General features: G+C 35.1%; 3 protein-coding genes and 2 pseudogenes across 15 annotated transcripts; 3 read left to right on the forward strand and 2 right to left on the reverse strand.

The window, feature by feature from the left end:
- The first annotated feature begins 3 nt into the window (after positions 1 to 3).
- Positions 4 to 7935, forward strand: LOC113564705 (annotated as a pseudogene).
- A 7778-nt stretch (positions 7936 to 15713) lies between these two features.
- Positions 15714 to 25991, reverse strand: LOC113564706 (annotated as a pseudogene).
- Positions 25992 to 30841: 4850 nt separating this feature from the next.
- On the forward strand, positions 30842 to 39318 carry LOC6555860 (transcriptional activator protein Pur-alpha). Of its 5 annotated transcripts, XM_026983567.1 has the most exons (10): positions 30849 to 30926; positions 31000 to 31062; positions 33166 to 33319; positions 33370 to 33432; positions 33494 to 33606; positions 33718 to 33820; positions 35666 to 35784; positions 35845 to 35966; positions 37538 to 37646; positions 37725 to 39318. In XM_026983567.1, the coding sequence occupies exons 3-10, from the start codon at positions 33277 to 33279 to the stop codon at positions 37878 to 37880; spliced, it is 828 nt and encodes a 275-aa protein (XP_026839368.1). In that variant the 5' UTR covers positions 30849 to 30926; positions 31000 to 31062; positions 33166 to 33276; the 3' UTR covers positions 37881 to 39318. The 5 variants fall into 5 exon arrangements, with proteins under 5 accessions (XP_026839369.1, XP_026839368.1, XP_015008642.1 ...); XM_026983568.1 differs by lacking the exon at positions 31000 to 31062 and having other exon boundaries at positions 30842 to 30926; XM_015153156.2 differs by lacking the exon at positions 30849 to 30926 and having other exon boundaries at positions 30978 to 31062.
- Positions 39319 to 39989: 671 nt separating this feature from the next.
- On the reverse strand, positions 39990 to 42361 carry LOC113564707 (NADH-ubiquinone oxidoreductase 49 kDa subunit-like). The gene is made up of 6 exons (XM_026983566.1): positions 42270 to 42361; positions 42052 to 42176; positions 41881 to 41990; positions 41622 to 41823; positions 40826 to 41013; positions 39990 to 40768 (listed from the first exon to the last, which is right to left on the reverse strand). Exons 1-6 carry the CDS (start codon positions 42359 to 42361, stop codon positions 40079 to 40081), a joined length of 1407 nt encoding a protein of 468 aa, XP_026839367.1. The 3' UTR covers positions 39990 to 40078.
- A 609-nt stretch (positions 42362 to 42970) lies between these two features.
- LOC6555858 lies at positions 42971 to 50027 on the forward strand. 9 transcript variants are annotated; one of them, XM_026983564.1, is made up of 6 exons: positions 42971 to 43054; positions 44480 to 44723; positions 44781 to 45312; positions 47641 to 47951; positions 48010 to 48633; positions 49321 to 50027. In XM_026983564.1, the coding sequence occupies exons 2-6, from the start codon at positions 44627 to 44629 to the stop codon at positions 49578 to 49580; spliced, it is 1824 nt and encodes a 607-aa protein (XP_026839365.1). In that variant the 5' UTR covers positions 42971 to 43054; positions 44480 to 44626; the 3' UTR covers positions 49581 to 50027. The 9 variants fall into 9 exon arrangements, with proteins under 9 accessions (XP_026839365.1, XP_026839366.1, XP_026839359.1 ...); XM_026983565.1 differs by having other exon boundaries at positions 44784 to 45312; XM_026983558.1 differs by having other exon boundaries at positions 44480 to 45312.
- Positions 50028 to 54920: the final 4893 nt, after the last annotated feature.

Below are 54920 nucleotides of genomic sequence, written 5' to 3' on the forward strand. Positions count from 1 at the left end.
GCCAGCTATGCTGAGGCATCATCTGCGGCTGGAGCCCCTGCCATTCCGGATGTCAATATGTTTTCACCAACATCTCCCTCAAGTTGCGCAACATCTTGCGACAAGAATGTGAGTCAAATTATTTCTCCAAGCGTAAATAATCTTGGTTCAGGCGTCCCTACAACAGTATTCAAATGTAATCTCTGCGAATACTTCGTTCAATCTAAAAGCGACATTGCGTCTCATATTGAGACGAGCACTCATGCGCTGAAGGTGATGAATTTATAAGTATACCAACCAATACGGCTGCTCTGCAGGCTTTCCAAACAGCTGTAGCAGCAGCTGCTCTAGCTGCAGTGCATCAAAGATGCGCTGCTATAAATCCACCGACCGTCGAGGAAGATAAGGACATAGATACGAATGTCAGTGACGGCCCTGTAGCCATTAAGCAAGAGCGCATCGAACAGGAAGTGGATCGTATGACATCAATGGAGGAAACTAAAGACTTGGCTTCTCAAGCGACGGAATCTGCAGCTCCAAAATCGTCTAAAGCTATAGAAGCTCAGATTGGGGTACAGTGTCCGCTGTGCCTCGAGAACCACTTCCGAGAAAAACAGTACTTGGAGGCCCATTTAACCAGTGTTCATAGCGTTACCAAAGATGGCCTTTCTCGGCTCTTACTTCTGGTGGATCAGAAAGCTTGGAAAAAAGAGAGAGAGCACAGATCTACCATGCCTCTCAGCTAAAACTCCATACGCAAATACAAATGCGCTAGAGAGATCACCAACACCTACTGAAAATACCAGCAATATTAGCCAAATTAAATCGACCTCAGCTAACCCAAACCTCCCAGTGGCTTTGCAAGGACTTTCCTGCCATCAGTGTGAGGCGAGCTTTAAGCACGAGGAACAGCTACTTCAGCATGCACAACAGAATCAGCATTATCCTTTGCAAAACGGGGAGTATTTGTGTCTTGCAACCAGCCACATCAGCCGTCCTTGCTTCATGAGCTTCAGGACATTGCAGCAATGGTCAGTCACTTTCAAGATTCACACATGAGCCTGGTTATCTCGGAGCGCCATGTCTACAAATATCGTTGCAAACAGTGCTCCTTGGCATTTAAAACCCAAGAAAAACTTACCACGCATATGCTCTACCACACCATGCGGGATGCCACAAAGTGCTCTCTTTGCCAACGCAACTTTCGCAGTACACAGGCGCTTCAGAAGCACATGGACCAAGCACACGCTGAGGAGGTAACCCCATCAACAAGAACAAACAGTCCTCATACGCCGATATTAAATACTGAGGAGACCCAACAGCATCTTCCATCGGAGTCCCATGGAGTAGAAAGAGGTAAAACCAATTCATTACTAACAAAATAAGAATTCCGATAGAAAAAAAACTTGATTTGTTTTAACAGTTGCAGTGAATGATGTCTCACAGCTTGAATTGGAGATGCAGCTAAACAAAGAAACCAGACAATTGTCACCAACTCCAATGTCTCTCGATCCCCAATCCCATCAGCAATACCTCGCTACTTTCGCGGCTTTGCTCAAACAACAGCAGTGTAACCCAGATGCCGGAGGCCTTCATCCCGAAGCTCTGTCGATGTCCGCCGGAGAGCTTTCCCATCACTTGCAGGTAGTTAAATTTTCCCAAGTGATTTGAATCCATAAAGGTCACACCGCTAATAAAAATAATTATTTAAGGGTCTACAAAATCTTCAGCATATGCAACAGCAATTTGGAGCCGTAGCTGCCGCATCAGGACTTTCAATTAACCCAGTTGATATGCTTAATATATGCAATTTCACCACTTGATGTCCCTTAACTTCATGAACTTAGCACCCCCCCTAGTATTCGGTGCCAATGCCACCGGCAACGCATTATCTGCGTCATCAGCACAAAATAACAGCATTACGAACTCCACCGCAACATCTGCTTTAGGACTAGGTGATACACACCTTACCAGTGGTGTCAGCTCCTTACCGGTAGATTCGGTTAAAGCTACCACAGTCCCAGCTCAAACTCAGCTCACTGTGAACGCAAACTCTCAGGTACAATATTAAGATAATAATTGTTAAACCAACATTCGAGACTAATGATTTTGAATAAGATTAAAACATATTGAGCCGTAAAACGTATTAATGTCAGGATAGGAGCGGCTGGATCGGACCAATTTTCGTTTATGTTTCAATTTTGGTTTTATTCTGATCAAAATCGGATGAAGCGGACTCCCTGTTACTCTACGAGTATAATAGATTCGTTGAAATGTATGTAACAGGTAGAAGGGAGCGCTTTTCACCCAATAATATATATATTCTTGATCAGGATCAATAGCGGAGTCGATCTGGCCATGCCCGCCAGTCGGTTCGTCCGTATGAGCGTCGAGATCTCAGGAACTATAAAAGCTGTACAGTTGAGATTAGTCAGGATTAGATTTAAATTCCAGAGACATAGACATGTTGACCCATGCCCATTCTAACTCCCACAAACTGCCCAGGACTGCTACTCCCACACTTTTGAAAAATCGATATACCAGAAATATGCGCTATCTTTCCATCCGTAAAAAGTTATATAAAATTATATGATTCTAGAGAAGAATTAGTGTAAGTGTAAAAGAAAAAATTAAAAAATTGGGACTGATTAACATCACCCACAAAAAAGATTAAAACAATTCTGTTAAAATACGCTTCGTTAAAAGATATTCCTAAAACAAGATTTCGGAGAACCTTTTAGATTTAACATCTTTGTCGGTTTGTTTGTTTGTTTGTCTGCCTGTAAACAAATTATAATTTAAACACGAAAAATAATTTTTTGTTTGATAGAGATAGAGATAATAGGGATTGTTTGATACAGATAACATTTTAGATCTAAACTAGATTCGCTTCCCATATTCCGTGTGGATAGAATTTTGAAGTGAAGAGTAAAATCTAATGAAATAAAAAATTTTCAAAATTGTGCGTCAGTGTGCTCGTGGTCAAATTATTTTGATCGATTAAAATGGTAAAAAAAAAATATAAAATTACAGTTCTGTACGCGTGGCGTAGTTCTCAAATAAGCTTATGCTTCGTCTATATAAACTGATGGAGGTACAGATTGAAATGGCCAGATCAACACGGCTGGTTATCGTGATCAATAATGTCTAGGATCAGAAAAGTTTCCTTTTATACGATACAAAACGGTTTTAACGGTTATTAGCTATTTTTATTTTATCGAATTTTTATTTTGATTTTTTTTCCAGCTGGCCAGCAACCAAAAACGAGCTCGAACACGTATTACAGATGATCAGCTAAAGATATTGCGGGCCCATTTCGATATAAATAATTCGCCAAGCGAAGAGAGCATTATGGAAATGTCTCAGAAAGCAAATTTACCAATGAAGGTAAGGCTGCTCAGGATTGAGTGATAGATCAGATAAACAAAATGTATTTTGCAGGTGGTTAAGCACTGGTTCCGGAACACGCTATTTAAAGAAAGACAACGCAATAAGGACTCTCCTTATAATTTTAATAATCCACCATCGACCACTCTGAATTTAGAAGAGTATGAACGTACAGGTCAAGCCAAAGTTACACCTTTAAATGACACTTGTAGCGTCGCAGTAACAGCGCCAATGTCTGCATCAACTATTTCATTACCACCATCTGGTAATACCAATTTAATCTCTAAGGAAAACTCAACTACGAAAGTACTTGCGGCGGGAAAAGTCCTAGCAACAGGACCTGTTACATTTCCTGCGACTGTTCCAGTTTCAACTCCTGTATCCCGTCCAGAATCAACGAACTCGAGCGGCAATATATCCGACTATTTAGGCAACAATATATTTTTCGGACAGCCCGGGGGCAAAGACCAGGTCTTACCATACTCTGTAGATGGGCAAATTAAATCAGAGCCGCAGGATGATATGATTGGTGCAAATGATTCTGCATACCAAACAAAGCCGCATTCAAATTTTAGCTTTTTAAGACACCAACAGGATCTTGCGGATCCCCCAGAACAGGGCTTGACAAATCAAAACGCGGATACAGTCCAGGACCAATCCCTACTAGCGGGCTCTGCTCTTGCATCACATTGTCAGAGGTCAACAGCAAATAAATATATTTGAAACTAAATCCGAAAGTGGGAGCTCCGATGTAATGTCACGCCCCCCTTCTCCGAGTTGTGGTGCTACCGGAAATATTTATGGCAGCATGAATGATTTAATTAACCAGCAATTGGAGAACATGGGTAGTAACATGGGACCACCAAAAAACTTGCAGATTATTGGAAAAACCTTTGAAAAGAACGTAGCTCCAGTGGCGACCACAGGCAGTGCTAGTACTCAGTTCGAAAGCAACTCTTCAAACTCATCGAGTTCCTCATCATCGACATCAGGCGGCAAGCGAGCTAATCGAACACGTTTTACAGACTACCAAATAAAGGTTTTGCAGGAGTTCTTCGAGAACAACTCATATCCAAAAGACAGCGATCTCGAATATTTAAGTAAGCTTTTGTTACTGTCTCCACGTGTTATAGTGGTTTGGTTTCAAAACGCCAGACAAAAGCAACGTAAGATTTATGAAAACCAGCCAAACAATTCCCTGTTCGAAAATGAGGAGACGAAAAAACAAAACATTAACTATGCGTGCAAAAAGTGTAACTTGGTATTTCAAAGGTACTACGAGCTAATACGTCATCAGAAAAATCACTGCTTCAAAGAGGAAAATAATAAAAAGTCTGCTAAGGCACAAATCGCTGCTGCTCAAATCGCACAGAATTTGAGCTCGGAGGACTCCAATTCTTCCATTGATATACACCATGTTGGCATTTGTCCACCAGGCTCAGCAGTTGTTTCGCAAACTCTGTCAACGCCGGGCTCGGCAGCTCCTCTGCCGGGACAGTATGCACAGCATTCATTTGGCGCATTACCCTCGCCACAGCATTTGTTTGCAAAGTCTTCTTCACTTACTTGACTTAGCCCATCCACGACTCCTACGCCGCCACATCGAGAACGCAGCAACAGTTTAGATCACCCTCAAAGACCTCCCAAGTTTGATTGCGACAAATGCGATCTAAGTTTAGCCACTTGGAAAAATTGCGAGAGCATCAACTATTACACCTGATGAATCAAGGAAGCATTTTTTCAGATGCTGGTCAGAGCTCTAACCCTGATGCCAATTTTGGACCGTTCGGCAGCATTTTGCAAAGTCTACAGCAAGCTGCAGCTCAACAGAAGCAGCCACACCATCAACCCACCGCCAACAAAAAAACGCAAATACTCGGACTGCTCTTCCAATGCAGATGAAATGCAGTCTTTGTCGGAGCATGAGGTTTCACAGAAAAAACACGAATTCCTGTACAAGTATTTTATGCAGAACGAAACGAGCCCAGAAGTAAAAAAACAGTTCCTCATGCAACAACAACATAAGAAATTAGAACAAGGAAACGAGTCCGATTTGAACTTGATTTCCTACTAACTTCTATCAACAGAGCGAATTAAAGAAAGTCAGTAGCTATGACTACTTACTACAGTACTATCGCACACATGAAGAGGCAAAATCTAGCCAACAGCAAATATTTAGCTCCAGTAAAAAGCCAACTATCGAGTTTCTACTTCAGTACTACCAACTTAATGAGTCGAAAAAGTTTTTCAGTTAGTTGCCTCGCCCCAAATAATCCCTGATCTCCCAGGCTACAAACCATCTTCGGGACTGCAAAAACCCGAGTCGGATGATGGCCCCCAATATTGGAGAAACATCATTGGAGCAGGCAACAGAACTACAACGAGAGGAACACCTATGCGTAGACAGGCCAAGCGCAAAAAACGACTTATCTATGAACAAGAACAAAGTGGAAAATATTAATAATAACAACATTAGCATTAGCGTGGGTCAAAGCGATTCAACCGAGACGAACGGTAGCCCTTCGGGAGAAACAAAAGAAGAGTTTCCGCAGGAACCTTCCTTAATAGCGATTGATGATGATAACAAGTATTTATGCACAACATCCAAACAAAACGATGAAAAGGAAAAGTCGCAGTACTTACATAATCTTGAAGACTTTCTGGATGCAACATGATAGAGAACAACTCTCAGACTTTAACTTTTAATGATGACGAAAAAGCATGCCAAAAAGATGAACCCATTCAAAATTCCAATGAAATGGAGAACGGTCCTCTGTGTCACCGGTTAACGTTTCATCTAAGCAAAATAAGCGCTTACGAACAACCATACTTCCGGAGCAATTAAACTTTTTGTATGAATGTTTATCAATCCGAATCAAATCCAAGCCGAAAAATGCTCGAAGAGATATCTAAGAAGTTAAACTTAAAGAAAACGCGTAGTTCAAGTAAGTACCATACTACATAGAAGTAACATAGAAGTCTACAGTCTTTTAAAATAGGCATTCAAATATAATAGTCAAAATATTTCTTTTGAAAATTACTGTTTTCCTTTATAAATATGATTTTGGCTGTTTTCTAGCAAGAAATTAAGCTTTATTCGTCACGCAAAGGCTTATATATTCTGTCAATAATTGTACCTTAAAAAAAAAAACTCATGTCTACGGAATAACTCTAGCCAAGTAGATTTGGCCAAGTCTGTCCGTCTGTCTGGCCGTCGGATTAGGGCCTGGATCAGGGGAGCTAGAAAGCTCAGATTAAGAGCGCCGATCGTAGTGACACATATTTTGCCCGCGTTTGTCACGCGCACAATATTTAATATTATACAATATTTATTTTAGCAGAGTCTAGCAAATTGACTATAGTGTTCTTCATTGTTATTTCAATAATTATTACTGCAGGGTATATTACTGCATTGGTTTGCCGAAGCTAGTTTGCTTTCTTGATTCTTATGTTATAAATATTAACCAAACACAGATACACTGATTTATATTTTCCTGTTATTAATTTTTTAATTTTATTTTTAGTGAAAATGCAACACATACCTATTAAATTATAGGCAACCAAATTAAAAACCGTTTTTTGGTTACACCTGATTTTTTTAAGTAGTGCTTTCCAGCTGGCTTAAAAGAACTAAAGGTAAATAATTCAAAACCTAGAACTGCTCTTAAGCTTATTTAAATGCCGAAATGGACACACATGCAATTACAAACGATACAACTATTTATTCTTTAAGGTCTGGTTTCAAAATTCACGGGCCAAAGACAAAAAATCAGAAATCAGCGACATTATGCACACATATCCGACGATAATAGCTACGATGGCTCTAGCGGGAAGGACGTTGCTAGCGACCCAAAATCCAATGGGCGTAAACGGCGTGGATACAGACCACGAAACAAATTTACAGGACTGTCAGGCTATGTCAAGTCAGTCAAGTGAACATCCGTAAGCATGCTTTTAGTGTCGAGCATATTTGCAAAATGAAGAAACTGCTCGATCAAACTACTGAGCTCTATGCACAGAGCAATGGCAGTGGAAGCGATGACAAACGAGTCTGACAGGGAAAAAAGATTTTATATTTATCTAAGGCATTTTTGTTCCAACAATGTTGTGTCAAACGCGACAAGCCACGCTATTCATGCACCTAGACAAGATTCAGATGCTATCGCCGAAGGGAACTGTATGCTTACCTATGACACTAATGGTGGGGATTCCAAGAGCCAAATCCAGCATAATTTGCCTAATGAAGTCGTCCCTGAGATGCACGTAAAATCGCTAGTAATCAGGAACTTATGCAGCAGCTATTTAAAACCGAAACCATCTCACCGGTAAGAGTTTCGGGAAGATAAAAAATCATCTATTTGATCTTATCTGTTGATCAGATTGACATATACCAATAAACCTTGTTTATTATTTTTCTAATACGTTAGCTGTCTGTTTTTTTGTAATTAAAAAAATTTTATTTTGGTTGCTGCCCACACCCAATTTGATAGTTGTTTCCAGAATATTCAAAATCAAATACCAGTAGGAATATATTCGTAACGCCTCGCAAATTGAAATTTACAAAATAGTTTTATACTAAAAACGAATATCTGTAAGCAAATAATGTATGTATGCCTGCGTGTGAAAAACTACAAAAGTATAGTTACAGAACTTATTACTCTTAGTGTGAGGTTTTTTTTTAAGTAAGTGCAGGAAAATGTCAGTTAGCAAGTAATTTTTCATTCGCACTTTAAGTGTCGAGGAAACACTACCTGTTACGTCTCCCTTAATCTCTCTTACGATTTGTCTCCAAAGTTACCTATTCCGATGCGTTTTTGATGCAACAGTAGCAAAATTATAGGCCTATTTAAAAAAATACCGCAAATTAAGATTTTGGTGCTACAAATACCGATATTGACACTTCATTAGTGCTTAAATAGCATTATATTATAAATGTATAAGCCAATAAACACAATAATCGAATCACATTAATATACTGAAAAATGTACAAAAATAAACATTTCATTTTATTCAAATTCTTTTATTACTGACTTGCGTTTTTATTGTTATTTAGTTGTTGTTTTAATAATACTTTGGTTTGTAAATTAATATTGAATACAAGTTTTCAGTTGGAGTAGTGTAACGCAATCATCTAATGATATATTCAATGGCTGATATCAGTGGCTAAATCAGTAACTCTTATTTTATTAGTTATAGGTGGAAAGTAAATCTGAGTGTTTATATGGCCTTATAACCGTGGATAGTGGTTAAAATGTAGGTAAGTTGGTCTACCCAAAATTTGTAATAACCCGTTAAAACATATTCTACCTTGCAGACTACAAAAGGATAAATATTTGCATATGAGACGCGAAAGATACGTACACTACAAAAATATGAACAGAAACAAACCAACTACGAAAACTGAAAGTTCCTATTTTAAAGAAATTTATAACCAACATTGATATTCCATCAATCAAATGAATATAATATAGATATGTAGGAAATTCTTGCGGAAACCTATTTCAACATTAGTAAGAATCTCTTAATTATACGGAAGTGTTCCTAACTATTCGAAATATAAATTAGCAATAAACTTAAGGTATACACAATTGAGGCAATCCTTAACAATTCAAGATGGAGGACATTTTCTTGATAAGTTAAAATAACAAGTAGCTCCAAACAGAAATATGATATTATATAGATGCATACATAATGAATTAGATTTAGTGAAATGTAAACTGAGTTCCTAGCATTTAATTGCTTTATGCCTTTGTTTTTTATATTAGAATGTAGCCAATGAATACTAAGATCTGCTTCAGTATGTCGAATATAAAAGCTGAAATATATACATGCGTGGTTCCTATTTATTTAGAAAAACTGTACATGATTAAAAGTATATTATTTACGTCACTATTATGCTGAGAAAATCGTGCCAATAATTTATTCAGCAATGCATACATGTTGCATTGAAACCACATATAATATACTCAAATTTTAACAAATTCCAATTTCCGAACGAAAAGAAAATGTTCCCCGTTTGAAAAATGAAGATCAGAGATATAATGAAAGGGGCTTTAGTTAAAACATGAATTTTGTTTCAACCTATGTCACAGTTGTTAAATAATTATTATGGCGTATTAAGCAATTCTTACACAGTTACAAAATTTTTTAATCTATTTTTTATTCCAATCATATATTTGTTTATAATTTAATTTTTAAGAAAAAACCAACGTAAAGTTCTAGGAGAGACAGGAGTTACTATTTCAAAATTGTATAACGTTTTTATCAAATCTTCCAATACAAAACTTAGAAATTAAAAGCAAAATCTCAGCTTGTATGGTACGTTAACTTACTTCTTTAATTTAAAGGTTCCTTGTCGATGTAACTAAACATAACTGGAAAGGAAACATATAGACCATAAATAGTTACAAGATTTTTAAAACAAAATAGTATTTGACTGATTTTACACAAAGAAAAAAAAAGAATTTGAAAAAACAGTCTTATATTTATATGATTCATTCTGCATCATGTATGGACATTTAACGTACTCTTTATGTATAAGTTTATTGTTAACGGCAATAAAATAAACATATGTTGCGAAACATAAGAAAATCTACTAAGAAGTTCCTATAGAATTTAATAAAAAGAAATAAAAATATATTTACTTGTAAGTTCAGGAATACTGTATATGACATTATTTTCTGTTCATCTCGCCTTAAATTTACGACAGGCAATTTATGTAGAAATAATTACATATGTCCATTCTAATGTTAGAATATTGCAAATATGTGAATGTTTGAAATCCCAAATTCAGTTTGTAAAAGAATTATTTTCATACATACGTACTTAGGCCTTCATAATTGCCAAAAAGCACAGATTTGCATATGTGGACAGAATACCAGACTATTTTATATTATTTATATAATATATATATAACATATAATATATATCATCATATATATATATATTATATATTATTATACATATACATATATAATATACATTAATACATTCAAATTATGACTTTGAAATAATCAACTTCAGTTTTTTCGAAAAAAAACAATCTTATTCAAATTTATAAAAAGCGACACCACAAATAATATGAGATTTTAAGATGATATCAAAACTTTCATTGCTCAATTGATAGCCACCATACATACAGATGTATGTACGTTTAAATATATAACATATCACAAATATAACTAAAACAAACTTGAAACTATTTTTTTCCTTTGTTTCTATGATATTTTTTTTTTAAAGTCAACGATCATATTTATTATTTATTTTTTATTGTAATTTTACATATATTTGTTGTGTTGAGTAATACTAAACACATTTTGCCCAGTTGTATGTTCTTAGTTTCTTCATTGAAATAATATTCACTATACAACAACAAATGTTTCTTATATTCAGTATAAAGTAAACAAAAGCGTATATGTTAATTTTATTGTCAACTTATGAATTAATCAGAGTTACTACAAATACTGGGTAAAACTTACAAAAGTAGGAAGTATAAACAAAAGAATATAAAGTTTCCTATATATTTAATAATTGGCAGATGTGCATATATTATAAAATTATAAATTAATAAAAATATGAACCAGAAACAGTTGTATTTTCTTGCGCGTATAACATCAGTGGAACACTTAATAATGCCAGTTATTTTCCCGATTTCGGGAGTACTAGATTCGTTGAGAAGTATGAAACAGAGTGGACCGATCCAATAAAGTCCGTGTATCTTTGTCGAACGCCTGTCCGTATTAAACATTGGATCTCAGGAACTAAGAAGACAAAGGTAAAGAGTTCACAATTCTCAGGGATTTCACAAAAAATGTTGAAATTTCTCGTTCGCATTTCCACTAGATGAGTAACGGGTATCTGATAAACGGTAACTCGACTATAGAGTTCTCCCTTTTGTTTATTTAAAATTTTTTTTTTTTAAACGAGCCTAACAATTTTTTTTTGTGGAAAAAAAATACGGTCGCAAAGTCTCCTTCACAGCGCGACAAATCTGACTGAAACCAATATACTCGTAGCCTTTATAAACGTTTAAGCATAGGAAAAAAATTGGCAGTGGCAATTAAACTTCCTTCCCGTGGCAAGACCACTTCACCTCACCTTCCTCCTTTGGTTCAGAAAAATTAAGACCATTAAAACTAATATATTTCACGTTACGTCATTTTGAACGTAAGACGTAAGACACGTAAGAAGTAAATACGTTATCAAAGTTCCCGCAAGGCTCCCGCAGCGATCCGATCCCTGGATGTGTGGCTTATGTGCAAAGCCTCTTTTGAAACTATTTAACCTTATCTCTGGAAACTTCACAGTTCCCTTATATATGGAATGAGACCTTTATGATCCCAATTAAATATTATCTTTAGGCTTCACAAATAATTTTCAACAGATTTCATCTACACCGACTTTAGTAAAGCATAGGACACTTTTAATCATTCACTTTTGGAAAGAAAATTTGATTTATTAGGTTTCATGGTTCAGCTTTTAAATTGGGTTTTAAGTTGTTTGAATAGCAGGGACGCAATGTAACGTTATAAACTTAATGGCTTCAAGTGTAAAGTTATGACCCTTTTGTCGTGTCAACACAATAAACGAGACTTATGCTCTAAGTGAGTGCTCTGTTGATGATCTTGTTCTTCTAGATCCTAAACTAAAGACCCTAAATTGGGATGCAGACTAATGTTAATAAACTTGCCTTCCGTGAGTAACCGTAGAACAGTATTTATTTGTAATCTTACACGTAGTGAAGTTGATAGTCGCGACTTGCTTAGTCCGGCTAAACTGGTCTGTTCCAGAACAGTAACTAGAAATTGCGTACCCCTTATATTAAATCATTGTAGATCTAACTATAAGTATTGTATCCTGACTATAATAGACTGCATCCTCTTATATATATTTCTGACTCTGCCGGTCTTAAGGCGATCATAACCAACCTTTTTAACGCATAATTAGATCTTACTCATATTTATATATTGTCTCGTAATCCGCGTCTATCTTATCGCGAATCGCGGTTGGGCGGTAGGTGTGGACGTGAGACCCGCGCAAAAAAAGTCGATCAGCAATTAAATCATTTTTCATTCTTGGTTTAATAAAGAGATGACACACCAAAGAAGATAATGGTTTTCAGTCTGTCTGTTGTAAGTATTCAAGTGCTTTGATTAATTTTACCGTGCTTAACAGTGAATATTTTTTTTTTTAAATTCGGTTATACAAGCGTAAAAACACTTCCTCGCAATTATAGATTCATTGAAAGTATGTAACGGACAGAAGAAAGCGATTCCGACCGTATAAAGTATAAATGTATGTATATTCTTGATCAGGATCAATAACCGAGTCGATCTGGCCATGTCAGTCTGTCGTCTGTACGTCCGTATGAACACCGAGATCTCAGGAACTACAAAAGCTAGCAAGTTGAGATAAGGCATGCAGAGACGTAGACGCAGCGTAAGTTTGTTAACGCACAACGCAACGCACTTTTAAACGCAATTTCTACCGATATTCCAGAAAATCAAGAAATTTTTTGTTCGCTTTTCTACTAGCTGAGTAACGGGTATCTGATAGTTGGGAAACTCGACTATTGCATTCTAATCTTGTTTCAAAATACGACGGTAACAATCGTATTATAGCTAATACAAAATGGGAAGTGGTTTTGGACGTTAAGTCAATTTTAATAATCCGAAATGTGAAAAACACACCATCACACATCGAATTTGACTTACCAAATACAAATTAAAAATTAAAAAAATTTTTCGCGCACAATCTATTAAAATTTTTACGGGGACTTCAGCCTTGGCCGTCCACAGTATATTATATTAAATATTTGCTTACACGAAATATATACAATTTGACACAGTCTTCAGAATTACTTACAATCATACGTATATATTTATGTCTCATTAATAGCAAGCATAATACGCTTTTGAAGTATAATGCTAGTTTTTCTTTACCGCTTTGAATAAAATTATTGTTGTAATATTATCGGGTAGAAATCTTTCTATTTGTTAATTTATAAAGTAACAGAAATAATCAGAGAATAAAATAACACGTTACAATATATCTATGCTCATGTTTGTTTATGCATAAAACCTAAATAAAAAATACAACAACCGTTAACGCTTATAAGCTAAGCGGACACACAGACGGAAATGGCCAGATCGGCTCAACTATGGAATCTGATTAAGAATATATACTGCAGTATATATACTGCCATCCGCAGGATTACATACTTTATAGGATTTGGAACGGTTTCTTATACATGTTTCATTCATTTTAACGAAACTCGTAAACCTTTTTATTCTACAAGTAACCTATGGCAGCTATATGATACGGTCGCCCGATTTTATTGTCATAAAACTGGTGTATACCAGATTATAACAATTATGATAAAAAACGACAAAAGTCCATTTATTTTCTACTGTTCATTTGTATACTATATACATACTGATCAAGAATATACAATTTTCCCTCTGCAAAAATATAAAAAAAAAGCTTGTCACTGAACAAATTTGTATTTAAAATCCCGTTCTAAGTGTCCGAAAAAACCCTGTACACATTTGAACTATGAATTTTTTTTTCATTATAGAAAAACGAATTGCTTTCGAACTGCATGGTTATATATAGACCTTATAGAATCGAAGCATATTATAAAATCACAGGTAACAGATTTGTTAGATGTGAGTTGAAAGTGTTAAATTTATTAAAACAAAAATCTTGTATTACTTTAATGTTGTTTATTACTATTTATTTTAAGTCTTCCACAAAAACCGGAGTTTACAATAGTTTTACGCGTAAATAAGTTTAGGGTACGAAATAAAATTGGTAGTATAACGAAAGTTTAATAACAAAAAATTTAAATTTTTATTATATCGAGAGTTCATTTGGTCCACTTTAAAATTGTGAAATATTTCCGTTTATTTATTGCACCCTTTAAAACTGTTTTTACCGATAGTTATCTTATGAATTATTTTAATTAGTTTAATATAGTTAAGTTAAATATGTACAAAACCAAAAATTATGTAAGGTTACAATAAAATAATTTATTCTATAAACCTAAAAAAATGATGTAATATTATTAAAATTCCCAATATGCACAACAATTGCATATACTTTTGAAGATGTAGTAAACTAAATTAAACAAACATTATTATGTATTTATATACATTAAATTTCTTTAATAGCCTATGCTTAAAACTTATATCAATGTTTGTTTTTTGATTACAACACCGATAAGACTTATGTCGAAAAGACTTACTTGGTTATCTGGTTAACTCAAAATAATTGGTTATTCTATTGCAAAAATATTCATTTAAAAAAAAGGATAAACCATATTAAGAAAAATTATACCCATACCCATGCCCAGGCTATAGTAAACGCATTTGAAAATTATGTGGATTATTTAAAGTATTCAATATAGACATATAAATAACCATTGGCACGAAATTAATTTAAAAAAAAGGAGATATACAAGTCTCATTATGCGTACAAATATAAAATATGCAATATTTTTATGTTGGAGTTTACTTTGATTTGCTAGCGTTAAGATAATTCTTTCCTTCCGTTTGTCTCTGCAGAATTACACTGTATTACAAAATGATACATTTGTTAAATAAAATTTATGGGAAATTTATGATTAACAAAACCCGAATTCTAAATGAGTTCAAAAAAAATTCCTAATCTAACCATTTTTAATCGCAAATTTTTGTTATTTTACATCTGTGGGTTCGTGTAACTTTTTAGCTTTTCAAAGAGTGTTCCAAATTAATTTTATGATTTTTTTAAAGCTGATATTACCCAAAAAACCAATGCTTATTACTGTCAAATAAATACATGAAATTCATTGTACAGGTAACGTTATGTGTCGTGTACGTGTGTGTTGCTAATATCTCCGTAAGAAATTGCATCATAAATGAAAACAATAAAAATGCATATCAATTTCTGGTGTGAAAACAGCTGTTGAATATAACTGGTTGACAACTGTAAAATATAGTGCTAGTGGGCTACAGATTCAAGTATGTCTCTGTTTTGTATATGGTTTTAAAACTTTATTAAATACTAATAAGTTTCGCAATATTTGTGTGAGAAAAATAATGTATGCTTAAATGATTTATATTAAGTACAAACAATTGTTTCGGGATCGTATTTTCCTGTAAGTTACGTATATAATTTAAGTAACCATTATCATATGAAGTATTTTGTAATTTTAGAAAGTAAAGCTAAATAATTAGATTAGGCGGAGTCTTTGGTTATCTTATTATATATAAGATCTAAAAATCCTTAAAGTAAAATCGGCAAAGCCGGAGATTGATAAATATTGCTGAGATGCGGCGGGACGCAAAATCGTAAAAGATTTTACATTCACATCAAGTCGCTGTATTCGGGTCGTTGCGATTAAATCAGTTGCAGTGATTTCTCCTCCTCTTCTTTGAATTAAAAACCGCCGTATCCACTTATGTCGGACGGTTTTTAAGTGATCAAACACAGTCAAATGGTGTGAGGGATGACTATGTGGGTGAGTATGAGGATGAGTGTAGCTTGGGTAGTTTGCTTGGTGTGGGCGTATGACATATGGGTGGTGTCCAAAGGGATAATTTGGACTCGGAACATGTAAAGTTGCAGTGCTAGTTGGCCCAGTAGTCTGAACGCTACTGCCCAGACTGTAGTGACCGTGTGTTCCTGAATATTCTCCTGTATTATGCTGTTGGGTGGGATCCATACGCAGGGCCGTACATCGAATTTACATTTAACGGAAGAGATATGTGCCATGTGGTGCGCTTGGTCCACATACATCGGATGCGGATGTGAGTGAGGTGGATGAGGATGGAAATCGTATGAAGACTAGGCTCAGAATTATTCAACATTCGTGCCTAGGCCGCTACCAATCAGTTGAGGTGCATGATGATGATAACCCGATTGATTATGAATGGGATAGTCAATATTGTGCCAAAATTATTGGTATTATGGCTACTTTCATTGTTTCCCTTTGTTTCTCCGTTACCATATAAAGCTGCGTTGTCAGTTCTTGCAGACGAAGCAGAAGCGGCTAGACTTTTTACCGAGAAATTGTTATTGCTTACATTGCTATTCTCTCTTGTAGCTCTACAAGATTCTCTCCTGTGCGGAGGTGCTCTTGATTGCATTGCTTTAGTTGCTGCTGTTGATTTTGTTGATGTTTGTGGCTGATGTGGTTCAAGCTGATGCTGCTGATGTGGATGCTGGTGGTGCTGCAAGCTCAAGAGACGGCTTTCAACAGCAGCCGCCTGCTGCCGCTACTGTCGCTGATGGTATATTGCTGCAATCCTGCTCTCTTATTGCTGGTATTTGATCAACCAGCGATTCGAGTCCACATAAGCTTTTATGAGCGACATCTGAACCGATGTGTCCTGATGGAGAGGAATTATGATGGGTTTTGATTTCCCAGTCGTGGACTCAATTCCTGGTGGTGAGCGGAGATCACCATATAAGGATTTGAATTCTGTTCTTCGTAACGCTGCCAGTTCTCCCGCCTGCTCCTGATGGAAATGCTGCATAGGGGGATGATGTTGCCGGTGTGTCAGTTTTTGTGCTGGTTGATTACTTTGGTGTGGATGCGGCGAAAGCCAGTGCTGATAATGTTCGTGAGGATGAGCTGTGTTCGCCTCGGTATCAGGTGTGGGGCTATCATACTGGACCTTTTCCATTATTTCAGGGTGCTGATGATCCAAATCAACGGCTTTATTATGCTCCCGTGAGCCCACTTGGGTGTCTGAGTGTTCGTCTGGTGCATCGAAAATCGACAGCTGAACACATATTTGGCGAACTCGGAGGGAGGAGTTTCACCCAAGTGCGGATGCACAGGCATATCTAGTCCACCGTCCAGGTTTCCATGCTGGGATTGCTTCTGTGGAGGATTGATGGTCGTTTTGCGTATCGATAACGGGCGACGTACCACTGAGCCACTTGCCCTACCGGTGGAGTTCCATGTCCATGCACTTGAGTGTAATTGCAGTTAAGGGCAGGAGAGGCCATTGGTGATGCCGATGCTGTGTACAATAGGTGCGACGGTGGGGGGGGTATTGTACAAACTAGGCGGCATTTGATGACTGCTCTGCGGAGACGCTTGCTATATGCTCCATGGAGAGCGGATGCATTGCACTTGCCGACAATCCTGCTGTCGTGTTTATATTGGTGTTACCGTGTTGCAGTTGTTTAACTGTCAACATGTTTGTCTATTGCGGGTTTAAGTTTCTTGGCCTACCTCTCTTCTTTTTTGGTGTTTCAATGCTGCCCACTGGCAGATATCACCGAAAGGTTTAGAATATTATTAAATTCGGGATGGGGTATATGCCTGTCCGGCCATAGCAACTTTTCCACCCACGGAATGATCAATAACATCTTGTCCCTTTATCTTTTTTGGACGGCCCCTTTTTTTCTTCTCCAGTGGTTGCTGCGGCAATGGCTGCTGAGAACCGAACACGGATAAGTAATTGTTTTCATTAATTGAAGGATTGAGATTAGACACTGGCTGTAATGGTCTTTTTTTCTCCCGTATAGGAAAACGATTCCCCATCAGTTGCATTACTTGAAGATGACACAGTGGGAGGCATTTTGAGACATCATTTTTTCAGATTGAACCTGATCTGACTCCTCGGCGACAATCCCACACTTCGTATCCCCTGCGATTGAACCACTGCAGTTACTTACTAATGTTAAACTGGATAGATGATCGCCAAGAGAAGTCTGAAGTGTTTGCTTGATTTTACCACTGATTTCGCCCTGTTGCTGTTCGGTACATTGACGGATCCTTTGATCCGTAAACACGCACTCTGATTCATCGATATGGGGTATCTGTCCGTTCAGAAAGTCACGAAACTTTTTCAAAGCCGCATAAAACGGTACTTTGTCAGCGGCGCGCGGCAACTGGGCGCAATCGTGCTGATGATGATGGCATCACCCAAATGAACTGAAATATAAAAAATTATATTTAATAGTGTTTGGGAAAGCATATTAGGCATTTATCAAACAACAAAGGAACATAGCTTCGGCAATGTAACGCTCACATACCCTTGCAGTAACTATGTTTTCACAAAAACAAAAAAGTACGATAGTACGAATGCCCTTGAAATAATTATGTATTTAAAAAACACTTTTGCATTCCGAATAAGATGCCTTTATAATTAAAAACAAAAGATTTCTTTTCTATTATTATATCCGTTACTATTTGAGCAAGAGGCTTCGTTGGTAAGTTTGTAAACATATAGAAGGAAGCGTTTCCGGTTCTGTGAAGTAAAAAACACACTTAAAAAATGTTCGATTTCATAAAAATGAAAAAACTTAAAACATTTTTTATAAGTGTGGGCGTGAGAATTTGTGCAATTTGTGGGCGTAACAAACATTTGGAAAAAAACTTGCTGCGTCTAAGTCTCTGGAAGCTGCTTGCTTAAAACTCAAACATTCTAGCTTTTGTAGTTCCTGAGATCGAAGCGTTCATACTGACAGACGGACCGATATCGTCTTGGCTATTGATCCTGATCCAGAACCCATACTTCATATGATCGGAAACGTTTCCTTCTGCCTTTACATACTTTTAGTATATGGGTATGACAACTAACAGGAAAATAAAAAATGATGTTCAGTTCTCGAAAAACAAACAGACACGGCAAAAAACGGATCGAAGACACGTGCCAAAGGCCACAGAACGCAGAGCTATTTCCTATGCCAGCCTATTGGGACGCTACCAAACACTGATATAAAATAATGAAAATTTTAGAATTTTAAGTACAGAATTTTTTGTTTTTAAATTGCAAAAAATCTACAAATGATATGTATATAATTTGAGAGTAATATCTCCAAAATTCATTGAATTCGGATTAAAAACCTTAAAACAACCCTAAAAATACAACATTTTGTTTCGAATACTTTTATAATACAAACTACAAGCTAATAAATAAAACGCTATAATTGAATTCGTCGACTGTTAGATCCGTTACTCAGATAAAGTCGCGGCCCTGGAGAAATTGCATTTGGCAGTTCGATAGGAAATGCTTGTCCGTGACAATTTGAAAAAAAAGTTTTTTTTATTTTATATTAACGTTCTTGAAGATCCGAAAACCATCGATATAAAAAACATCGGTTAGTGATCATGATGGTGAAGATATACGAGTATACTTTGACGTGGGAAATATTTCATTCAACCTGTTACATACTATTGAACAGAACAGAAGCCATATAAATTTCTTAGGTGCTATTAAATTAATTAGCATGGTAATAAGAAACAAAAACTATTAATTTAACCAAATATTGAAAAAGAACTAATTTGGTGAAAAAAATGTAAACAAAAATGGCTCTGAAAAATGGTATACTAGGTGTTGGAATTAATTTCGCATCTTTTTTTTTTTTTTGCAAAGTTTCGTCATCTATTATGAGGGTATCATTACTGTAGAATCATTCAAAATATTGTCCATCGTTATCTGCAGCCTTTTACCCATTTTTCTGGTAAAGCTCTTATTCTTCTTATTTCTTTATTTCTTAAGAAAATTAAATAACGTCCATTTGATCCCACGAAATCTTCATCTTCGAACTTTTCGGTTGTCCATGACGTTATTTGTCTTCCAAGTCAAATTTCTACTATTAAACCACACAAAACCACCTTCTGCATGTTTGCTCAGCGAGAGCATATTCACCGTATACTTGCAACCAAAATACGATAACTTTCGTGGCACTTTTCTCCATGTTAACATAATGAAGTAACACTCCCCGCAAAAACAATTTTCAGCACAAACAATTGCTATGAACACAATAACGAAATGTTATATATACTGGTAATATACTGTAAAGAAGCGCTATGTCAGCAGCTTCCAGAAGAGTATTTGCTTATGTATGTGTGGCTATGAATAGTTGGCTAGCGCCATCAAAAACGATACGAATTTATTTTTTTTTGCTTATTTATATTTATATTATTTTATATTTATTATTATATTTATTTGCTTTTTGTATGTGTGGCTATGAATAGTTGGCTAGCGCCATCAAAAACGATACGAATTTATTCCAACACCTTATAATTAGAAATTTCGACGAGTTCGAACTGAAAGTATAAAAGTAATATAACAAAATATCTTAGAAATTATTTGTTGGTTTCTTGCTATTCCGATTTTAGCCCTTGCAAACTAATGCTATTCGACAAAAATACTTACTGTATCAGTGCCATCGACGCGATCAGGTTTGGCGACCAAAGTGAAATTCCTTTTTTTTCCCGAAAAACTTCAAATATTAGTTTGCCATTAAATACGGCTACTTTTGGTCGAACCTTTGAAGTTTCTCCAGCAAAATTCGGCTTCCCTCTTTTATCTCCTTCCTTGTAAGGTCAGCAGATCCTTTCGTGGCTCGAGCCACCATATTGGTGAATCCTATTCCTTGTTTTATCAGCAGGTGATCTTCATCAGCACTCATCTGCTCCTGAGTAAGTCCCGCTAAGTACAGGACACTTCCAAAAGTGATTGCCTGGACCTGCGTAGTGGTGTCCCTTGTACGCTGCAAATAACCCAGGATTTATTCCGACCTGTAATGCGGAAAAGAAAAAAACTATTAAAATTGTTCTTTGTATGTCAATTTTAATTTTTTGGCATTTGTAACCCGAAATTTACAAACTCACTATAACTATATCAAGGTTATCACATAGATGATCTGGAATTGTCCGTTTAATCACTTCTTCTTCAGACATTCCATTAAATCTGTCATGTTTTTTGCGTTCCTTGGTTTTACGAGCTTGATCCCCAGAGCCATCTTCGCAGCCTGCTCTGCCATCAGATAACCTAGAAAATAAAATATTAATATATTTTTATAACAACACAAAAGCAAAACACAGCAATGCTTTGTTTTTGTCGATCTTTTCTGTATTATTACAAATTAAAAAGAAAAACAATGTAGTCGAGATTCTGGTCGTTTATATGAATCTCTTTTAAGCTCTTAAACTAACCTGCAAGTCAGATTGACCACCAAGATCACTAGTATTATATATAAGACAATTAAATGGGCAAATACTTCAGTTTTCTCTAAAAATCTTAAAACGATTGATCCCTTAAACGCAAACAGCGCACAAACTACCTTGAGTGAGCTTAGTTGACACCGCCATGCATGAGGTGTGGTGCCAATACCTGCCATGACAGCCTTCCTCGACATTGAGGGAGATGTCAGAATCGAATCGACGACCGACTCTCTTCCATTACTTTATGAGTATGGGGTATACAAAGACTGCAGCTGATGTTATACTTATAAGCCAAATCTCTATACAATACCGACTTTATATGACGGCTACATGCTTAGATGTTGGTAGGTCGTGAACGACCTTCTGATTAAGATCTGAAATTGGCATACATGGTTATGCGGATGTCCTTGTCATTCTGATAACGGAAAAAGTTTCTTTTTTATAATCAGCGGACCTAAGAATCTTACCTATAAAAAATCCACATAGAATGCGATTAGTTTTCTTCGGAATTTGGTTAGGATAGTTCTATTCTTCGATTTCCCCTAGAGTGTATTGGAAACAAACAATTCTTCCCAATCACAGAACGCATTTAAAATCTTTACGGAATAGATAGAAGACCTGATGCACAGGTAACAACTAACTCAACTCAGCTTCCCAAAACATTTCCTCAAGCATTTTTCTTGATAAAACACATTTATAGAGGAATTAATTATACTCGGGTTGTCTGTCCGTCCAATCGTATGAACGGCCAGATCTCGGGAACTTTAAAAGCTTGAAGGCTGAGATTATACATTCAGATTTCTAGAAGTATTAAGCAGCGCAAAGTTTGTTTCAGAACATTGGCCACGACCACTCTAACGCCCACTAACCGCCAAAACTTCCGAAAATGCTGAGAAATAAATGGTTAGGTTTCCGAAAACTATTTTATTTAATGAAAAAATTGTGCGAAACGTTGAAGCGTGGGAACTTATAATCCTGACAAACCGATTTGCAAATGAACCGAAGGACGAAAATTTTCTTATTCTCCCGAAGCTAGCACACGACCGCTACTCCACAGGCAGTTACATATATTGCTAATGAGTCTCTGATTTCATGGAACATGGTACGCCGTAAAATCCTAATGTATTAAAAACTTCGCCAGTTTATAAAAAATGTTCAAATGTGTTGGCGTGGCGGTTTTGAGCGGTTTTGTGGGCGGTAAGTGATAGAAATTGGAAAGATAGAAATAAAAGGAAAAAAAATTAAAAATTTTCAAAAGTGTGGGCGCGGCCGTTTTAGCGTGGCAAAAAGTTTTTATAGTTTCCGAGAGATAGCCAGGCCGACTTGACTATTGATCTTGATTTTGTATATACATTATAAGGTCGGAAATACTTTCTTCTACCTGTTCATCACTTCTCAACAGAGAACCCTATTCTGTAAATATCTACAAGAAAGCATTGTGCATTTGATTTGTTTCCAAATAATGCTCTAGCGTGGTAAATTTGATCTATCTTCAGCTGTTAAATTGATCCTAGCAATTAAAGGAATCCCATTAATTGTATTAATTTACTTCCTGCTAAAAGCAACCTCCTTACGTGTACATTTGTGGCCTGTATTAATCTGAAACTCTAATAATTTCCGTATGAAACTGGGAAGTAATCATACTGTTGCTTGGGCTCGTATGTATATGCTAAGAAAGTTATATCAACTTACTTTGTTGCTCGGCTGGAATTGTCATTTGTGTGGTATCAGTACTATCAGGCAACTAGCTTTTTTTGCGGCCCTCTTTTTTTCCGGCATTGGCTTGGAATTGGAATTTATGGCGCGCTGAGGAGCTATCAGTTTGATCCAAAATAGCTGTACTTTGTTGACTGTGTCCGATATATTTCTCCCGCTTAGACATTCGGGAGTTTCATTTGATACTAAATCCCATATCGCCCCGGCCCGGTTGGGACAGGCTCCAAATGGCGATGTGATGGTGAATGCATGTTTTCAAACTCCTCACCCATAAAACTGTAGGGAATCGACAACAGATGCATGACTTGAGCATCGAGTGCCCCCACTCAGTTCTAGATGAGACTGGGAGGCAAGAACATGTCCTTGGCTACCGTTCGATGAGCAAGCATTTGGGTCAGTGTGAGATTCACCGCAGTGTGGAACTTTGTCAATTGTAATCATCAGGCTTCATCTGGTTTTGCGGCATTAGCACGATATTCGGATGTTGCATTTGATGCTGAGGAGTAACGGAGTGTGTGGACGAAACTATGAGAATTTGGTGTTAAAACGTCGCCAGCACTTGTCTCATAACCATCATCTTGATTCTCAGGTTTTGTGTTGGTTGGAGAAAGGGTTCTGAGAAATTAAAAATAAATATTAAAATTTAAAATCTAAATTTGAAGATATATAACGTTATTTGTACATGTATTGAGCTGTCAACTGATTTTGTTAAATCTTATATAATAAAGCTCTTAAGACTATAGACACTACATTGTTGATTCTTATTAGCCCAATTGTAGTGGTTCATAGTGTTTCTGCACGTGGGGCTGACTATTAAATATATTTAAGTCTACGAGTTGATTTTCAAAAAATTTAATTAAAATAATATTGAATTAAAAAAAGTCTTTTAAATCCTAACAATAAATACTAGTTATCACATTATTACTTTTAATAACCAACATTAATTTCGTAGTCGAAATGTATGCCTCCAAATTCTTCTAGCTTTTTGCTTATAAAACTCTAATTATACAAATGTAAACCATCTTATTTTCATTTTAACCATCCTATATAAATGTTGCAACGAAATAACAAATAATTTATATAATTTCCTGAATTAGTTTCAGCAAACTTATAGCCTCAAGCCTTGAATCGGAGATAAAAGATCACAAAATGTCAAGAAATTTAAAAATAATAAGAGATTTCGTAGAAAATTCGTATTGAACATTGCCTGACAATGTGCAAATACTTTTGAGCTTGTGTAACTACTTACAATTTAAAGGCATGGTTGGGTTCCTCATGAAAATCATCCATAATAAGATCATGATAGTTTTCGCGCAATGGCAATCGTTGCTGTGTCTGTTGAGTGGGTGCTGATGGATTTGCCTGTGACAAATGATGTGTTGGGAATAGGATAGTAGATTGGTGTAAATGCCCGTGGCGATCCATTAGGTTGCTGGTGAGGTGGCTGCTGTTGGTTATGACGTTGGTGATGCTCAGTTTGATGGGCACCAAACATTGGAGAAATTTTGATAATGAGCTACATAACCAGCATAACTTGCAGGCTGCTGATGGCGAGGACTGTGTTCATGTATGATTTGTTGATGCTGATTTTGAAGAAGGTGCTGCGGTTGCATCATTTGGGCATAAAAAATTATTGTGCAACTGGACTGTCCATATTAGAAGTCGCTTCTGATTGGCCAAATTGGCCCGAAGGAGCAATATTATGGTGATCCTGCAATGGAATTGGAATAGCTTGTAAAAATGAACTAGGGCTTTCTTTTCTCGATTTGAAGCAAAAGTTCGGAGTGACGACTCTGATGCTGATGGGTGGTATGACAGCTCCGAGCTTACATTCATAGCTCTTGCTTAGTGTCGCCTCGATTCTGTTTCCTGTGTGTTGTTGCCCTTGGCCGGGACTGGTCATGGTGAGGCGTCCATAAAGACGCCCTTCGATCATCCAGCAAAATATCACCTGTTGCTCTCGTTACTACTAACTTAGTAGGAATTCTTAAGTTCAAATTGGGAAGAGTCATTTGCACAACCACACAATTTTATCATTTGCTAATATACTTGTGGAACTAGTAGAGTTATACAGACCAGCCGTACTGTATTGCAATTTGTTATCAATAGTTGAAAGACGATCTAGTCGAGGATTCGCCTAGAGTGCCAGCCTGGGCTCTTCAGATTGCCTGCCCGGTGGGCTCGACGAAGAGGTCTGAGGTGCTGGAACGACTAATTCCACACTAGTAACCAGTGCCTGCTCTGGTGGCATATAGCAGGTCGTTATCGAATGGCACTATTTTTCAGGACTTTTTCTTTTTGAATTGCCTATAGACATTGGTTCCCTTCAATGACACTCTTACTGTTGCCTTTCAAATGCTTCTCCATTTCGGGATATTCATTTGACTTGATGTCTGACATTTTTGTTTTCTGATCCATATCGGACTCGTCTTTTGGATTGTCCACATCATTGTTTTTAATGCTGTTGTGTTCAAGAATGGACAAGCTTTAGTCGTTTTGCGATTATTCGGCGGCCAGAGACATACTTGCCTGATTCAATTGTTGCCATTTTCTAAATTAATTAGGTATGGTGTTAATGGCATCAATGTCAGTACGGTCCCGTCCTCAGGTCCCGAACTTACATCCACCTCTGATGCCATTACTGTTGCAAATAGGTTTTACTGCCTTCTGAAACTATTGCTTGCTCAGACAAAACAAAGTTGAAAGTTTGCAGAACCTTTATGGTAATATTTTGAGGTTGCAAATGATCTAGCTGCTTGTATTACAGCTATTCGTAAGACTAATGAAGCTACTGTAGGCTTATATGTTGAAGGAGGAACTACTTAACATGGGAATGCTTCCACTTTCCTCTTGCATATCCTATTTAATAACCGTCCATTTAGGAAGAATATCTATATAAATCACTTCCAGAAGCATCCTCATCAATATATTTATTCGATTAAATGAACAATTTCGTAGGTTCGGAAAATTATTTTGTAAACCGTGTTAGGTGCCAGATGCGCTATAAGCTTGCCTAAAATAAATAACACAAGCCAGTTAATTAGAAGAAATAAAGGAATATAATATGATTGTAAATGCTCATAACCCAACTTCCAATTTTATTTAATCCTTCATGCAATGCTGATAGACCTTTCTGTCCATTTCCCATAAGTCTTATTATATAGTAGAGTCCCTCACAACCGAATACTCGTAACTCGATTACAATAATCGTCGTAATTTGACTTATTGTTTAGCTATCAATGTGAGATTTTAACTTTATATTGACTGTTATATTGATATGTATAGATTATCCGCGCTAGTAATTTGTTATAAATATTTTTTTTACACTGGCATTAAACGAATACAATGAACCCCTTCAACGAGTAAACAAATGTAATAATAAGCACATAAAGTACCTCGTCCTTTTTATATCCTATAAGCATAAAACTGCAGATATAATATTGTTATTATACCTGTTACTCATGTAGTAAAAGGTGTATACTAGATTCGTGGAAAAGTATGTAACATGAAGAAGAAACCTTTACGTTTATTCGTATAAGAAACTACACTAGAGAAATAAAGTATTCCAGAGACAGAAGCATGTTACAAGCCGCCCAAACCTGTCACGACGACCATAATTCTTAAATAAAACAAGAGAAACGCCATAGTCAGTTCACCGACTATCAGATACCTGTTCTTATACGTATTCCGGTATTCCAGAAATATTATGAAATTTCTCGTTCACGGCCTTCACTAACTGAGTAACGGGTATCTGACAGTCGGGGAAATCAAAATGAAATCTGTATTATTTATATTATTGAATTTAAAAATAAGTTTAATTTGCGATCATATGGCCCCCGAAAACAGTTCTAATAAAAATATGTACGGATTAATCCGCAATTTCCCAAGTATTATTAAAAAGGCTCTCCAAAAGCGAATATTTAAGTAAATAGGACTTTTTAATGGTGAAATATTCAGCAAGAACTGTACATAAATAACACTTCTTTGTTTCTTAAGCCTGGCATTCTACATAAGTATGTGTTGAAATTTTATTAAAATAAATAGAGTTTCATGGTTAGCTTATTCGCGAATTACTTATATGAAATATATGGCAATAAATTTAAAGTGATCTTTGCACGATGCATTTAAACTTGTATAAGAAAATCAATAATAAGCATATTAATTGTTGCAATATTTATTTTTATAAAAGTAAGTGTAAAGTACCTAGTGTCTTAGAATAAGGCCGAACTTTAGGCCTTACTAAAGAAATTCCACTATTTGCTTACCGCAAATATAAAACATTCTTTATTCTACTTAAAATTGTTATCTTTTGTTAATTGCTTTTCTGTAAATCAAACGTCTTTTGAGACACCTATGGTATAAATAAATATGCATACACATAATATTTAGCAGAGCCTCAAAATGCAACGAAGCGAAAAATGGCAGTAGCAAGTTTTGAGTGTGTATGCGTACATGCATTTGTATGCACGTACATATGAACATATGTATAATCCGCAAGCACCAATGTTGAGTTTACATACATATGTGTGAGTCTAAACTACTGTACCAGAAAGTTTGATAAAATCAAAAACAACAGCCAAATAAGTACGCACTCTCAAAAAAAGCTCAAGCCGTGAGTTCGTATGTGTTTCAAGAGATGGGTTTCTGAGAGGCAATATGTAGTTACTCGATGTATTCATCACCCGCGTACCGATAATGTATACGATATATACCATATACATATTTTATATGTTATTTTTTATAAATATATTAATATTATATATATTATATATTATATTATATAATGTATATATTATATATTATATTTATATTATATATTATATATTATATATTATATATTATTATTATATATTATATATTATATATTATATATCTATATTATATATTATATATTATATATTATATAATATAAATGATAATCGACTATAGCGCTCACTCTGTTTTATTAAAACTTTATGATTTTCTAAATCTTATTACTTAGCTATGTCTTTGTGATGATTGTTAAGGCGTTGCTCATATGTAAAATACTTGTGGACTTGTGGATATACTATATTCGTGGGAAAGTGTGTAACAAGTAGAAGGAAGTGTTTCCGAGTCTGTAAAGTTCATATTATTGATCGAGCTCACTAACCGAGTCGATCTGGCTATGCCAATTTGTCCTCACTTGTTTCGTCCAATCTATCAATATATAAGCGCTTTAATTTCGGGAACTATACATATTGATCAGGCAGATACTTACTAAATTATTTTCAAAAAGGCCGTCCAACCGAAAAGGGCTTTTCATCTAAGCCGACCTCGAGCCGGCACCAGCGCAGAAAAATTATAAATGCAAGCTAACTGTAACTTGCTTGCTTTCACTGTGGACGGCAGTCCCACTTAGTGATGAAGCGCACCAGGAGAGTGCAATAGCGACTATAGACATATACACGAACAATTTTAATTTGCTCAGGTTATCCGATCGTTATATATATACATTTCAGGAGAAAACAAGATAGAATGCTATAGTCGAGTTCCCCGACTATCAGATACCCGTTACTCAGCTAGTGCAATTTCAAACGGGAAATTGCAAATTTTCTGAAATATCGGTAAAAAGTGGGAAATATATAATAAAACAAACATATTTTTTAAAAGTGTGGGCTTAAGAGTTTTTGGGCGGTTTGTAGGCGTTGGAGTGGGCGTTGTAACATTTGGAAACAAACTTGCGCTGCAATCTATGTCTCTGGAAGCTGCATGCTTAATCTGAAAATTCTAGATTTGGTAGTTCCTGCAGATCGAGGCGTTCATAAGGACAGACGGACGGACATGGCCAGATCGACTCGTTCCTATTGATCCCGATCAATATATATACTGATATATATACTTTATATGGTCGAAAAACGTTTCCTTCTGCCTGTTACATACTTTTCAACGATCTAGTATACCCTTTTACGCTACGAGTAACACCACAAAAAGCCACAAAAATATTAGTAAATTTTTTCAAATCACTAGTTTTAAAGATATTAACAAAACACGATTTAGGAAATTTTGTTTTTTAATTTAACTTTTGTCATGTGGTTTGTCTGGTCTGCAAGAAAAACGTGTAAGCAGCTATAATTACCCCATCGTTGTCATTACCCGTCGTTTGTCATTGAACACAGAAAGTACCACAAAAGTTTATGCCAGTGTATACTTCTGGTCGTTGTATTAGGTAAGTAACTCCAACATCTTTTAAACTAAAATACATCTTGACGAGTTACAAAAAAAAAACGAGTGACGATCGCACCCTCAACACACACAAAAGTGACGAAAAATGATTTTGCACTTGACTTTATAAATAACTTTATAAAATTTACTCATTCGGAACGCTTTAAAATACAATGGCCGGCTGAAAAAGTAAGCCAAATATAATAGTAGTAAACAGATATCATTTTGCTTCACCAAACCCCAACATCTCTCGTTTTCAGAATGCTAATTTCTATATTTCTTTTTAGCACTCTCATTAGCTGAATAAAGGGTATCTGTTAGTCGAGGAACTCGATTATATCGTTCCCTCTCGTTAACATAAGACTGGCTTTAAAATTGAGGGATATTCCTCTGAATCAGTCAGGGATCAGTTAATTCTGAGATTATAATAAGTCAAAATAAGAGATTATAATAAGTCTGAGATAATTATTAGTCAAAAGATGCTATAGACACAAATATGTACGAATACGAATTAAAAGCACTGGCATGGTGTATTGTACATGTGCGCACATATGCGAGTGTATGTATCAATTTATTTTACTTATACTATTCTTATATTGCTACGCTGTGCTGTGCCCGAACAATTTGTATTTGGATCCACGGATACGTAATACAGACCCGATACCAAATAAAAGATAAAAGACTAGTCGCTACTCTTCTCGTTTTTGTTATGTGAACAATATATGCACATATATACGTATACATATAGATACACATATGTATCTGCTTTCATATGTATTTCTGTGGGTTCACTAGAGATGCTGTTTCTGTTTTCGCTTTCCACAGTGGATGTGGCAGATGGCAGCAAGAGGAGAAGAAGGAGAATGTGCAGAAACGAGAAGAGAACTGAGAGACGACCCAACAAAAATAAGTTTGCGTGTATTTGTATTATATGTAGAAAATGTGCGAGTATATGAGTGGGTCATGTACTCACGTTTCGCTCGACGGTTTAGGCACAGGATAAGTACGGGGGAATTCGAGCACACAGTACGTAACAGTTACATTTTTCATCGAAGTCGCCATTGAAGCACTGCTCCTTAACTGGCGTTCGCAGTATGATGCACATTTTGCATAATTTCAATTTCGAATGTACATGCAGACATATGTATGTGCACACATGTCGGGTATGAATACACACCAGCCGCAGTACAGTAGTTTTGCCGCAGAATGAATTTTGAATTGCCAACACAGCACCGTTGCACAATTTTCGCAGTTCAGTGGTTAAAATCGCGCTGTATCGGAATCAAAACAGAACTCTGGATGAGATTTATGATAATTTTCCCTTTCTGCCTGCTCGTGCACGACGAACCACGAACAGCAACCAACACCACTAACGCCTCAAATAGAAAGACTAGGAAAAATGAGCTTTGCTGACTTATTTGCAGTTTATTTGAGCTTTTTCGTCCAGACGACGTGTTGGATGTGTTACGTTGTCTTTCGTTACGTGCTCGCAACGGAGCTGCGAGAAATAACCTAACGCGTTCTGCCGGATTCTACACGTACATAAATCGAGCGTTCCTTTTGGATGGGTAGTAAAATCAAATCCAGCTAGGGGCATATTACTGAACCTACAGATAAACATCGGCTGTACAACATGCGCAAGCCTTCGCTGTGACTCGAAACACTCTTAAACTCGGATTTGCATCAGTCTTCCTCCAAAGGCGTTAAGGTATTTCAGCACTCAGGCTCAATTCCTCCATCTGGTTCTCATCCTATCCTACGAATTTGTATTTCATCCAAAGAACAAATAAAATGAGCGAGTGTCGATGTCAGTCGTAAAGGCAGTACGTGTGTGTGTCGATGATGTACGTATTTGATTAATTTTAAATTTGGAGTTAAGTGAAAAAGAGCCTATGCTACAATGAGTCGGGAATGTCAGGTTTAGGAAACAGTAAGGGCTCTTCCATTATTCGCAGTTGCTTTCACGAGTTGTATCCACACTTTTTTCGGTTGTGCTCTTGGCGCAGCAGAGAGTGTACATTGAAGCTCCATCAAAAAATTGTCACCCATCTCGTACTTGGGGGGTGCATATTCCCTCCCCAATTATTACATAAACTGTTTTCAAGCAATGTCGTATTCAAGTTTGAATGTCTCTTGGTCTCCTAACACGCCCGTATCTGATGAATATGTACACAAAAAGCAGCTTGTGAAGTTCAAATCTGTGTGTGTAAAATGGCCTATCCGTGTTTGCGAACATATGTATGTAAAAACCTTGAACTTTTCTTGGGTAGTCGAATCAGTTCAACGAATGCGATGGGTGAACAGCTGATACATGGTCGAACACGTACACACACAAAGTAAAACAACTAATTCCTGTACTTAACGGGTCATTTGATTGTTTATAATATTTTGAATTACTAGACTAAGGGTAGCTTGCGTTGCAGCCGCAGCGCAAATAAATGTTATGCTTTGAAACATCCATTTTTTAATGTATGTACATATGTATAAGAACATGAGGTAAAAAGTAGACATATTATATGGTATGTATGTATTTATAACTGTACATTTGTCTACAAATGTGTAATGTATTTAGGGATTCTTCTTGTGTTGTTAACTCAATACCCTTTGTAAGCTCAGTTAAGAAATATCGATTTCAATTAAAAGTGAATATTTAATAGAAAATTACATCAATACGTTTCAGTACCGAAGGTCTTGTCGACATTAAATGCAATTTTTATTAGTTTTTGATAATATTTACGAAAACAAAGTACAAATTGTTTAATGTAAATGACGCGTTTCCAATATGTACATACACACACTGCCTAATATTAAGTTTCAAGCTTTATAGTTCCCGAGGTCTTCATACGGATAGACAACGGACAGAACGAGTACATATGTTCAATGCGCAGGTCGACTCTGCTAGTGATCCTGATCAGATATTCGAGTGTATATACATATATATATTTGTACAAAAGAGCATATAGTATATATACATATTAAAATATGTACATAACATGTAACTTGTAACTCTTAAGATCTAAAATATGTGCTTTGAATGGTTCCATAAAATTACAAAAATAGAAAACAAAAACATCTCTTAACGATTTAAAATCTAAAGATCGAACCTTCAATAAAATTAATAATTTCTGATAACTTTTATGACGAAAAATGATTATATTTTCAACTAAGAAATTAGAATGGCTACGGTTTACTCATTACTCTATCCAAATATTATTTTGCGTGCGAAAAGAGCATATAGGAAATCTATATATGTACATATTTATAGTTCTCTTCCCGGTAGACTAGCAGAATTTTCCAAAAGTGGTAAAAACAAAGTTTGTCATATCGAGCTGTATAACTCCAAAACAATATTTAATGATTTGAAAATAAATCAAAACGAAAAAAATGTTTATGTTGAAAAATTTCCAAAAGTCTTGTTTTGGGACAAAGTGTCGGATTTAAAAAAACCGTTTTCGACGCGTGTTTAAAAGAAGAACAACAGTGCTATCATATATCATTTTTAAATGTTTTGTTTTTAGTTTCATCGCTTCTCTCCCGAACCATATATATAATTGTCATGGTCCCTTTAGCCAATCCCTTTAGTTTTTACGTTACCTTTCGATTGGTACAATGCTCGTGTGTAAATTTGCCCGTGTATAAATGTATGTGTAGTAGTCGCCTTCGTACACTTCGTATCACGTATCACTTCATATCGAAAAGACATTAGAATAAGACTAATGTCTAAAGTCTTTTCACAAAAAATAGAACAAACACCATTACTCTACGATATTAATTATTAACTAACGGTGCCTAAATAGTGCCTTTTCTGAAATAAGTCTAAATACGTGTTGCAAGAAAATTTAGATTATCTTCTGAAGAACATTTTTCTTAGATTATTTCTAAACTCTATTAATTCATAAGGAAAATTTGGTTGACCGGACAAAATAAATGGTTATACTTTTAACTAGATGCTGGCAGGTTGAGGCACAAGGGTAGTGCGACTCATATTTAACGGCGGAAGGGGAAAGAAGTGTATCTATTTACCAAGCTTCGAGATTTTATACATAGGTGGTCTCGTAATGTCCGATTTGGGAAGCGGAGATGATGGCATCTCAGGATCAAGTAAGTGAGCCGCTTATCAATAAATATATATAACAACTTCAATATTTCAGAATATAATATTGCAAATATGGAAGGTTCCTCAAGTAGGAACGAGTTCGATTCTTCTGCAAAAGGTATAAATTGAAACATATATTATTTATAATATCTGAATATATCACTTTCTTTTCATTTCAGGAGGAAGCGGAGTAGAACAAGAATTGGCAACGAAAATGCTTCAAATACAATCTAAACGATTTTATTTGGATGTAAAACAAAACAGGAGAGGCCGTTTTATAAAGGTTGCAGAGGTAAACTAGAATTTTGTAGTAATTTCCGTTTGATAAAGAAAATTATTATTTTTTGGCTGATTACCCTTCAGAACGTTGGAATTTTATGTATAACAGATTTAATAATTGCAGATTGGCGCCGATGGTAGACGAAGCCAAATTTATTTGGCACTTTCAACTGCAGCCGAATTTCGTGATCATTTGTCCTCATTTAGCGATTACTATGCTTCTCTAGGTATTTACTGTTCTATTATTGTTTAATTTAATCAATAATTTTTTAAGTACGCACCTATTAAGAAAACAACTATTCTATTTACATTAAATTGTTCTTCTATTTGTTAAGAGTCTGCTGGTTAAACCCGCTACATGTAGAATAAACGTTTTTATACATTCCTTAAAAGAATAGCAAGTTATAGAAGTTAACGTTTTATATACACTCATAATGAAGCATGCAGGTTCTAATGGTTTTGGGCTTACTTTAAAAATTTTGCGGCCACAATTACTTTTATACTCGCTGCTTCTTGAATAAATGTCTGACTGTCCGTCAGTCTGTCCATCCCTATTAGATCTAGAATTCTGGGAGGAGATAAGCAGATTCTAGTGAAGCGTACGCTCTACTGCCACTGCATTACTTTGCCACTTACAATCGTTCAAACAGAAAAAATGTTTGAAGTATTTATGCTTGCGACCTTTGTGCTTTTTCCATATATAGGTTTCGAAGCACACATACGTTAGGTTATAACCAACAACCTATAGTCCAACAACACTAACACTTCTCGCAAGTGTTTTTTAATTTATAGACGATAGTTTAGGTATGTCCTGAATAATATTGGCATATCGAAAGAAAAAAAAATCTTCTATGGCACGACTAAATATCCAAACATTTGTTCAATATAAGGCCTGACAGTTTGTGGGACAATTTGCCACTCTGACAGTGGGTGGTCATGGAAATCATGGAATGTGTATGCCTATTGTTAACATTCGTGATTATATCTCTCTCGCGATCTGTTTAGACTCATTGCTCAGAATTGTTCTGAATTTGTAAAAGTGGCTGCCGTTTTGCCTAATAACTTGAAATCAACCAAACTGGTATTTTTACGGAATTTAGGTAAACTAATTTTTTTTAGAAAAATCAACTTTTAGGTTGAAAAGCATAACATTTTATTTTTTAGACCTTCTTAAGCTGTGGTAGCACAACTTGCTAAGGCTTAACCGCAAATTGCGTAGGCAATTTACAATTTATTGTAATCTTAGTAATAATCTTTCATATATCAAGCTTATCCCATATGTACAGTGGTACCACAGTATCCAGCGGAAAATCACTAGACTGCCACAGAGCCTTTCCAAAAATGAAAAAAAAAACAAATCTGATTTTATTTTTTTAAGAGCTAGTTAAAAAATAAATTGTACACTTCAATTTAATATTTAATATTAAGTGACTCGATAACTCTAGCATCAGACAGACAATTTTCTTCGGAACTCACTAACTGGAGGCTATCAGCTGTTGAAAAGTGAACTTGTACATATTGAATTGGAATCGCCAAAACTTCGCACAAATTTTGCAAGCTGTTAGTTATCGAGGAGTTCCAGCGACAGAATCTTAGATGAAAAGTCATCTGATCCTTAGACAGATTAGACATAAAATTTTTTTTGCATATTTATCTATAATACTATCATAAACTATTAATTAAAAGAAAAATACAACAATCGCTATGAAAAAAGGAAGGAAAAAGTGGACTGTCTTGTATTTTTTTTGTTTGCTCTCCTGTCAACATAATTGTCTGTTTTGGAGGCGTTTTCGTTCTGCGGAAATTTAATAGGTGTTTTTGATATGTAATTAGTAAAATGCACCATGTTAATGCGGGTCTGTCATAAACTAAACTTTCTTTATGGAAAATATGATTAGTAGTGCTGTATCTTTCTTTAAACAAGACGAAAAGCACTAAGTTTTTTCACTCCCCACCAAATGGGGATGCCTTTTTACGAAACGGGTGAAAATATCGATTTTTTTCAACCCGAATGCAGTGTGTGGGTCACTTTGATACAACATATCTTAGTAAATAATTTGGACACTACACAGGTCCACCAAACACTGACAATTTACCGGAAGATGGTAAACTTAAATCTGAAATGATGATAAAAGATTATCGAAGATATTACTTGGACTTAAAGGAAAATGCGCGTGGCCGATTTTTACGGGTAAAATTTTGACAGTTACCTATTTTCTTGTATAATGTTATAAACTGATTCTTTCTTCAGGTATCGCAAACAATAACAAGAGGGGGGCCTAGATCTCAAATCGCTTTACCGGCTCAAGGCATGATCGAGTTTCGTGATGCTCTTACAGATTTGTTAGAAGAGTTTGGAGCAAATGATGGAGGGTAAAGTATATCTAATATCAAATAACACTGTGCAAAAAAAGAAAACAGAATCCTCCCACAAAAGTGGTCTCTTAAGGATTTTGAGAAATAAAACCTCATAGTTGAAAAAATTTAGGTTTTTTATATAATAGACATATCGAAAATAGTTAATTAAATACTCTTTTATTTTTTCGAAATCAGAACATTTAAATGTTAGTGGTGCCAATATTATACCCATTACTCGTAGAGTTAAAGGGTATACTAGATTTGTTGAAAAGTATGTAACAGGCAGAAGGAAACGTTTCCGACCATATAAAGTACATATATTCTTGATCAGGATCAATAGCCGTGTCAATTTGGCCATGTCCGTCTGTCCGCATGAACGCCTCGATCTCAGGAACTACAAAAGCTAGAATGTTGAGATTAAGCAAACAGTTCCAGAGACTTAGACGCAGCGAAAGTTTGTTTCTTAATGTTGCCACGCCCACTCTGTTGATATTTGAAACAAAACTGTCACGGCCACACTTTTGAAAAATGTGACATCTTTTCATTTTGTTATATTTTTTGTATATTTCTATTAGTTTATCAAAAAACTTTTTGCCACGCCCACATCTACGCCCACAATCAGCCCAAATCTGTCACGCCTACACTTTTGTACAATGTGATATTTTTTCATTTTTAAATATATATTTTAAATTTCTATGAATTTGCCAAAAAAAAAAAAACGCCCTCTCCAACGTCCACAAACCGCCAGAAACTGTCACGCTTTTTGAAAAATTTTGTGATAGTTTTTCACTTTTTTATATATTGTTTCAATTTCTATAGATTTCTAAAATCGTATGAGCTTGTTTTTTTTTAGATAAACTCTTTTGACACTCCGTTTCTGAAGAAATAAAACCTAACTTCGGCAACCCGAAGCTAAATTTTTGAAACCCGTACCATTAAAAATATAATAACGTTCATGAGAGCAAACATGACAAAAAGGTACTGCACAATCTCTTTGACGCCAGAGAAATTTTCTTAAACAAAAGTCGGTATAGGAATTGACTATAATAATATATTTGACTGTTTGAAACAGTGGAATTTTATCATGCAAAATCAATTCAGAAATAATTCAATCAATTAAATACCTGTTACACAGCTAATATCTCCACTTATTAAATAGTAAAAATAGTAAATAAATAGTAAGAAAAATAGTAAAATATAAAATAACAGATTATTTTCTTAAGGCTTGTGAGCGTAAGAATGATCGTGACCAAGCATAACGGTAGAAATAGACAAATAATAAAATAAAAAAAAATCTGAAACTTTTTTTTAAAGCTCGCAATAATTACCAATCAACATTTTAAAATTTCTTCCTTTCGCTGAAACTAGCTGAGTAGCGCTTATCTGGGTTTTGAAGAACTCCGAATATAGCGTTTTACCTTATTTACTTTTAGTAAATATATGGTTATGCACTACATATATCCAATGACTATATAGCATCCCATTGCTATGAAAATGGTCGGACAGAATCTATTGTGACTAAATAGATCGATTGGAAAGCTATTAAAACTGTTGTACCAAATATTAATTATTACTATTTTCTTCAGCAGGTTTAAAGGAGATTTACCTGAAGAACGCCATATGAAGGTGGATAATAAAAATTTTTATTTTGATATCGGTCAAAATAATCGAGGAGTTTACATGCGAATAAGCGAAGTATAAGCAAAATATTTCTATATTTATATAAACCATTTTGATTTATTATATTATTTTCACGTATTTTAAAACTTTAAGGTTAAAAATAACTTCCGCACTTCAATAACTATTCCGGAGAAATGCTGGATACGCTTTCGAGATATTTTTAATGATTATTGCGACAAAATGAAAAAATCGTCCGACTCAATTACTGCCGAAATTAATTTACCGACATCGTCAAATAGTCTTAAATAAACAACATACCGTGATTTATGCCGTCATATAAAAAGGCGCAAAAAAATAATAAATGTCGATTGACCAACCAATATATGTTTGTAATGTCTGACATAACTAAACTCAAAGTCATGCGACTAATTAAGCTTAAATGACACACAAATATATTTATTTTGTAGCATTTAGCGACATATGTTTTAGTATTATATAATTTTGTAATGAAAGAACATAAATTAGTTAGAGTTACATTAGAGAAAATTAAATCCCAACATCTATTATTAATTATATTGTCCTCCTTTGGCTGAAAGTTCGCCTTTTACTTAGTACAAGTAATTTTTAATTTATTCATTGAATTATATGCTTTCCGCTTACAAGTGGTAATTGGAACAGCCTTTTTTACCTTCTCTGCCTTCGGAGCTTGCAAAATATTCCCGTCAACAGATTTATATTTGTCACAGCTTTTTAATGTAATATTATTTTAATTTAACTGAAATGAGGAACAAAATTAATTTTCTTTCTAAATTTTGTATGCAATGACCTCTTTTTTCATTTGAAATTAAAATCAAAATTAAAAATTCAAGTACCAATACACGGAGTAAACGGAAAAATAGGAGAACTAGTCAGTAACAATTTAATCAAAACACTTTAATCATTTTCAATTGAACATTACATTGTTATTATATTAGTTAAAATACAACTGAAACTTACTTTTAAATTAAAATTTATTATTTGTGCCACGAAAAGTACTTTTAATTATATGTATTCCTAAAGTTGATGGGTTATGCCAAAATGAATTCATGTTGATGTAATTTGAAACATCTTTAACAAGTTTACAAAATTGTTAAAACGTCTAGAAATAATATGTTATATATTATAATAGAAATTAACGTAACTGCTAAACGCGTTTTTAAAACAAAAGTTTCATGTGATCACGTAGAATAAAAACTTACTAAGTACGATGAACATGCATAGCAAAATTACAACATAGATCGAAAGCGCAAAACAAGCACCTACCGGATAAATTTCCCTAAAGGAATATCGTGTACAGATTGGGTATACTAAGTAATAAATTAGTACTACTAATTATTTAGTATTGAAAGCTATCAGAATTTGGGTTCAATGAAATTTATTCGCTCTCACCATCTATGTTTCTATTAATATAAATGAGAGCTAATTCACTAGAAAAAAAATAAAAAAAAATTTATTATAATAATATTGAAACTAAAGCATCCGAAGAAGTCCTACAAATTTCCTTACTAGAGTCGATATTAATCTGACTATAAACACAAAACCTTTATAATTATCGGGCAAATGTAAGCGGCAATATGTTACAGAAGATTCAACATAATAGTTAAATATAAAACGTGGGTTTATCTTAAATGTTGTTTGGCCAGAATACAAGTATTTTAAGAGTTTTGTGAATATAACATTGAAATAAAGTTGAATTTTAACAAATTTATAATTTTGTATTTTACCACCATCGAGAATGTTTGAACGGCGCTGTATTGAAAGTCTGCTGAAATAGACCGATCGATACAATTGGTGCTCTTTATTCGAAGGCATCTAAAATTTTTTGGATTGTTATTCATCTTAGCATTCGATTTAGAGACGCAAAATTACGGCCTGAAAAAAATTAGAATCCAATATTGTACATTAAGGTCGAAATTTGTATGAGTAACATTTTTTTCTCAGTTTAATAGTTTTTAGTAAAATACTTTTTTTTCTGTGAAATGTTCTAATTTGTTTCTCTTTGTTTCACTCGTTTTCATCGGATGCTTCGTCACTATGTGGACTGCCGTCAAACAATAAACCATCGTCTCTTAAGCAAAACATAATTTTTATTACCCAATTTAACCTTATTGTCACAGTGGATGCCATTCTACGTAGAGAGAAGAACACAAGGAAAGTGTATGTACTATATAAAATCGAAAAAATTTAAATCCGCTGTATTTTCCAATCATACTGATAAGATACTGATAACTTTGACAAAAAAAACACTACCAAATTTCTTAAAGTTTAAATAAATACAAACATTTTTCGAAAATGTGGCGCATCCTAGTCGTTACTTGAATATGGATGCTAGATTACAGTGGAAACGTATACTTGGACCTGTTACATACCCTACGAGTAATTGAAAAACATAAGATTTATTTGATTTTGAACGTATTTATACTTATAAGCAGTTTCGTACAGAGAAGGGTGTATATTCTCCAAAATAATTATCGGTCTATCTCCCCAAATACGACATCCAAAGTTCCAATTATTGCAACGACGTCGGCTAGCATGTGCTGCTTTCCAATCTTCTCTAAAGCTGCCAAGTGAGCAAACCCTGGAGCTTTGATTTTACAGCGGTATGGACGACTTGACCCATCTGATATAAGGTAAACGCCAAACTCGCCCTTCGGAGCTTCTATTGCCGTGTATGTTGCCCCGGGTGGAACTTGATACCCTTGGGTAAATAACTTGAAGTGGTGAATAAGTGCCTCCATGGATGTCTTCATTTCGGACCGTGATGGCGGAGCCACCTTGGCATCGTCCGACTTGATTTCTCCAGCAGGCATTTGGTTTAGGCATTGATCAATTATTCGTAAGGACTGGCGCATCTCCTCGACCCGGCAGAGATATCGGTCATAACAGTCGCCCTTTGTGCCGATGGGAACATCAAAGTCTACCAAATGATAGGCATCATACGGCTGCTGTTTTCGAAGATCCCATTTTATGCCAGAACCACGCAACATAACTCCACTGAAGCCATAGTTCAAAGCTTCTTCTGCCGTTACGATCCCAATGTCCTCGGTCCGCTGCACCCAGATTCGATTTGTAGTCAACACATCCTCCACTTCGTCCAACCGCTCGGCAAACTTTGATGCAAACTCATAGATATCGTCCATCAGGCCAAGAGGCATATCCTGTCATACAAAGTAAGACAATTATATTATTTTTCAATGTGTGTGCGAATGCATTACCAATGACACTCCACCAGGACGTATGTAGGCAGCATGCATCCTGGCACCAGAAACGCGCTCATAAAATTCCATCATTTTTTCTCGCTCCTCAAAAAGCCAAAAAAATGGGGTTAGAGCACCAACATCTAAGGCGTGTGTTCCGACGGCCATAATGTGATTCAGGATCCGTGTAATCTCGGCAAAAAGAGCTGCGGAAAATAATATTAAAAAAACAGCAAAAGGTATTATTTTTATTAAGGTAAATTCGTCTAGCTAGAGATCTTCAAACCGTATGAAAGATAATAGGTTCGTCTTCTTAATGGAATTTGTGGTAAGGCTGTAATTAGTGGTGGTATGAGAGCTACAAGTCAGTTGGAACGTAGCTTTTCGTAGTTTTTTATAAATTACTTCCCTTCATATCCTTGCGTATTATTCTACCTTCGAAATATGTGTGCATATGGTTTCACAGTGTTTTGTTTTTCTTTTTGACAGAGCAAAGCCTACGTGAACATTTTGCTTTCTTTCAATAGCCAAAATAATCCTTTCACTTTTTTGCGCTTACTTACCCTAAAATGTTTTTAATTGCCTTCGATTTAAGAATAAAGACATTTTTATAAAAAATCTAATCACATTATTGTAAATCACAAATTGTAAACTATTTTTTTATGTAATAAATCAGTAAGTGGCAGTTAAAAAATTGCGTAGCAATTCAAAATTCTAAACTTTAAAAAAACTATTTAAATCGAGTCGCAGAAACCTTGAATTTACCGACTACTGGATGACTACACAGCCTAGAGAGTTAGCAAATTATGCTTACTTCGAATATACTTGGCACGAAGAGGCACGTCGATATTGAGGAGCTTTTCGACAGCCAGCGAGTAGCATTGCTCATTGCACATCATGGAGACATAGTCAAGACGGTCAAAATACGGCAATGCCTGGGTGTATGTCTTGTACTCTATGAGCTTTTCCGTGCCACGGTGCAGCAGCCCAATATGAGGATCGGCACGCATAACGGTCTGCAATAACAGAGGTTTTAATTTTAATTAAGCCAGTGGTCGATGAACAGCTTAAACCTCTCCATCCAGCTCCAGCACAAGACGAAGGACTCCGTGGGCGGCAGGATGTTGTGGGCCGAAGTTCAAGGTCAGATTACGCACCGACTTCTCGACTGGCGTTACCTTGCCTAGTGGAGAGGGTAAATCAAACGATTAGTTTAATGCTTCATTTAAGATAGGGTTACCAACTATTCCATGGTGGCACTTTCCAGAGCGATGTGACCTCGTCTGGATACATCACCGGGCCGCTGAACTGCTTCATAAACTCAGGGTCTGGATACCATTTTGCAGCTCCCCGACGCGTCTCCTGAGAACTAAACACCGAGTTTCCAATAGGACCCGGGATATTAAATGTACATTACAAAAATAATTGGTTTATTCGAATTATGTAAGCATCTAATATTTACGTTAACGCGGTCGATCCTGCTGCAACAAGTTGTGGCCGCAGCCTCAAGTGGGAAAGTCCCGGAATCAAGGTCCGCCTCATAATATTGGCCATCCTAATTCCTCTTTATATGTTTCTAAAATAATAATTCAGGAAGCTAATAAACCGAGGAACTGTCCGCAATCGCAATTCTATAAAAAATATCGAACATCAGTTTATAACAGCGAATCAGGTGATACTTATAGAGTATTTACACCGAACACATATCGCTGGTTGTTGCTTCATGAATATTAGGTCCAAAACAAATTAATTTCTTAATATATATTACACACTCTTTCTCAAAATTGTTCTTTTACCCAATTTTATTTATTGTACAAAACAAGGGGCGTGACTATTTTTTTGAAGAACAGAATTTTACATCATCGCATGAAAAGTTAAATTATTCTTAATTTCAAATTATGTTTAGGATTTATTTTTAAATCAACTAGGAACTCACACAATGGTCATGATACCATAAATTATAAATAAAATCCTTAAATAATTGATTCGTCGTAGTTAGAGAGTTGTCTATTAATATGATACAATCTTTACTGTAAGTAGCATACATCTTTTTTTTTAATTAAATATTATATTCCAATTTTTCGGTTTCTGAATTTAACAAAATTTCTATGTTCAGGCCTCTGTTATATAACGGAAACAAACCTAACTTATATCATAAGCTTATACGGGCCTTAGGGTCAAAATCGGTATCGATTGATTTGTAAAACTATCGATGCGCCTTACTTTCTAGATACATCGAAAGATAGAGTAAACATCGTTTTATTTTCCAGCTCTAAACAAGTTTTTTTTTATAATAGCTCTAGCTCTCCATTATTTATATAAATAATTCTTGTATGTAGACCAAGTGTAAAAAAAACTGTAATTAAATGAGCTGTTTTCGAGTTTTTTTTTCTTCAGACAAAAACCTGTTGGAACCATTTTTAACCATGTGAAAATGTAATTTTGAAATAGATTTTCCAAAAGAGGAATATATTTATATGGTCGTGTTTGTTTGTCAATTATCATTATACTAACATATTTGTACCAGTTTGTTAAACGTATTAAAAAAGAATGTTTTCCCGAAAGTAAGATTGGTGTATATATAGAGTTTATACCGTCTCCTCTGGGAGTGTGTCGTCACTGTGTATGTATACAGAAAAGTCTTTGGTGTATACATACATGTGCAATTGTATACATATGCTATTGTGATGTTTTATCACTTGAACGTACAACTTTTAAGGAATATGATTGTACGGTTATAAATTGAATGTCATAAACTACCGTTCCCCTTTATAAGTCAAGTTTACCCAAGTCAAGTTGATCGTGTTATGTCTATGCATGTAAATAAATATTTCTAATATTACCAAAACTATTCTGTATAGCAAATGTACATACATATATTAATGATTGCTATCCCACGATGAATTGATTATTGGTTGCTGGCCTCATTAAATAAGTCGTTTCTCAAGTCGAAGAACTTCCAAAAATCTCGTAATAATACATCCCCGTGGTAGGGATCCCCCAGCGTCCCGTATGATGAATATATGTATATACATATAACTATTCTTGATCAGCATCAACAGCTTTTTTCTCGATTTCCGGCAAATGCAAGGCAATTGCAATACATTTTCATTGACATATAGCACTTTTTTTTAGCTTAAGTCGTTTTAGAATTTTGGATATAAACGACAATTTCTTACGGATGGACTAATAATGGGAAAATTTCAATTAAAGTATTGTTTTTATGTTTTTTATTTCACCAAAGTATGAACTAGATTGTAAAGGATAATTTAGGTTCCAAAGGGTTGCGTTACATTTTCTGTTAACTTTCTTAGGCATTTCTTATATACCAATGCTGAATAATAGTTTTATAAATAATAAGTGACAAAGGCTCCCCCAACATACAAAAGTTATAATATTTAACTCTTGTGCCGAAACATTATAATGCACCTTACTCTATAAACACACTACATAAAATTGAGTCTTTCACAAGAAACTGTATATACTTTGCGGATACCGCATATAAGTCTTTTGGTGCGCTTTATCACAACTTGGACTGCCGTACCAAAGTGATAAAATCTTATTGCAGGTTACACTAGTTTGATCATTTTAATTGAGCGTTTAGGCGAGCATTGCCGCGAATTCCCGATTGGCTACAACTTTTTGAAAAAATATTTATTTTATTGGTTGCAGATGGAGCAAGACACATTGGTGTGGAACGACACGGATGTAGCTGTAGCCAGTCAACATATTCTTAATTCGGAGGCTTATTGTATAATATATCGAGACATTCAGTAAGGAAGCTACTAACGATCTAACATCGAAAACATTGCCAGCGGTATGCAAGAACGATCAAAGGAGCTACGTCTTACTGTTTCCTGGACCCAGTCAAAGTCTCAGATTCATGACAGTTATAAACGTCGGAGTATGTTGGCATGTAAGAGAAGCCTAACTACCAGTAAAGTGCTTGAAGACTCACATCCACCGCTCTTAGTAGCTTTCCCCAATTGCAACACTCATCGACAGCAGCAACACAAGGAGAAACATAAAGTTCAGCTATACTCTGGAAAACCCTTAAGCATTAAGCTGTACGTGCCAGGAAGTATTGAGAGTATACCGAGAATTCGGCATAAGACGCTTACGACGACGAATAAACAACAACCAGCTATGCATCGAAAGTCTAAGAGCAAAAGCAAGTTCCAAGCCTTCAACGACCTTACGCCGCTTTATTCATCAAGTGAAAGTCAACCATCCGCGAAGCATTCATCTGCACTGGTGGAAGCAGGGATAGAATCAAAGACATCACGTCATTTTCTTGGTAAAAAGAGGATTAAGAACAGAAACAGCTTGTTATCTTCGTCCCAGCCCTCACCGGTGAGATGCAAAATGATGATTCCATTTCCAACATTTGGGGCCACATCCTTTGTTACGTTGCTCACTTTAATTTGTATGGAAACGGTTCTGCTCTCCACCATGTCCAGTTGCGCTAAGACTTTTTACATGCATTGGAACACATCAAACAGCATGTAAGTACACAAATATAGTTGTATACTTAAACAGACGGTATTTTAATTTTATTGAAATTAAGTGTATTTTTGTTGCCCTATAAATGTATTATGTTTTAAGACATTACAACTATGGCTTTCCAAAGTTATATTTTGCTTAAGTGGAGAAAAGTAAAAAGAGTAACATTTTTTCGTATAGGGGATTTGTCAATTCAAATAAAATTGATTTTTATCAATAATTAATCATCTGGCTAATAATGTATTGATAAATTCTTTTTTTCAGAATGTACTAGATTCGTTGAGAAGTATTTAACATGTACAATAAAGTGTTGTCGACCTTATAAAGTATATGTATATTCTTACTATGAACGTTTGTATATTTATCAATCCGTCAGTATAAACGTCCAGGTTTTGGGAACTTTAAGAGCTAGATAGTTAGGACAACGACATTAGAATAAGTAGTTGTGTAACGCCATACAATTTTTTGCACTCGATTTATTTGTGCTGGCTCCAGGCTCTCGAATGTGGGCGGGCTCGCGTATGCTCAGGTATTCTAAATTTAACAAAATATGCTCTTTACTTCAGAAGGTTATAGAAATAGTAATAGGTAAATAAGGTAGAGTATTCAGCTTTCGACGTTGAAAATATATTTTGTTAGGTGCTTATGTCCGCTGGTTCTGCGTCAAGAATTAAATTTTTCAATAAACAGGTTGCATATTTGAATTTATTTTATAAATATTAATTGTGAAATACGAATTACTTTTATAAAATATATTTCATTTTTTTTTAAATATATGTAAATTTACCATAATAATTTCTTTTTGCCTGTGAAGTTTTTTTTTAATTATTTAGTATATTTATTAGTACAAATTAGTATTATAAAAGTTACTAGTACAAGTAAGCTGAAATTCCTAAGGAACATTAAATATCACTGGAATAGTATGTATATATTGTCTTGATGGTTTGATCCAAACTACTGCAGCTAAATTTTGAGTCGTCAAAAATATATGTATTTTAGGATCAAGAAAATAACTTTTTCTTTTTAACTAGTAAGTTAACCAGGATCCCCTTGAAAATATTTTTGCGTGCATTCGAGCAAAAGTTGGTAACTGTAGAAATTCACTAGTTAACGAATTTAATATAATAATTGCCAATCTAATATACCTACACATTTTGAAATTGTCACAAAAGTCGAATTGCGAATCAGATGAATATTTAATTTTCAGAAATTGTACAAGGCAATTAGAGGTACTTTGATCAAAATATGTATGATTTTTTGTGCCTGATTTACCTATTGAATTAACTTCGAGTACATCTTTTGTTGGATATATTGCTAAGGGATCCATCCAGTTGCGATAAATGTAGATCGTTAATCTTAACAGAAATCGAGCTCTATCAGAGCTTTTCATACATGAGAAATACTACACGATAGAATCGGACTTGGAAAACTAAAGGCACCATGATAGTTTTTTTTAATATCTTTAAGATATACATTAAAGTTTTTGAAAACATTTTTAAAAATAATAACAACTCTGCAGAGCAATGCATTAAGTGCACGAATAAAAGTGGCGATTTCTCATTATGGTTTCACTTAAATAATGAATGTTATGTGCATAAATTAATCTTTTAAACAAACTTATAAAAGTTTTACTTTTGAAGCCTTGCAAGTGGACTGTGATAGCTGATAGAAAAAAGATACGAAAAAGATAAGAAAAGATAAAAGATTATGCTCTCAATTTTAAGCGAGAGCAATTATTGCCGTCACCAAAAAAGTGGCTACATAGTGAAAAACCAATGTATCTTGTTATTCTAATGTCTTCGGTTGGGAGTAGTATGAACGAGGAGGCTCGGAAACCATAAAACCTAGAAAAGATTTTAGAGACTTAGACGCAGAAGATGCCCAACGCAAGGTCCTCTATTACCTGAGTAACGAGTTGTTTGATATTATTTTGTATTCCAAAAGTTTTATAAGCTTAAGACTGAAATAGAAATCGAATTAAATTTTAAAAATTTACAAAAAGTACCAATCAAAATTATATTTTACCTATAAATTCCACAAATTATGTAAAAAAAAACCGTGATGCCGTGATACACCATAAAGCACATAGCGTTTAGCACAATTTCATAGCCAAGGCATTAAGAAACTTTAACAAAAGTTAAACAGTTAAGTCTAGTCTAGATAGGAAGATGATACTGACCCATTTTCAAAATGTTAATTTTCGAATTTGTACTAAACTGAAACTAATGGACCATAAGTTCTTATTTCGTTTTGCACTTATGTAATTGAAAACCGTTATCTGCCTTTCCCTGGAAAACAAATTTAATTTCATTACATTTTCTTATCCACAGATTTCGGATTGATAACACTGATCATATTATCGATGTTAATAAAGGCAATCTTGCGTTTGAGTTCGACCAGGTTCATATAATATGCCCAGTATATGAGCCAGGGACTTTTGAGAACGAAACTGAAAAATATATAATTTACAATGTGTCTAAAGTGGAGTATGAAACTTGTCGCATAACAAATGCAGATCCGCGAGTAATAGCTATATGTGATAAACCTCAGAAATTAATGTTTTTTACAATAACTTTCCGGCCATTTACACCGCAGCCAGGTGGCTTGGAGTTCCTACCTGGAAATGATTATTACTTTATTTGTGAGTTCGTTTTTGATTCCTCCATTTAAATATAATACTATTTTTACTGTTTATTTAGCAACTTCATCTAAGGATGATTTATATCGAAGAATTGGAGGTCGATGCTCTACAAATAACATGAAAGTAGTCTTTAAAGTGTGTTGTGGCCCCGAGGACAAGAACAAAACCACGGTGATAAACAATTCCAAATCTGGTACAGACACTGGAGGAGTGATCAACGTCAATATAGCGAAAAATGATGATAGTCATGTTAATAGCCAGGGCAATAACATAGCTATTGGAAACAACATTGGTATAAATGGAGGCCTAATTTTAGGAGGACCTCCGTCAGCAGGAATGCCAATTAATCCACTCAACGGAAATAGCAATTTAAATGGCATACCAACTACTATTAATTCAAACATTGATCAGTTTAATCGGATACCAATCCAGCCAAACATAATCGGTAATCATGTAGGGACTAATGCCGGTGGAACTGCAATTGTTGGTGGTGGAGGGATTATATTAACTCCTGGCCATGGTCATGGCAACATTAATATGCTGCAACCAGGACGAGGTGGAATGAATGGAGCATACCCCGGACATCACCACATTCAAACTGGAATACGGATAAACAATGTGCCCACGCAACACAGCTATCCATCCCATAAGGGTAATGCTAACAGTAATATTAACGGAAACGGTACGTAATGGCATTTAGCACAAGAAAGAAAACAAATTATGAAGCATACAGGCAAAAAGTACTCCTAGGTACTTTTTTCCAGTTGTGTTTATACCCGTTACTCGTAGAGTAAAAGAGAAGAAGCGTTTCCGACCATATAAAGTATATATATTGATCAGGATCTATAGGCAAGTCGACCGGCCCGCCTGTCCGTATGAACGCTTCGATCTCAGGAACTACAAAAGCTAGAATGTTGAGATTAAGTCCAACGACTTAGACGCAGCGCAAATTTGTTTCCAAATGTTGCCATGCCCACTCTAACGCCCACAAACCGCTCAAAACTGTCACGGCCACATTTGAAAAATGTGATATTTTTTCATTTTTTATATATTTTGTAAATTTCTACAAATTTGCCAAAAAAAACTTTTTGCCACGCCCACTCCAATTTTTTAAGTTTCTCTTCATTTTAATATTTTTTCCCCAGTTTCTACCGGATATTCCAGAAAATTTTTAAATTTCTCGTTTGCACTTCCACTAACTGAGTAAGCAAGATTCGTAAAGGTCCTAATAAAGTTGGTTTAATAGGAATTCCTCAACCTTTTTGTGATGCAATTAAATTATTTACAAAAGAACAAACTTATCCTTTATTATCTAATTATTTAAGATATTAAATTTCTCCTTGTTTTTATATATAATAAATATTTTCAGATGACCACCATCATTACAACAAACATCCCAACGAGGTTGTAAAAAATGAAGAGCTGACATATAATAGTGGCACAGCGACATCGGATGGTCACATTTTCGCTTTATGGATCTGGATCTTAACAATTTTCCCACTGCCATCTATTCAATCTTGCCATTTGTCTGCATATTGGATGAACTCATCATTTTGTTTTAGCGTTTTTGCAATCCTTGGCATCCATTATCTTGTTCAAAGCACGTTGCAAACCACGTTTGCGATATAGGCCTGTTATGGTTGAAATCACTGCGACCTCTATAAATGGGATGTTTTGCCAGAAAGCAGATCTTTAAATATGACCCGTACATTTTTAATGAACATTCGATTTTGTGTTCCCCTGTTCAAATTTATTTTAAGAATGCCAATATCACACAATATTATTTGTCTCTTCTCCGGCTATTGCTATATAAACAGTGATACAAGTAGTGGATTGGAGAGGTTGGAATCAAATGATATGCTTATTGATATTGATTTGGATATGTAATTGCAATTGATCGAGTTTCTGTGACTCACAATTTAAAATAATAGATCAGAAAGAAAGGAGAAAGGTGAAATAGAATTAATAAGTAAAGAAATTAAATATATCGAGTAAATTAAAACTTAGATTTAGTGGTTTAGATATAACTAATAATGCTTAAGAAAAGACGGAGGAGAGTAATGGTATTACGAAACAGAATAATACAAAGCCATTTGACACTGCCTAGCCACTGTGTCTTCTGTCCTCTCTTTTATTGTGTCCTTCTGGTTTTCCGAAAATACTTATAGCGGTATGTGTGGGACAGAAATATAATATATTCCCATTTATAACCAAAAATGGTAAAGCGTTGTAGCAATAACAAAATCATTGCAGCTATAGTTTTACCTGACTTCGTGACTGTCAGTTAAAATTATCATTCCGACTTTCTTGTTTTTTTTTTACCGACATACTGAAGGAAATTGTTAAAATATTCTAGAAGAAAGAATCGTATGGCTTTGGAATGGATTAATTCAATTACAGTTTCCCATTAAAAATCCCAATACTGTTTGAAAAAAAGTTATCCTGTACGAAGGATATTTTGACTGAAATTAATTAGCATCGCTGACTAAGAAAATACTTAGTAAATAAGACAAGTAATTTAAAGTAATTTAATTTTATTGCTAATTGCGGATTGCCACGCATAAGTATTGTAATTGTATAAGATCAAATGAAACGTATGTATGTCTTTCGTATATGCATCCATGTATATTTAAAATCGTGGTAGGTATTTTGAATATGGTAAAGGTGAAATTTGAAGAACTCAACTATAAGTTCTATGTTCTTTTTTGTTTTGTTTTATTTTATAATTCCTTTTCAATAATAAAATTTTATTTTGTAAATGAACGAAGCAGTATAGAGAAGTGATTCTTAACCTTAAATAAAGTATATATGTATATACATATAGCATTCACATACTTATATACAAGAAATGTTTAGGTGAAACGTTATAAACTTTGTAAATTTAAAATAACTTAACTAAAAATTACTAATATCGTAAAATCGTAAATTATTGAATATATTAAGGCATCTTGTGCTACCTTTATGTGAAAAAGGTTACAATTTATATACATAGTCTATATATAGTAAACAATTTAATTATTTAGGCCGTGATTATGTGAGCGTGTCTATAATTTACTCGTATAAGCATGTGAGTAAAACGAAATTTGCCACAGTGAGTTCACTATTTACAAATTATAATTGAAGATAGGCAGAAACAAACATCTCATATTATATCGGTGGGGTGTGTTCTAAAACTGTGCTTTTGTCGCGACTAATTTAACACCTACATTGTGCATTACGTGTAAACTTCGTCGTGTTTGACCTGTTTTGCTTATTTTTTGTTAGGCTGCTGGTTTACTTACTGCATTAAAGCCTTGAAGGTTCAATACATTTTGATAAATTTTCGGACAAATTATATTCTTATACTGCCACAGCAAAACCTGAACACTAAACCGAATTTATTACGATCCAACGGTGGAAACCGAAATCTAGATTCAGTCCAATTCTATGAGTGAATACCTTAAAAATATGCATTGCTCTACTTAGACCTGTATCCAAAACTTTCTGCCAATGTATTAAATTAAGCCTTTAAAACGACGAAAATGTATTTTTTAGAATTACAGGTTGTTATTACATTGGCAGGATAATATTAATGCGGACCGTACTGTTAATTAATCAATTACTTAATATCATACTTACAAGGAACATTACATACAACATACATAGATTCATACAATAGAACCGTAACTATCTACATATTATCTGACAAGAGTCAGAATTATATAAGGAATCGTTAAGATAACACATATTCATTCAACACAGATTGCATAAATACAGCTTTATAAGCGAGCAGCTTTCTAAAAATGTTCTTGGACAGTAAACAGAATTGAAGACTTTTACTACCTTTTCTCTTAACGCCTACCTACTCGCTCCTGTCTTAGGGAATGATTTCGTTTCAACACAGACACATCTTCATCACCATTGGGGCATACTGTAAGTTTCTTCATGAGCAAAGCTTTCTCTGATAATTAAATTTCATATCGATTATTAAGCTGCATGGTGAATAGGTTTTTGTAAGCGGTGCAGTCGGAACAAAACACGCAATTAAGTATTTATATTCTGAATTGTAATAAGCAACTGGTCGTATTGTGTTGATTTATTTGACTCTACTTAAATTGACGACGCTAGATCGTTTAAAAACAGCATTAATCTAAATTCTCGATTAATTTTTTAGGACTGAATGGCAATGCACAAAATAATTGTAAACATAATGATTCAAAACCATACATGCCGATCGATTAGCTTATATGATTTGATATGGTGGAATAAAAAAAATTCTTACACTGCAACCACGCTAGTATGCAATTGTATGTTACCAGAAAAAAATATATTGTAGTTTTTAATAGTAGCGCAGCATATATACATATGTATATATATATATATATTTATATGTATATTTATATATATGTATATGTGTATGTATATATGTATACATGTAAGCAAGTGCATATGGAAAAAACTATGTATGAGCATAAAAAATAGCCAAGGTAATATTGAAGATGTGGCAAGCAGATGATTAATTATATTAATAAAAATATAAAAAAATTGAATCAACATACCTATAAGTTTAAAATACCGTGAATTTGATCAGGTTCTTAAAATTACAGTTTGTAGGTATTTCGACAAAGGCAGCAAACCAAGGGCTCACAGTAACACTATATCTTCGTCACCACCAATACGCTAATGAGTGCAATTTTAGTATCGAATAAAAGAACAATTCCACTAACAATAAGCTTCAGTACAAACTCTGGAAGTATATAATAGACTTCGTCCTTGCATAGCGTTTGGATTGCAACATTAACTCAAGAGCAAACGATATAGTCAAATTCCTGGACTATCAGATACCCGCTACTCAGCTAGTGGGACTGCGAACGAGAAAGTTTTAAATTCTTTTGGCATATCGATAGAAATTAGCAAGAGAAATAAAAGGAAAAACAACGCTATAGTCGGGTTTTCCGATTGTTAGATACCCGTTACTTAGGGCGAACGAGTGCGAACGTAGAAGGGCGAACGAGAAATTTCTTCACCTTACGACTAATTTTTTCGAGAAATACATAGCACAAAATAAAATATTAAAAAAAAAAACATTTTTTCAAAATGTGACAATTTTGGGCGGTTTGTAGGCGAGGCAAAATGTTTTTTGGTAAAACGATACAAATTTATATGACTGAAAAAATATTAAAATATTTTTCAAAAGTGTGTCAGATTTGGGCGGTAGAGTGGCCGTGGCAAAAAAGATTTTTAACATATCGATAGAAAAAATATCAAATTTTTCAAAAGTGTGGGCGTGACAGTTTTGGGCGGCTTGTGGGCGTCAGAGTAAGCGTGGAAACATTATTTAACTTGCGCTGTGTCTAAGTCTTTTGAATCTGCATGCGTAATCTCAACTTTCTAGCTTTTATGGTTCCTAAGATCTCGACGGAGAAAAAAGAAAAAAGGAAACCGTTTTGAACGGTTTGCAAAACTGCAAGCGTAATCACAAATCTCTAGCTTCTATAGATCCTGAGAACTCGACGTTCATGCGGACGGACAGACGGTCATGGCCAGATCGACTCCGCTTTTGATCCTGATTAGTACGTTCTTCTACTTTTCAAGGAGTTTAGTATACCCTTTTCCTCTACGAGTAACGGGTGTAAATAGAGTTTGCCCAATGACGCTACCTTGATGAACGATATTTAATTAAAGCACTACTTACATTCCACCTCGTAGTATTGGAGAGGTGGTAATCAGTAATCAGACTGGGGTCTTATTTGGTTTATTCTGTATGAACAATCTTGCATCTGGTCTAACTCGGGTTTCTAACTAAACCTGCTTACAACGCAATGCAAGCAAATGTCTATGGCGTAGGCGTCACGAGGATCTGCATCTTAGCTTCAACTTTCCAGCTTTTATAGTTCGCGAGATCTCGACAATCATACGAACAGTACATGTTCATACGAAGTGACATGTCCAGACCGACTAGGCTAGTAACTTTTATCAAGAACATATATTCCTTCTCATTGCATTTTTGCGCCGACAAGTGTTTCAATTGTAAAGCTATCTACATGATCTTCTCGAAAAGTTTATTGTACAGAAGGCACTATATAGGTCACAGTAGGAGAGATCGGACTTCTTCATCATTTACATATGTAGCTGCCATAGGAACAGCATTAAGATGAATTCAAAATAATTAAGAAATATTAAAAAATACTAGTTTCTACAAAGAAACAAACAATTGTTATTCGGGAAAGTTTTAGTGTTTTTTTATTTTCCTTTTTTAGAGGATATAGTGAACTCTAGAGAGTAGAGCGAACTGGTTGAGACTGGTTCCACTGAACCATCATCTACAACATTACACTTTTTCACCGCGCAGCCTCCGTCAAATTGCAGAATACCACCACCACGCAGGCCACCAAGAACAAGACCTCGAACTGGACTGGTACATTGTCGGACGCACAGTTATAAGAAGTAATTGCTTTTGCATTTCCTCAAGAAATGTAGAGCTGTAATACTACTTTCGGATTTTTCGTAAAAAGCATTAACGATCTTTTAGTAGTAAACCCAGTACAAATGTGCATGTAACTCAATTTATGCAAGCTATTTCACACTATTCCACAAATATTTGTGACAGTGAAATAAGCCAATATTGGAGCAAGGTCACTCATAACTCCTGTGAGGGACAAACATTTTTGCTGGCTCAAGGTACATCGGTTGACGTCAAAACTGGTTTCCTAGTTACTTCATTTTTCACTTATGTACTATGTACTTATTTGATATTATATGTGAAATAAACGTAAAAGATTTACATATGACAAGATTAATTGACAAATGGTAATTTTAGCTTTAATGGCCCTTCTATAACTAAACGTAATATAATCTGATCAGGCGATCAAGGCAAATTACATATAAAGCATTTAATGTGTAAGACTATATAACCTTTAATTTTTACTTTCAGTACGATCCGAAAAGATTAAGAAAAAAGGAGCCTGCCATGTCATGGGAGAGCATTAA

This window comes from Drosophila erecta, unplaced genomic scaffold, assembly GCF_003286155.1.
Source record: "Drosophila erecta strain 14021-0224.00,06,07 unplaced genomic scaffold, DereRS2 tig00000343-arrow-arrow-pilon, whole genome shotgun sequence".
Lineage (NCBI taxonomy): Eukaryota > Metazoa > Arthropoda > Insecta > Diptera > Drosophilidae > Drosophila > Drosophila erecta.

Bases quoted from the DNA above. Each gene is read 5' to 3' on its own strand.
- LOC6555858 (XM_026983558.1), top strand. From the start codon at position 44,627: ATGCAAGAACGATCAAAGGAGCTACGTCTTACTGTTTCCTGGACCCAG. The intron at 47,952-48,009 runs GTGAGTTCGTTT...CTGTTTATTTAG, and splicing joins AAATGATTATTACTTTATTT to CAACTTCATCTAAGGATGAT. The intron at 48,634-49,320 runs GTACGTAATGGC...AAATATTTTCAG, and splicing joins CAGTAATATTAACGGAAACG to ATGACCACCATCATTACAAC.
- LOC6555860 (XM_026983568.1), top strand. From the start codon at position 33,277: ATGTCCGATTTGGGAAGCGGAGATGATGGCATCTCAGGATCAA. The intron at 33,433-33,493 runs GTATAAATTGAA...TTTTCATTTCAG, and splicing joins GTTCGATTCTTCTGCAAAAG to GAGGAAGCGGAGTAGAACAA. The intron at 35,967-37,537 runs GTAAAGTATATC...TATTTTCTTCAG, and splicing joins TTTGGAGCAAATGATGGAGG to CAGGTTTAAAGGAGATTTAC.
- LOC113564707 (XM_026983566.1), bottom strand. From the start codon at position 42,361: ATGGCCAATATTATGAGGCGGACCTTGATTCCGGGACTTTCCCACTTG. The intron at 41,824-41,880 runs GTTTAAGCTGTT...CTGTTATTGCAG, and splicing joins TGCTGGAGCTGGATGGAGAG to ACCGTTATGCGTGCCGATCC. The intron at 40,769-40,825 runs GTAATGCATTCG...TTTGTATGACAG, and splicing joins GTCCTGGTGGAGTGTCATTG to GATATGCCTCTTGGCCTGAT.